Source organism: Gossypium hirsutum, chromosome D05, assembly GCF_007990345.1.
Source record: "Gossypium hirsutum isolate 1008001.06 chromosome D05, Gossypium_hirsutum_v2.1, whole genome shotgun sequence".
Lineage (NCBI taxonomy): Eukaryota > Viridiplantae > Streptophyta > Magnoliopsida > Malvales > Malvaceae > Gossypium > Gossypium hirsutum.
The window spans coordinates 16,464,051-16,530,986 of record NC_053441.1 but is presented as its reverse complement, the minus strand read 5'-3'; the positions used below and the strand labels follow the sequence as shown (position 1 = coordinate 16,530,986).

Below are 66,936 nucleotides of genomic sequence, written 5' to 3'. Positions count from 1 at the left end.
TAAAAAAGATGAAAAACAAGAAGGGGTTAATGTTGCAATATTCTTCTCTCTTTTGTTGGGTGAGTTTGGGCCTTTGTTGGCCAGTACCTAACATCCCAAAAATAGTAAAATTTTTTAATTAAATAAAGTGGTGTTGACCATTAGTGGTAGCATCCCAAACAATTTTTTTTTTGAAAAAAATATATGAGTGTTGGTTATTTAATGTCTAAAATTTTAAAAATTATTTTTAATAGAAAAAATAGTGGTGTCCACTATCTAATTTTCATAATCTAATTTTACTGTTTATTTCAAATTATTTAAATAATTGTTTTTGAATTAAGGTCATTTATGTAATTAATTATTTTTTAAAGTTATTTGAGTAAAATAGAGTATCTTTGCTAATCAACTTTTCTTAAAGTATTTAAAGGCTACCCCCACTATCTCGATTCATTATTTATAAATAATAAAAAATATTAAAAAAAGTTATATATTTTTATAATTAAATTTAATTACTAAAGTGGAAACAAAGAAATTAAATTGAACCTGAAATATTTGTGTCCTGAGTAAGGCTTTGAAACAAGAATCAAAATCGAAATTGTTTGATTTGGATAGTCACTGATCTTTTAAGGTTTTGTTACCTGCGGGTGTGGCTCAACATATTCAAGTTTGGATATTTAAATTAGAGAAATCCGATTTATGTTTTAGAGTTGAACGAATTGGGTGGTGAGAGTTTTGAGTATGAAATGTTCTGTATTGAGAGATTTATGTTACATATATGCAGGCATGAAATAACGGGGGTGATAACCAAGGTGGGAAGCAACGTGAAGAACTTCAAACTAGGGGACAGGGTGGGGGTTGGTTGCTTGGCAGCATCCTGTTTGGAGTGTGAATTCTGTAAAAACTCGCAGGAGAACTACTGCGATCAGATCCAGTTCACCTACAATGGCATTTTCTGGGATGGTTCCATTACTTATGGCGGATATTCCGAAATGCTAGTTGCAGATCACAGGTCAGCAACTCATATAAATATATAAAATATAGTTTCTTTTTAGCAAAATGACTTGTTTATGCAGCATAGGCTAAGGTTGGGGATATTTATTTATGCAGGTACGTGGTCCACGTGCCGGATAACCTGCCAATGGATGCAGCAGCCCCACTGTTGTGTGCTGGGATAACAGTTTTTAGCCCCATGAAAGATTGCCAACTGCTGGAGTCACCAGGGAAAAAAGTGGGAATAGTTGGTCTGGGGGGTCTGGGTCACGTTGCTGTTAAAATGGCAAAGGCATTTGGTCATCAAGTAACCGTCATCAGCACTTCTCCGTCAAAAGAAAATGAGGCTAAACAGCGTTTGGGCGCTGATTATTTCCTAGTTAGCACAGATGCTAAACAAATGCAGGTTGGCAACTCTCTAATTTGCTTTTTCGAAGAGGTAATTCATTAGATAAAATCTTTCTGAATCAGTTGGATTAATGTGATATATATATATATATATATAACAGAGAGGTAAGAGGACGCTAGATGTTATTTTGGACACAGTCTCAGCTAAACACTCACTCGGACCGATCTTGGAACTGCTCAAAGTAAATGGGACTTTGGTAGTTGTGGGGGCACCCGACAGGCCAATTGAGCTTCCTTCTTTTCCATTAATATTTGGTACGGTCTGACCTTCCAGTGTAAGACTACAATATGAGGAGTGACAAGGACAATGAAATAAACAACGTTTCATGTTTCTTCTTTTACAGGAAAGAGAGCAGTAAAGGGAAGCATGACAGGGGGTATGAAAGAGACGCAAGAAATGATGGATGTGTGTGGGAAGCACAACATCACGTGCGATGTAGAGCTTATCAAGCCAGATAAAATCAACCAAGCTTTGGACCGCCTTGCCAGAAACGATGTCAGATACCGTTTTGTTATCGACATTGCCGGAACCTCTAAGCTTTGAAGATCGAATCAGTGTTCCCTTGCATGTTCCTTGGCAATCGATTCATCTATATCTATTTGTTTTACTCTTTACTACAACGAGTTTTATTGGTCGTCATCTTCAATCTTCATTAAGTGGTGGTGTTGTAACATTACATAAATCGAGTTTTTCATCACTTTTTTTTGGTTATTTCGTGTATTAAATTAGAAGAATCATGCTATCTTCTCCTTGAAACGACTCTGCGATGAGCAGAAAAGGGAATTCTGCTTGAGCAATTTTATAATTTCGAGCATAATTAGTATTTTAATAAATTAATAATTAATTTCAATGTTATTGTTAAGACTCAATAATACAATCTTTTGAGATTCTTTTGAAGAACCGTCATAAGCTAAGCTATAAAATATATATATTTGGAAATTTTTATTATTTTGTTGATTTTTTTAATTTTTAATTAACTTCTCTTAAAACCTTTGAAAATATTCATTGATGTTATTGACTTTTAAAAGATTTAGACTTAATTGAATAAGCAGCTCTTAAAATATATGGCTTTTTTGAGTTAGGTACTTAAACTTTTCTTTTCTATCCAAGTAAATTTCAACAATTGTGAGTCCAATTGTTATCTTCTTTAGAAAAAACACTTAAACCAATCAAGGGTTGACACATAATAAAAAATTTATTTTCTCTTAATTTGGCTATAAAACTGTAAAAAGAAAATAAAAGAATTAAATTAAAAATTAAAAATTAATATTAAATAAAAATAAATTAAAAGTATCATTCTCTCTCTCAATCTTCATCTTCCCATTTAATCTTCCTAGAATTTGCTATTCGCTATTGGAAAAGTCTGGTAAACCGATTTGCAGATTAAGATTGGTCTATGAAAACATATCATTTCAAAACCTAGAATTTTTAATTCTAAAAATAAATTAAAAGCAAACACAAAATAAATTTCCTTTTTTCTTTTTCAAATTAAGTTTAAGAAATATTTATTTTGAAAAGTAAATTCATTAATTCATTCAATGAATAAACCATAAAATTCAGGAAAAAAGTAACAAACACTCGTCGTAGATGGTGAAGGACAAGTTCTATCAACACAACAAAGGCTTTAGCCTCATCATCAATAGAACATCACGACACATTGGCAATTGGCTTTGTCACAACTCAAGTATGATATATCTAGAGTGACTGCAAGCACTTAATACGATAAGGAAATCAACCTCAGATGATCCAAAGAGACGAGCAAAAATCAACAAAAGAGTTGAGCATTCACCAAACTAGAGAGGACAACAACAAAACCATCCCTAAAATTACTTGTAAAACTAAAGTTACATGCATAAGCAAGACTAGAAAAAGTGCTACAAGAGCAGACAAAAACTTTTAAAACTGAAAACTTATTAAACAATGGAAAACAGAAAAAAATAATTTATTATTCTAAAATACTCGCAAAACAGAAAAAAATTAAGAAGTTGATGAATAGCCACCCACTTTCTAAGAAAAACTATTGGTGACCGATAGAGTTTTAGTGAACGACAAACACAGTCACCTTTCCACAACCTGTGAAGACAACAAAGGTATTCATAAAATAGATTTGCAAATTGAAAAGAGAGAAGACATGTGGAGTGAATGAAAAGAAGAAAGAAAGAAAAAGAGTTGGTGGGAGGGAGAAAAAAGTAGGCTATAGCCAGTCTAGAGGCTGACACCGTCGTTGGGCAAAACAAAAAATAAGCAAACGGCTTAGAGAAAGAGAAAAAAATTTAGGATTTTCCGGAAATGTTTTTGAAAGAGAAATTATAAGAAAAAAAACAAAAGGAAGATGAGTGGGTAAGCAATTGGGATTTTAATTAATGAAAGATAGGGGAGTTTTAATTTAAGTTAATTTAATTCAATTTATTTATTTTAAAGTTTTAGTCGAATTAAGGGAAAATGAATTTTTAATTACATGTCGATTCTTAATTACAGAGAAAGGGTTGGGACATAATTATACTTTAGCTGGTTGGTTGAAAAATGAAGTTTAAGTAACTAATTTAAAAAGAAAATATAGTTTTAGAGTTGCTAATTGAATTAAACCCTTAAAACTTAGTAATTACGCGTTTAAAAATAATATATAATAAATAATATAATTGATAGTTTAAAACTAATTAATAATAAATAAAATATATATGATTAAAATTTAAAAAAATTAAATTAATTTTAAATTAATACCATCTCAATCAAAATCGCAACTACAAGAAATTGGGGATTGGGTTTATAAAATTGAAAAATGTCTGGAAACCTTAATGATAAGGTGGGCCAAAAACCAACCGAAAATTATGTGGCTTAAATCTTTGATTTGTCAATATCCAAATTAATGATGATGGTGATTGGTGAGAAGTGGAAGCAAGAATCAGAGGGCTAATTTGGTGTGGGAAAGCAATGGCCAAAGTTTGTTATCATCATATTATACTATTAATCAATTTACATCGTATAATTGTACTGGATGTGGAATGCAATTCATTATTTAGTCCAAATACCAATAATTGTATTGAAGCTTAAAGTCCTTAATAAACCCAATTCGGGTTGCATCTTAAAATAGCAAAAAATCTATTTTTTCCCCTCTTTGAATTATTTTTATTTTATTTTAGATCAATAACTTTCAATCTCAAACCTAATTTTTTGCAATGAAATAGGAAAAGGTTATAATTTCCTAAAAAGAAATATCATTTGTATAATTTTCCATGATGAAAATAATTTTTATGTAATTGCATTCCTTTTTTCTATTTTATATCTTATGTATGCATTATGGGATTGCACTTTAATTTAGCAAATTCAACTAATAAATTCACTCCCAATTTGAAATGTGAAAATTTCGATAAAAATTTTCTAAAACATTAAAGGTATACAAAAGCAAGGTGTATAATTTGAAATCAATTAATAATACATGAAATATGTACTATATTAAAATGAAAAAATTAAATTAAATTATGAATAAAACAAGATATAAACATGTTAAGAATATTAAATGCATTGTAGTTATTTATCATGGTGCTATCATAAATCTTAAAATAATATCGAGTTAACGTATGATGCCCGACTCAATGAATAACATTATCAATATTCAATTTTATTACACCCATGATTTGAATGAAAAAAGAAAACTATATTCAATAATAAATAAATAGGTAGAGCACCTCATGAAAAGAATGGAGCCTATGCCACCTCGATCATTAAAGTTGCGTATATTTAACCAAGGTAATTTATAAACATTCGCAGCAGATTTCAGATTTTCCCAAAATAGTTTACGTTCACTGAATTTAGGGCTAACATAAACTAGAGATCAAAGTGACATGAATTTCTTGCTTAGTGTCGGAAAGACGCTCAATAGTGACAACCGATGAGAGGCATAAGAGCTAGATGCCTCATTTACGGTGAATAGTAGCGTGTCACTCCACGCATCAAAAAGGAGTTTATCCACTCATGGTGCTTGGCCCTTTTACAATTTCATACCAGAATGATCATTGATTTCAGGTAGGGGAAAGGCTTGGATAACGATCAACCCTCAGTAAGAGGTAGAAAATGAATGCTTCAGCGGGAGAGAGAAAAACAAAAGTCAAAATTTGTTGTCACTTGTCACAACAAATATGAACTTTCGAAGCACGTGCTTTAAATAATGTCATTTATGTTTATTTGTTTCGATGCCTTTGCATGGATCACTTTCTGATGTATATGTACAGCTAATGATATCCCAATCATCAATATAATCTTTTTGTATTTTGGAATTAATGATTAGTGGTTTTAAAAATTACACTTGTTAAAATTCTAGAAACCTTCAGCTTGAAACAATAATCAAATAATGCTCGCCATCTTCAAAATAAAGTTTCCAGAAACACGTTATATGTATAAAACATCCGTGCGAGGGACGTTATCGTGCAACAAAAGCTATATATATACTATTTCTGCCTATGTTTAAACTGCAACCTTAGCTTCTGTGTTCTTTTTCTTCTTTACTTTTTGCTCCCTTCAAGCCATCAAACTCTGTATATCGGCTAAAGCAACCAATCATAACCTAATGCATTGAAAGCACTGTTTTGGCGAGAAAGTTTTACGTTGAAAGCCGCTTGATGTTCCAGAACATGTCCCGAGGGACAAATATGATTCAGACGAAGCTGAAATCAGGTCAGTGTTCAATTCCATTTGAAAATCGTAGGATCAGTTGATCTATATCTATATATATTTTCTTTCTGATGATATGCATTAACATGAATGGAAAACTATAAATATTGACAAAGGGTTCTCTCTCTTTTTCTATTTTTTTCCCCCTTCTTTTATATGTTTTTACATGTGGTTTTAGCTCTCAAGATATATTCTAGGAGATGAAAACTTAATTGGATTTCTGGGTATTGTATGCTATCTCAGGCAGATCAAAGACGGAGCGTGGCGGTGGAAGTTACTTGGAAGAGAAGGCAAACGTCAATGAAGAGTACAAGGAAGTTTTTAGAACAAAGTCTTATCTAGAAACGTGGACAAAAGTTCACGGCCAGTTGGAAAATACTAGCTTTGATAGACTTTCTCCATCATCTTCGATCCCTAATCACCGTATAAATCTTTCCGAGTACCTTCTTCAACCAAAGCAAGAAACGTTAGACAAGATCGAGAGCTTGAATTTTCATCACCTTATTCTAGACTATTTCGAAGCTGGTTTAGAAGGTAGTAATTTATGTGAATCACTCCTACGAAGCATCCATCAGGCCCGTGTTTATTATCGGAAAATTAGAAGGGTGATAAAGATAAGCAAGCGGATTGATCAAGAATTTTCAGATGACAAATGCAGCGTTATATTCAAGGAGCTGGCGGGATTTGCCTTGCTTAAAAATCCATTTTCGATCATTAGTCCAGTGCAGCTCCGGGATTTTCATGAAAGTAACCTGGATTTGTTCCACAAGTTAACATCCAGACGCGAAAAGCTAAAACGGCAAGCAAAATTCAAGAGAATCTCCAAACAGATTGGCAGCATTTGTCTAGTGATTTCTCACACTGCTTTTATAATTGCTTTGCTGGTACTTGCATTCCACGGCATGATTGGGATTATAGCAGCACCAGGGCTTGCAGCCTGCTTCTTTGGCATGAGGTTGAAGAAGAAGAAGAAGAAAAGCAGGTCACAATCTAATTATCAGCAAGGGCTTGAAAGACTTTGTGCGCAGCTTGATATCTCGGCGAAAGGGGTTTACATTTTGATCAACGATTTCGATACCATAAGTAGACTGGTATGGAGACTACACGATGAGATAGAACACCGTAAAGCTATAGCTGATATGTGCATTAGAAATGGGAAAATCGAGGTACTGAAGGAGGTGGTAAGAGAATTATGTATGCACGATTCAAGCTTCTTGGAGCAGCTGAAAGAGCTAGAGGAACATACTAAATTATGTTTTCACACAATTAACAGATCGAGAAAGCTGGTTATACAAGAAATAGTTGATGCGGAGCCATTGTATTAGAGACAATATGAGAAATCTCTTCTTCTTCTTTTTTTTTTTTGTCTTTGCTTGTAGAGCTTAGTGTCACTTCGATGGTTCCTGGGTTAAAGAAATGCTGAAATTGTTTGTCTTTTGTAAATATGCAGGAGCAGTCTACAATTATGCCTATGGCTATATGCTTTTGTGAGAAAAACATCATATGCATGTCATGGAGATGTTCGTAAAACCATTTTAGTTGTCTTTGAATTATTCAGATGAAGAAATAAAAAAAAGAAAGTGGTGATGTGATCTCTTTTGGAAATATACAGCCGTTTTTGTTTTGTATGTTCCGTAAGTGATCTCTTTTGTAGTGTTCCAGAAGACTGGGATTCTTGTTTGGGCCCAAAATGAGTCCAAAAATCAAAATTACTTGGTAGATTGGACAGGCTAGACTACTCAGCTCAATAATGCTATAGGCTAATCAAAAGGAAAAGATGTGTATGGTTTAATTTAACAACTATTTCTGTTTCGACTGAGCCCAATAATTCTTTTTTATTGTCGAGATTGTGAATTTGTGAATGCTATGGTCTAATAAATATTAAATAATAAAATCTTTTTAGTTGTTCACATTTACCTTTTCTTTTTCCTCTCAACAACCAAATTTCAGATTTTAAAATAAATTATTTCTTAAGGTAATTATTTGAAGTCCCTTGTTAATAAATGAGTGGTCATAAAGTATACTCCTTTCACATGAGTAAAAATCTAATTGAAAACTATATTTGAGCACATTTGACAAGAGAATCAAAGCCGTAAGAGTTGAATTCAATTTCGAAACTTTATTGTTATTTTTTAAAATAAAGAAGAAAATTAATCATTAAATCACAAAATACATAGATTTGGAATGCAAATTACGTGTTCCTACCGTTCTCTTCGACGGTATGCAAACCACAAAACAAACACTTGACATGTTTTTTAAGTTTATTGGCTTGATTGATCTCACTCTTATAAATTCCTTCATGCCTGGGTTTAAACTCCAAATTGGCTTCAAAAATCACCTGACTACTCTGCAGTCTAGCCTGATCTCTTGCCCACCAGTGAGGCTACTCATTTTGATCATGGACTCCACGAAAGCCTTCTCAAATGCCTTTTGTGAGCTTGCAAATTTAGAGACGAGTGCCCTGGTTTTTGGGGTGGTGAGCAAAGCTTGATCCGAAGAGAAGATACCGTTCCCTTGAAGAAGCAGCTTGTAGTATGCGTTGTCAAATATTAAGTTGGATGAATCCAGGGGGGAACCTGCGTTTTTCACCTTGTTGTGTGCCGGACACACGCTCCTTAACTTGGAGGCAAAGGATGGATTCATGGTCGGATCCACGTCGAGGGTGGCGTTGAAATTGTGGATCCTGTTCTGGAAGGAAGAGCAGTGGGAAAACCCCAGAGTGTGTCCACCTGGATTCACAATGTTTTTTACTTGTTACACATGGTAATTCACCACAAAAAAATGAATTTGAATGATGAAAATTGAAGCAATATTTTCTCTGCTTATTAAGCCATGGGGATATATATACCTGAGAGAGCAACTAGATCTTTAATGGAGAGACCTCTCTGAGCAAAGTTCTGTTTTAGCTGTGATATATTAAAAATGGGAGCTGGTAACTGCCTGGTCTCGCTTGCCAAGGATATTCTTCCATCCTTCCTTCCTTTGGGCACCTCCCAACTGGGACCGCCAGACTAATTAATATATATATATAAATGACACCAAACAAGTGAAAACAAAGCAGTTGGTTACGTGGCTTTAGTGGGGGAACATGTGGGCAGCTCAGCTGCTATATAACTCAGTAAGAAATAATAAGCAATGTATGTTATGTTATGTTAATGCTATGTTACTAACCATAGCAACCGCGTCTCTGGCAGCCAGGGCCAAGATATCAGCACAAGACACGATGCCCGGACATTTAGATTCCAACGCTTTTTTCGCATTGTCAATCACATAAAATGCATGCAATGAAATGTTAGGTGGTCCATCTTTCTCTGCCTTGCTCTTCCCTTTCGAGTTCAGCAACACAGAAGCATCGCAGCCCTTAAAATCAAAACAAGACATAAATTAGCTAGTACATGATATGTCTGAACAATTCTGTTACTTCTTTTCTAGCAAAATTCTGGTAATATGTTAAATTTTATACTCTGATAAAGCAATCATGAAAGTGCATCCGGAGTAGCGCGGCCGGAACGGTTTTGTCATTCGACATCGCATTCTGGACTGCACTCCTAACGATAGACTCGAGCTGAGGGCACGTGTGATCATAGTAGTTTGAGCTCAGTGCCTGGGCGGGAGATGAAAATGGAAACACGAGAAAGGCGAAAGCAAGTGCAACGATGGCTTCCATGGTTTGAGACAAATGGATTTCACAACTACTAATGCAAGATTAGCTATGCAAGTATGAAAGAGAGGGATTTGGAGTGTGTTATTTATAACAACGCAAAGAAGAGTATAAATTGGAGTCGTTACTAATCAATGGTGGTTGTTAGCATATTTGGTGATCAAGAACTCTTTTTTAGTGGAGTAGTATTGAAGCATGTCGTAAAGCGACGAGCCAATCAAATTGGCCTTCATTAAAAATAATATAAACCTTAAAGTTGTGGTGGAGTTTTGCATGTTGACCTAATGCAATGTAATCATTACCTTTCATGAAAACGTTAAACCCGGCAAAGCAGAATCTAACGTAATCAGAAACAAAAGCATATTAACAGGACTGATTCTGAAAGAAAAAAGGAGCTTGGTGATTGCCTGATTAGGACTAAGCAAAGCATTTCCGTTACCCCCCTACATAGCTTACAAAAGGTAAAACGGTTGGAAGATTTTGAACAAATAAATGAAGTCGTTGTTTTAACGCAAAGCTTAGGTTCAGGAAACCGTTTGAGAGTCATTTTCAACATTCTGGCAATTAGAAGAACAATCCAGCCAGTTTCAACCTCCTCAAAGCCACCTACAATTTATGTATAATTTTATTCAATGGTCCCTTTCCTTGATATATATTATATTAATGAGAAGGGAGTTCAAATATTGATGGTGCCATCCGTATTTGGGGGCTGTCATCAGAGGCGGAGCTAAATGGTGGCCAAAATTTTGGGAAAATCTCCTTTTTTTCCCTCGAAATTTTTTAATTAATCCCCCCAAAATTTGGTCCAAGATCCGCTGTCTTCTTCCTATATCAACTCTGGTTAAATGCCAGCAATTACCCACCCACCATGCCTCATGTCCTTTTGCAGAATATATTTTGTAGTTAGGACTGATGAATTGCCATATGAAAACCCTTTAACAACTTGGGAAAAGAGATTCGATGCATCAAGTAACTTATTTGTCAAATTCATGGCAGGTTAATACCGCCAGAACCTGTCTCTGTCTGTTCAAGTTCAGGGAAACTCTGGTCTTTGTTTTTTATTCCATTAAAAAGAGAGTTTATTTCGGCGGAACCTGGCAAAGGCGGTGAGTAAAATGAACCAAGCTTTGTCGGTTGATTTGTTACATTCGAAATGGAAAATGTAAAAGTAGAATGAATCATAAACACATTACTATGTGAAATCAAAATTTACAAAATGGTGAAGCTGCAATGTTTTGCTTGGGCTTCTTATTGACAGTTAATTACGATCACTTAAAATAGTTTTAAACTTGGTTCCACTTTCGTATATGAAAAGCATAAAAAGGTCATGTAAGAGTTCAAGGATTCATTCACTTCATCTCATACGATATGGCGGGCAGCTTTTGTAAAATAATAAGCACACCTCTGCCGGAAACTAAACCCCAAACCCTGAACTTTAAATACTAAACTTAGAATTGTAGTTTGCTAGAGAAAGTCTGGCCAAAACCCCAATTTGCAGGCACGATGTCAGGAAATAGTCGAGTCACACCATCAGTAGTGGTGACCCTGAACGACAATGATTGGCCATTGAGATCGGCGTTGGATTGCCAGTTAGCTCCCCAGTTCCTTGACATTGCCATCCACCCAGTTTTGGATCCCTTGATGGACACAGACTGGATAGATCCTGCGCCACCAACATTGCTAATCATAACAAGCTCGAAATAGTCTCTTCCATTGATCGTGAACCTCACTCCACCATGCTTCTTGCAAGGAACCCTGTATTGTAAGAAGGCCAAGACGTTTAATAAAGAGTAATGAAAAATAATGAGGGCAAGGAAATGTTATGGAGAACGCTACCTTTGGAACAAAACGGGCACAATTCCGCCTCTGTAGATACCGATCTTTTCCCAGGCAGGCTGAGCCATGTCGAAGTGCTGGAGGGGTGGATTGCACCAGCCTCCGGCATTGTTTGGGAGAGCAAAGTTAGGAGGACAAAAGTTTGTTGCTGTAATGGTCACGGATGTTCCTTTTATGCACCATCTGGGATCTGTCTGATAGTCACACATGATCTTATAGCATTGTCCACATGAAGCTCCATTATTGAACAAGGCAGTACTTAAAGCAGCAGTCCTTGTTCCATAGCCAGTCGAATACAAGTTCCCATACCCACAAGCTCCCCCTTTTGTCAATAAATCCAATCCATATTAAATGTGATGAAAATTGAAAAAAAATGCATTAGTAATAAAAAAAAATGGTTACTAACCCATAGTTCCCGAAGCATCGCCGCCTCCATAAAATGTGGCATGAGCTTTAGTCCAGCCAGAAGCCGTGAAGGCATGCACGGTGCTAGCAAGATAGCAGAATCCAAGTAAGATGGCTAATGCAACAATGATTTTTGCCATTTCTTGGAAGTTCAAAGGCAATAAATGTTTGGAGAAGAAAGAAGAAGAACAAGATTGGTAAGGAAGTACTATTGGGAATGAATGTATTTACATTTACTGGCATTTCCAAGAAGAAGAATGGGGGGTGTTTAAATAAGGGTCTCCCATGCAACAGCCTCACATGTGATCCCTGCAAGTAGAGAAGAAATGAACAACCGATTCATTTTAAGCAATTTTTTTCTTTCTTTAAAAATGAATTATCCCTGCAGAGGCTCCAGATTTCTGAGTCTCATTCAATTATTCCCACGTTCTCTCTCACACCCACATGCTATCTCCCTACAGAAGAGCCGTGAATGGATCGAAAACCATAAGTCCCAATTGTTGTTTTATGGGATTTCTTTTATTCAACATTTGTTTCCATTTGAAGATAAAAACGACACCTCCACTTGCTGCTTTTATTTTTGCAATAGAATATTTCAATCAGATCAGAGCATACATACAAGTTCACATGGTCATTTGTTTGACCCATAGCACCATTTTATGGCACATGATTCCTTTTTACATTACCTCTTCTAGGTTCAACAAATTTATCCTAATGTGACTTTGTAAAAATATCAAATGGAATTTGAGATGTTAAAATCAAACCCTTACTAGTCCAAGCAAAAGCTTCAATTGTAAGTCCAGTCATATACTTTCACCAACAGCACAACCTAATTGTATTAATATTTCACATAATCTTTTTTATTGTAAACAATTAATTTTACTTATTATTACTGTTGTAGCAATTTGGATATTTTCTATTAGCTTCCAAGTTTTTGTTTTTTTTTTCTTTAAATTCATCACTCAAATTGGAATATTAAAAATAATTCGGTGGCCTATAAGGTTTAATGAAAAATAAAATCTATTATCCCTGGTTTTCAGTAATACGCACTTATCCATAAGGTTTATTTATTAAATTAATTCTAAATAAAATAACAACTTTAATTTTGGTATTAGTTAATTATTATTTTATCTTCTTCTTTTTTGTTATCTTCCATTTTTATTTTCAATAATTTCAATTAAATTAATAAAATTTAATTAGTTATAAAAATAATTTAATTATTAAACCCAATTATAAATTGTATTATATTTTAATATAATCATGTGTTAAATATAATGTATTATTCTATTAATATAATTTATATTTTTTTGAGAAGTTACACGTGTAATCACAATTGCAATTATAACGGATGCATTTGAATATATATAATCAGAATTAATCATTACAAAACATGATTAGATTGATAATCAAAACATATGCAAAGTCTATATATAGTGCAACATAAACCAAGTACAATCACAACTATAATCAAAATTAATCATTATAGAGCATGATTAGATTGATAATCAAAACCTACACAAAGTCCATATATAGTGAAACATAAATCAAAATAAATATAAACTGAGAACCCACACATAATTTACATAGAGTAAGACTCGAATCTGGGATCTTAAAGTTCCTAATCTTAACATCACCATTAAGCTAAGGCCTATAAGAGAGGTTGACTCGGTCAGAAAAAGCCTACAGAGTATTGTTTGTCAGGAGCCAACAAGCCCTCCAACACGTTAATATTGTCTTCTGTTGCAATTTTGACTCCTAACTCTAATGAGAGCCTAGGTGCGGAAGAGGTGGAGGATTCACATAGTAGGAGCACCTCACCAGGTGCCTGGTAAGGCAGACTATGTGGGCATGTTACAAGGCTAAACTTTAGCCTAGCAAACCACATGACTACCTTAGATAGTGAATTTTTGCCTAGTTAGTCTAAACCTTCAAAAACTAAGAATTTTGAAGAAAATTATCTAAGGCATTGGTCTATAAAAGCGACTAAGCAAAACAAGTAAGACAATAAAAAAGTTGAGCTCCCCCACATCTAACACTTAAAATATTGAATGAATGAATACAAATAAGAAGGAATGCTTTTATTTATAGTGTAACTCTACTACATCCAACAAAATAGATTAAATTACATTAACCATTGAGATTAAAACCTATTTATAAGATAAGGTTCTAAGAAATTTAAACTCTATAGAACATTATTTTAAAGATTGCAAGTCTTCATAGTTGATATATAATTTTAAAATTTATCAATTAGTCTTCCCGCATTCTTTCAAGTAATATTAGAACTCGTCATGTAGTGATAGCACCCTCAAGCAAGCGGCTAGAGGGGCAGACTGAATCGCCTTCAAACCTAGCTCCAATTCGTTAAGTAAAATTAATTTTTAAAATGGAAAATAAAAAAGTTAAAATTTTAACTTTAACTTTTTCAGTTTAAATATAAATTACGATAATTTATTTTAGGGATAATATGATTTTTTGGCTCTTGAACTTGGTAACTAGTTCTACTTTAATATTTGTACTTTTTTTGGTAATATTGGTATTTAAACTTGGCAACTAAATCAATTTTGGTCCCTAAACTTGAATTCCGACAATATTTGATGATGTGGTTAGTGTTCCTTGTACAAGATTGAATTTGTCAGTCGAACCAATTGGACAAAGAATTGACTATATACCAGTCCGAACAAAGGAGCTAAACCGATTGAGTAAAAAATTACTCAAAACTAGTAAAAATCGAAACTGAGACAAAAATTAAAATTTGAATAGGTAAAAATGGTTTAATATTTTTTTTATTTTTTAAATCTTGTATGATATTTTAATTAGTTAATTATTGTTGGTCATCTAGTTGAACCGATCAAGTCAATTGAACCAGAAATTGGTGGTCTGACCAATTTAACCATCAGTTCGGTTATTAGCACAATCTCAGAGTGTCATGTAATCAACTTTTTTATCTTTTTTAAGTTCAGGAAACAAAATGAATCTAGTTGTCAAGTTAAGATACCGAAATTGACCAAAAAAAGCACAGGCAAAGTGGATCTAATTGCCAAGTCCATGGGCCAAAAATTATATCATGTGACATCACTAACAATCCCCGAAAAGTGAGCAGTGTCAATTTGGGTTGACACGTGTTTGAAATTTTTAGAGTAAACAAAAATAGAAATATTAATATTATTGAAGAAGGTAATTGGGTATTATAGGAAATTAAATTTTGAATTTAGGGAAATTAATTTAAGGAATGGACTAAATTAAAAAAGTGTAAGAAGTGTTAGGCCATAGTGCAAAACTTAAAAATAAGAAATGACTAGATTAAATAAATGAGAAGAAGAGCAAGGACTTGGAGTGAAATTTGACCATGAAAGTACATAGAAATGTGGATGAGATTAATGATGAATAGGAACCATTTGATTGTAATGACAATGATTAGATTTTATTTTAATTAAATATTATTTAATAAAAAACCATTTGATTGTAATGACAATGATTAGATTTTATTTTAATTAAATATTATTTAATAAAAAAAAGTAGATAGATTTTTTGTTGGAAGGATGTAGAAAACGAAAGTCAATCATCATCTTTTTTTCATTATCCCTTTACACCCCCATTTTTCTCAAGCTTTCATTTCTTTCATTTTAGTCCTCCACCATTTTCAACTCTTTCGAAGCTTTAAACTCCGAAATTCCTTCATAAATTTTTAATGAAATCACAAGAGTAACTTTACAGCTAGCTAAGTTTTATATGGAGTTAGCTAGAATATATACTTGAAGATAGAAAAATGAAGAGTTAGGGGTTTTGAGTAAGGTTAAGAGAAGAAGGAGAGGAGTGAACATCAAATTGGTGATAAAGACAAAGAAATAGCCAATGAGTGAAGGAAAAAGGAAGAAAAGGATTATTCAAGCATTTTGTTGTCAGTATATCGAGAATTTTAATTTGTATAATTTAAACCCTAAATGAAAGTTCGATGATTTATTTTAGTAATACTCATAGGATACATTAGTACTTGAAAATTTATTTGAAAATGTGTGTTGATGAATTGGTTAAATAAGGACTAAATTGTAATGAGTGAAAATTTTAAATGGGTGAAATAAATAGCGATATGAAGTATTTAATTGAGATGTTAGATGTTGATGAAATAAATGTTGTGTGAGAATTGATGATAGTTGATTGTATATAGAAAATGACTAAATCATCAAAATAGTAGAGTTGAACTATTTTTAACTGATAAGTGAATGTAGTGAAATTTTGTATGTTAAATGCTCATGTAGATAAAATGAGAACTAGTAGGATATAAAGGGCATGCTATTAGGAAAGTGACTAAGCGCGCAAGTGATAGTGGCCCTACGGTGCAAGTGGAAGCGACACTACAGTGCAAATGTTAGTGGCACTTCGGTGCAAAGTGACATCCTCACATCCGTGTGAAGAATAGTGACACTTCGGTGCATCTTATCGACATTTTCATATATCCTATTGTGTTCTATTGAGTCTACAATTGGGCAATAGAATACAAGGTAAGTGAACTTAATATGACATTGCTAAGTAATTTGTAACTCGTGGAATTTGTACTTTACTACAAATTTTGTGCATGATGATTGAAACTAATGAAAGTATTATCCAAATGTTTATATATGTGTTTGTGAAAATAATTAAATTTTAAAGCTAACTTAAATTCTTTATATGCTTACTAAGTTCTCGTGAGCTTAACGTGTTTTTTTCAAACGCGTAGGTGAAGATCGTCTGAAGCTTTAAAGTGAAGACCAACTCCAACTTATCTCATCACCAATCAAGTTTTGAAGAGAGTATGAATCTAAATTTTTGGGCATTAGTTTTGGCATGTACGTAGGAATATGTACAATGGAAGATTTGGTACTTTTAGTCCACTTTGTAAAAATTGTAATTTGGATTGGTATGTTTTGGAATTGGATGAATTAGGTGATATTCAAGGTTGAAATTGGCATGTTTGAATTAGTTAAAGTTGAATTTATACGATTTTTTGATGGGGAAACATGTTTGATAATGTTTTGGAATTGATATGGAATGATTTGTGATTGTTCAAGTTTAGTTTTAAGTGATTCAAACATGTTCTAAGTAATTTGTTTTCAGTGTCGCGACACTTAACCTTCGGTGTTGCAACATTGAAGCCATGTGAGTAATCTATTTTTGGTGTTGTGACATCCAAAGCCCAATGTTGCGACATTAGCCCAGTGTCGCAACACCCACTTTCCAATGTCACAACATTGACCCTATTTACCCTATTTTGTATCATTTAAGTCCTGAACGACCCCCATTTCTAATCAGACTTTAGTTAAAGCCCCATAAATAATTTGAATAACTCTAAAGGAGTCTAATTATGTTAAAATAAAGTTTTAATTTTTTTTTATAAATTTGAGTGGCTTGTTTTAATGTGACATCCTTTGTTAGTGAGGGATCGGCTCTCTCCAGATAAGAGGTATTACATATCGGGTTGGGTTGTCAGTCCCCCCCACTTTTTTGGGTTCCACCAAAAAATTCAGGATTACAAAAATTACCTAGTATGTTTCTAACTCACATGAACTTTTCTAATTTTACAAAAATAAGATTAAAAACACTTGTGTTGTAATGATAGTCAACAATTTAATTACAAACCTAAAATTTGAGAAGTTTAAATACAACTGATCTATTTTTTAAGAATCACAACTTTTTACAAATTTACTTGATAACAAATATAAAATAATTCCAAACATCTATTCACATGTATAACAATCGAATATAATTTAAAAATGTCATTTCTTATCTTAATTAATCAAACAATGAGAGGGAAGTAAATTCGATATTCGATTTATACTATAAATATAGTATAATCTGGCTCTAATATCAATAGTTGGAAAATCCAGTTAAGAAAATAAAAAACGTTGCACAACAAAAGTTTAATTTTTTCTTAAAAATCGAGCATTATGGTATTTCTAGTAATAAATCCTAAACTAAATTATTACTTGTGCTTTATGCGAGGCGGTCTAAGTCGTTTCCTGACTTTCTATCAAACGATCTTCTATGTTATCCTCGAACCTTGTCATGCTTTGAGTGAGAGCTTAAACAACACAAGCCGAATTCATAGAATAAAAACTTTGATTAACTTTTAGTGGGAAAGTTAATTTCTCTTTATGAGAATTGAAAAACTTTTGAGTTTTGTAGAAAAATAGAATTTATTCTCTAAATAAATTGTCACTAATTTTTGACAGAATAACAACGGTCAATTGGTGTGTTAATCAAGTCGTCCCATAATTCCTTTTTTGTAGGAAAAAAGGCACACGAGTTTTACTTGAACAATGAATAATTAAATAATAATATTTTAAAAACACAGCATTCCTTTATCTGGAATACCTGATTGGCAGCGACATGCCTTAGTGGATATTAGGGTTTGCCACCCCTCTATCTTGAGATTGAGATTGGCCTTCGGGCTTATCTCATGTATTTGATACAGTTATATGTATTTTCTAGACTTTTAACTAACACATTTAATTTAACCTACCCAATAACTATATTTCTACTTCTCGAATATTAATTAATTTACCAATTAAATTATTATCTTAACACAATTCTAATTTCATTAAAGTAATGACAAGTTTACCATATTAGAATCTATCATGAAATATATATTTAATATCTCGTTTAATAAAACTACAATAATTAATTAATTTAATTCTCACTTCGAAATTCAATTATTTAATTTCAATCAATTAATTCCATAATGAAGTCATTCCTATAAAGTAAAATGATTGAACTCTCATTTATTATAAATCATTAGAAAGTAACTTAACAAGTGCTTATCTACTGACCTTATGATATACCCTCAAGCTTTTAATACATCAAAATATACAACTCACATACACATAATCAATCACTTATTCTATAAACAGATCTAGGACTAATTCAATTTGAGTCCTGTCTAATGAGAGTAAACCACTCCGATACCTAAGACAAGATATCTCCACTATTTGGACTTGATTGACAATAGAATAATCCTTTAATTGATTTGTTCAATTTCAATAAATCAAACCATAGACTTTTTAGATTTACTTACTAATACAAGTTGTTTTCTCATATTTTGATCTAACTATGTAATACATCTTAGTATTATTTAAATATTAGGTAACCAGTACAAATGATATAAATGTGAATACTAAAATTTTATTTCAACCAATATATTAAAAAAATACAAGTAAAAATAACAAATAAACTATACTCAGTATTGGGGCACTAAATCCTAACAAGTACTAACTCAAAAAGAAAAAAAGAAAAGCGGAGGCACAAATGGCTTGCATAGACTACTATAAGGAAAACAGCAGAGGCAGCAAACTACCAAACTCTGGACAAAAACAACAAAGGGAGATTTTCTGTCAAATAAAGGCTAAAATTGTTCAAACATATGATCAGCCTTGGCTACAAAAACAGAAAAGCGTCTGCCACTCGTGCAGTGAGGTAGCTGCTGAACTAGAAAAATCTGAAAGCAACTATGCTAGTCTCTTCCCATCAACACATCCTAAAGTTAAAAACTGCTGGTAAATGAACAATGAAGAAAAAAATTTAAAGCTAAAACAAATGAAGGACAAGATTAAAAAAACCATAAAACATATAACTGGACGCACAACCGACACCATTTCAATTATGTTCAAAGACTGCCACCACCTCATACAGCCGCCTGGATTGGCCCATTAGATCTAAACCCACGGCCCCTACCACGGTATCCCCTGCCACGGCCACGACCTTGAAAAAAGCAAAGCAACAAGACAATTAGAAACAATATTCTTACCTATTCATCAATACAGCAATAAAAAAAAATCTCTGCCTTTCTTCTTAAAGCTATTAAAAGAATGTCTATTCAACTGACAGAAAATAGAACAATTCCTCCATAGCAAGTTATCCATCATGCCATCAAGTTTTTTATTGCATTCTCTTCATTAAAATTGACGTACGTTGAAAAGAATAGAAAAAAAACCATACATTTAAAGGTGATTATGAGAAAAACTATTAAACGTGCTAAAACTCCATTAAATGAATAAAAAGAAAGGGAGAAAACCCACCACGGCTACCTTGTGGAAGGGCTTCATAATTGTAGCCTCCATCTTCCAGCCTACCAACCTGAGGTCCATTGTATCCTCCACGTCCACTGCCTTGGGAACCACGTCCTCTTCCTCGACCTCTACCACTAGCATAGCCATGATTGTGATCCCAGCCTCCATCATCATACTCAGCAGAGACAACAGCATTCCCTGCAGAAGAATACAACTAAATATTGCTTAAAAAATCCTCATATAACATTTAGGGGCATACACTACTAAAACAAAAACAACATCTAACAGGGGGCATCTCGGTATTCAAATTGGCATACCTCTACTCCTTGACCTTACTCTACCACCACGGCCTCTACCTCGGCCATTAGGTGAGCCCCCTGTCAAACAAAAAGAAATGTAAAAGAGATATGGGCAAGACACACAAACAGTTGAGATAATGGAATGTGTCCCTACCTTCTTTGTGATCAATTTTTATGGATGCTTTCACCTGATCAGCTGGTAATGGAGGCTGATACCTAGACGAGGAAGCCTTTCATGGGTCAAAACACTTTTTATTACTCATGTAAACTAAAACACCAAGCCACCACCATCATAAGAACAGAAACCCTTCCATATGCAAAAATTTTCTAGTCCCCAACATGCAAAGATGTGACAGCTAAAACCAATTACCCGAAAGACAATCTTTAATGTTCTAAAATTCACTAAAATTAAAGGTACCATACAAACTAAAGTATTATGCAGTAAAGAGAAAGAAATGTAAAAAGTGTAGGACTTACCCAACAGATGATGTATTCAATTCATTTTTCGAAAGGGTTATAGTGATCATGGGCACATGCCTGGTGGTTTCCAACCTGTGATAGTTAAACAATATTTACTAGGGTTCTCTAAATAAAGAGATTAAACGGCAGAGAAAATAACAACTGTTTTTTTGTGATAAGGGTTAAATATGGCTCTTACGGAAGAAGTCCTTCTTCCAGAGGCTCCCACATACCTGTTATATCCGTGGATCCAATTGATGTAATCTGATGAAGACCTACAATTCTTTTCTGCATAGCAAGTGCATGGACCACAATATCAGCCTCCTTGAACAAGAATCAAACAATAAATCCACTCAACTAGGCAAGTTCAAATAGACAATGATACCTTAAGTAACTCCACCATAGTTACAGTCTTGCTAATGGCTCTTCCCATTGCCTTAAAGACTATTTGATTCGAGCCCATCTCCTACCAAACATTACATTCAAAAAGCAAATAAATGTTAACATTAGATTAATGAGAAGAGCTGCAAACACCTAAGAACTAAAAATCCCAGTGCCTATTTCTCAAAAATAAGCGAACACCAAACTCATATAGAGCTCTAATTGCGCAGACATTAAACAAAAAAGGAGAAGAAGAAAAAACACCTGAAGCAAAGTCATGGCGTAAGTGATATAATTGCGCATCCTGCCTTGACTAGTAACACGAATCTCGTTCTCGTCAATGGGTGTCACTGCTTTCGGCTTCTCCACTCTCTGGTAACGATCCATCTTTTGTCCGCCAAGAAATCAATATTTCAAAAGTTCCAAGTAGCCAAGATAAGTTTTTAAAAGAAAATTACAAAACAGGAAAAAGTAAAAATAAAGAAAAGTGGGGTAAGACCTGGAAAATACCTTTAATGGTTTGTTAATGGAGTCGTAAAGGATAAATTGATGGGGGGGGTAAGCTCCACCAAGAGAGAGCCCTCTTCTACGGCTTATGTTTCTTTTCTATTACGCCCTAAAGCCGCTCTGTTCAGATGTCTCTTGCTAATTTATATCTCTAAAACTGCCATAACCGACTCTTTTATCCGGTTCAGGCCGGTTCTATTTCCTTCAGCCATTGGGTTTTGTTTTATCTGCTGCAAAGGTGCCAACACCGAGAGGTTTGAATAATACAAATTGGGTTCGAAATAGTAGTCTAATGATCCAATGAAATGAATTTTCTGTTTGGATAACAAGTACATGACACGCTCCATTATGTCCTACTTTAACCTCACAACTGGGCCCTTAAAATGGTCCAAATATTTGGTAAGCTTACCCAATTATGGTTATTTTCTTTTTTTGTCACTCAACTATAAAAAATTACAAAATAGTTACTTAATTATGGTTTTTTTCTTTTTTAGTCATCCAACTATAAAATGTTGCAAAATGATCACTTAACTATTCAATTTTTTCTTTTTTAGTCATCCAATTATATTGAATTGTTGGGTGTTTTCATTTTTACGTTAATCAACTAGTGACTAAAAAAGATAAAATTGAATAATTAAATAATCATTTTATAATTTTTCATAATTGAATAATAATAAAAACACATAGTTGGGTGATCTCTACCATTGTTTATCCTTATTAAATATGCTAGACTTGACCCATGGGTTTCTAAATTTTTAATATTTTAAATATTAATAATAAATAATTTTAAATTAAACTTATGGTAATTGTTTATTCAGTATTTCTAAGAATATTTATACATATATGTAAATTTTATTGTTTAACAGAAGAGGTAAAAATTAGTAAATTAGAAATATTTTCTCACATAAATAGTAGTATTGTTTTTTAAAATATCCGATGGATTCTGAACTATACTACTAGATAATATATTAATTAAAATAAAATAAATATTAATATATTTTTTTTAGAATAAAGATGAGTGTGGATTAATTATTCATTTTGATTTTATAATTTATCGATGCAGGTGATAGTTGCTTTTCTCAACATTCTAGTCTTTAAGATTTGAATTTGTGTCTATTTTTTAGACTGCAATGTAACTTACTATTAGGGGTGTCAATTGGGCAGAGCAGGTGCGGGTGCATCCTTCGCACCCGTCTCCACCAAGAATTTTTATCCTCATCCCCACCCCGCAACCCGCTGCGGGTACAAAATCTAAAACCATCCCGCCCCACCACCCACGTGAGTCCCCAGACTCACTTAATCCTCGCTATACTCGCCTCGCGACTCACTTCATATAATATATTTATAAGTATGAGTTAAATAAATATAAACCATTTTTTTATGAAAAAAGTATGAAATACTTGTCTTCCAAACTCTTACCACTTATGTGACATTATTCCAACTACCACCATTAAAAAAAAAGTCGTCGCGACCCTTTAATTGGTAAATAAAATATAATTTCAACACGAGTTTAAAAAATTCAGAAAACAAAGTCTTTAGATGATATCTAAATACATCATAAATGTCTTCAATTACAACACAAATGCAAAACTTAGACGATATTAAATTAATAAAAAAACTATTAAGATAATTATTAAATTAAATTTTTATAAATGTTTTAGTGACGGTTTTTGAGGCGCTGTGAGATCCTTGAAATACAAGGTGCATTCACATATGAAACTGTATGCTAAAGAGGGGCGAGACTGAAGCAACCAGATGCAATGATAATATTGATTAAATGCTGCACTGAAGGAGTAATTAATTGTTTAATCTTATCTTTGGATGGGACCAGATTTAACAAATAAATGAAGTCCCAGATATTTCTACCAAATAAATAAAGAAATTAAAGTCCCAGATGTAAGAAATCGATAAAAGTGTAACCTTTTCCCCAAATCTTGGTTTATGACATCTGGGAACTAAAATATCAAAAATTGTCATCATTGTTTGCAGGTCTATCATTAAAGATAAACATCGGAGCAATATTTATAATGTTGTGGTGTCTTTTGAAGCTGTAAAGCTACGTATTTCATCCTCAGAAGAGACTCAAAATTTGTTTAGCCAGAAGCCCCTCTCTCCCTCTCGTCTCATCACGAACCTGTTGGCTACGAACCTTAAAAGTGAGTTTATAGTTTATCTATGTAATGGAGGGGTGGCCCCAAAAGCAAAGACTTTTTGAAAACCGTACTCAATTACTCATCGACAGTTCGACATCCAACACTAATAGCCCAAGCAGCTGTCCTGGATCCTCGTCAGCAAGGGAGACCGAACTCTAGTTTAATCAAAATTTGATTCTAAGGTAGGGTTAGGATCAAATGATTAATTGGAAGAAACATCGGAGGCAATATTGTTCTCTTTTTTATCGTTTTCTTAGATGCAATGATATATGCAACACTGCCTATAATCAATTCCATCCTTCCATTTCCCTTTTGGCAGATAAAAAATTCATTTTTTAATAACTAGTTAGGTGAAATGATCCCATTCCTTTTCGTTTTTTTTTTTTTTGGTTTATAGACATGATCCCATTTTAAATAAGGGTCCCATTCTCCACAATGGAACGCAACAAAAAGACTATTTATTAGCAGTATTTATATCATTGAATGGGCCAATCCGAATCTCATTGCCTATAGTTTTTGTGTAAGTCAAATTTCCAGAGTGACAACTCTCACCACCTGGCTAGAGTCCGCCCAGACGCAGCCCTGATCAAGTGCTTCCTCACCAATCAGCCTCGGCTTTCCCACGCACCATCAAGGCCCTGTAAAACAATCTTGCCTAACGTGTTGTTTAGGTTCTTAAATCGAATCATTATGAGTTAGTGCTCAACACTGTCTTTTATTTTAAAACAGCTAACTATTTCAGGTTTTTTACCTTTCCTTTTATAGTCGTTGCCACCTGAATCTCTCACTCAAAACGCTCCCCCACCCTTCCTCCTTCCCAAGAAGGAATCACTCCCTCCCCCCTTCAACTTTACGCTTTTCCATAAACTAGAGCTAACTATTATGCGCCATGGAGCGCACCACCTCCCTCCGCCTCTCCTTACTCCTCATCCATCACCCACCATAAACTCCGCCGCTGCAGCCGGCGGCCACCATCACCCAATGCTGGTTTCCGTTTTCTTAGCCCTTTTGCTTCCATGCGCCGGCATGAGTGCAGTTTTTATCGTTTACGTCTGTATCTTATGGTATGCTTCAAATTATCGGACAGATAATCCAGGGACGTTGGCCACTAAGCAGGTGGGGGAGAAAGGGTTGTCGGTTTCAGAGCTGGAGAAGCTGCCTAAGGTTACAGGGAAGGAGCTTGTGTTGGGGACTGACTGCGCCGTTTGTCTGGAGGAGGTAGGTGCGGAGCAACCAGCTAGAATGGTTCCCGGTTGTAATCACGGGTTTCATTTGGAATGCGCTGATACATGGCTTTCCAAGCATCCGATTTGCCCTGTTTGTAGGGCCAAGCTTGAGCCTATGCTGTTCGACCCTTCTGATGTTAATCCCTGACAAGCCTTAAGAGTTAAGCCCTTAACTTTTATAAGAAACAGGAAATGGTCCTCTTTCTAAGAGTGTATAAAGTTCAGTGTTTGGTGTTTATATGAAGATTTTCCTGGGGAAGAGAAGACCGTTGTTCATCTAAGTTTATCACTTTCATATATCAACATGCATGTATGGGTTTTCTCTTTCTTCTTTTGTGATATGGTTAAATCGATTTACTTCTTCTTTTTTGCTTGCTGGGTAAAAGTCCTCCATGCTTGAAGAGCCTCCTTTTTTTTGCCGTGGAAGTTGAAAAAAAAAAAGGAAGATGATGATTCAAAGGGAAAGCAAGAAAAATTTTGATGTTGAATACCTAAAAGAGTAAAAGTGAATACACATGAAATGTCACGGGTGCCATATGGTGCAGATGTCAGCACCAACTACTACAAGTCTACAACTATTAATCGTGTCAAAAAACTATAGCTTTTAGGAATCCTTTACTTTAATCTCGTTTGATGTGAATAATCTTGATTAATGCAGTATATATCAACAGCTAAGATATATATGAAGAAGTTATAAGATTATATAATAAAGTTGAAAGAGAAGCGTAGCATTTCCATCAATGGAAGAGGCCAAGGGCAGGCAGGTTTAAGCCACCAACCCAGGGGATCAAATCACATTATCTGTTTCATATTTTATGCTCATAATCCATAATGAAATTAAGTGAAGAACACCAGTCATTGTGTATCGTGTACCTCACTATCGGTGTCAGCTGTCTATTTATGGATGGTAAGAATAGTTGGTTTTGATGTCTTTTTTGCCCAAGTAAATGAATGCAAGCAAGAAATTAACTTAAATCATCTTACAGTATTTATTAGGCAATGTGATTGCCACCTGACCATCCACCACATGGCTTTAATTATATTCCACGGTTTACACTAACACACCACCTAATCCAACCTAACTAGAATTCAATCAGATTTGCCAAAAAGTAATAGGCAATGGCTTGGAGTTTGCCTTTGAGGTTCATACCCTTACGAGTAATGATCAGTGAACCTGAAAGGAAATGCTGACAAAGTCTACTGGTATTTGTTTAAAGTTCAAACGTTCTTCGTAGAAATATTTTTGTGTTACCAGACTTTCTTTTTATAGAAGAAATATTATTTGATAACATATTAATTAGTGAATACTATAACAACATGAAGTACAAAAATATCAGTATATCATCTCAACTATCTTCATGCATTCTTTACCCCTTTAGTGATGGAGATAGGTTTAAACATAAAATTTGATCCTCATAGTGCTAAGTGACTGAAATTTCACAGGCGCAACATTTTGTTACTTAACATCAATTTAACATTGTTTTTTAAAAATATTTTTGAGAAATAATACACTTCTTTTATCGAAAATAAAAATTTTAACTTTTACTACCAATGGTAAAGTGACTAAAATTTACCTCTATCAAATCAATTATAAAATGTGATTTAAAGGAAGTTTAAAAGATTCCCTTTGGAAATGAGTTAATATGGGGACAACTCGTTACTCATTATATTATATATAATTTGGTATGATTATTTCAGAAATCAGAACCTCCCCCAACATCTTTCCCAAGAAAGCGAGAAGAATGACGAAGACAACAATCCCATTAGCACCCAATAAAAATAACCCAATGATAATTGCACAGCTTAATTATCCCAAGCCCCAATACTGCCATGACACTTGCCTTAGTACAAATCGTCATAGGTTGTTAACATCCACATTATCTATTTTTGCATTTTTTAACTTAATGAATAAATAAATATCTTTTATATGTTTATTTTTAATAATTTTTGCATTTACCATATTTATATCCACTTAAATTAGGATTGGATATTTGATATATTTTTATTGAGAACATTTTTTTCTAATTATTTATCTTCTTTTTTTTTGTAATTTTCCAATCAAATATACTTTTAGAAAATGAAAGCAATTTTTTTTTATTTTTAAACCCAATATACCTAATTAAGGATAATACTACCCTCACATTCCGCGGACTATAGGCCCCGGAGATGCAACTTTTGTTTTTCTCAAATCACAACCTTTTTTTTTAAAGGATAATGTGATGTTTGGTAAAATGTCTTTTTATAAAATATTTTAAGTGGTATTTATATTTTTAAAAATTAAATTAAAATTAAAAAAATTACTGTATATATGGTTAATAAAATAAATAATTATTAAAATTTTGTGTATAATAAAAAATATTGTTTTAAAATTAATTAAATATATTATTTCAAATCGATAATTCTTTGGAGAATAGGATCATTTACTTAAATGGATAACATGACTATTTTACTTATGTAAGTTTAATAATTATTTCTTTTTTATTAACCGTAAGTTTAATTATTTGTTTATATATATATATTTTGTTTTATTAGTTTTTCACATCATGTTTATATTATCCATGTGGGAAAAACAGTATACATGTTGAATTTTCATTGATTGATTTAACAATTTATTCATAATAAAACACATATTGATAGTTTATGTATCACATTGGATATTTTATAAAAATACAATTACCATAATAAAAACAAATACTGATGGTTTAGGTACCACAGTGGACATTTAAACATAATATATAAGTTAATTTTAAAAACATGATAATTGATATTAGATTGAATTTAAATAAATAACGTGAAATATAAATATTATAATAGTATATTGTGTGAAATTATATTTTTTTATATTTTAACTTAATGTTAATTATCAATTAGTGAATGCATTTAAATATTGTGATAACTGATCAATTTATTGTAATATTATTTATATTTTTAAACATCTATTTCAATCATAATAGTGTATTTTATTTTTTAAAAATAATAAATGAAAAAAAAACATTTTAAAATAATTTTAAATTTTATAGTGGCTTATTATGTAAATTTGTAAGTTGAATTATTGAATATAAACAAATTAAAAAGAAGTTGTGAGAATATAACTCGCTAAACATTGATAAAAATCATATAAAAAGAAGGGGTTTATGTTGCAAAATTTCCCTCCACAAATATTTTTTATCTCTCAGTGCCACATGTAACATATGATATCCTCTGGAACTCTAAACTTTAATTCATTTATTAATTAAATTTTTAAAAGGGAGAAAAATATTATAAGCAACGAATTTTATTTTATCTTTTCTCTTTTTTGGTTTCGACTTTTCCATCTTTGAATATTCTATTTGGTATTTCAACATTGTCAACTTCATTAATGGAAGATTGATTAACATTTAATGCCTGGGGTTGACAAGGCTTTCGGTATTGAATGTTCATCAATATTTCTTTAAAAATGACGGCAGTGAAAGAAGTGGAAGGGAAAGCATTACAAAAGAGAAATCGAGCCAGGAAATCTTTTAAAATGGATCAAGCTAAATTTGGTTAGTTCATACCGGAGATGGAGAAATGAGTCTCATGATTAATCTTTTTTGAGTTACTAGCATGACATTTGTGGAAGAATAAATTTTTTTTCATCCTTCAGGGTCTTTCATGGAATTTTTTAAAAATTATTAAGATTTTATTATGTTGAGGAACATAATACAGTGTATTGTAAAGTTGGGATCGGAATAGTGAAAGTAACTTAGGGTGAATTTGGATGGGCGATTGGGTGCGGTGCGGTGCGTTTAACTTACTTTTTGTCTCACGCTTAAGTATCTAATCTCACCGCCACTGCTGTTTTTACACTAACCGCAGGTAAACGCACCGCCCATCCAAACTCACCCTTAGATGAGGAAAGCATTTTAGGAAATTATAGGAATATTAACAATAATGAGTGATAATTTTAGGAAATTAATTTCACGAGTTTCATTACACCAAAAAAAAAAATGATTGCTTACAATTTTTTTCCAATAAATTGTAGAACATTTTCAACGTTCAAAATTTTAATTATTTAGTTTTAAAACAATTTAATTAAAATTAAATTAAGTTTAAGAGTATAGTAGATATGAATGAATGTATAATAATAATTTTTATGTTTTCAAAAATTAATGAAATGATTTTTTATAACTATAAGTTATTTCTTTAATTAAATTTTAATTTCTAAATTCTAAAAAAAATAAAAGGCAATTTTTCTTTTGCTTTTTTAGTGCCGTGTTTGTTTTTTTAGAGAGATTTGTTTATACCGATATAAAGTTAAACGGTAATTTTATAATTTTTTATAACTTTTAATTTATTTGTATTTGTATTTGTATTTTTTAAAAATTTTAATCTTTAAAGAATAATTTTTTATAATGTCACGCCATAGATGCATGTAATTTCATGTCAACATGTAATTTTATTATGTTAAAAATATTTGAAATTATTAATTATTTTATTTATATAAATAAATTAATAAAAATATTTGTTTATATTTATCATTATGCTAAATATATTTTGTTTTTTTAAATAATCTATTTTTTTATAATTCTTATATATAATATTTATATGTCAAATATTTATTTTCTTCACCTATACTTTGGGTATGGTGATTAATTTTTAATGTTATAAAATGAAATGATTATTTCAAATATAGTTATTATTTTTATATATAAATATTTCAAATACATATACAAAAATATATAATACTAAAATTTATTGCACCCTTGTTATGGGTTGAAAATTAAAGATTACACATATAAAAATTATATTTACTAAAAATAATGATATTTGCATTAATTATTTGATTTTATATATGAAAAAGTTATAAACTAAAAAAAACTTGAAAACAATCTATTTATTAATTTAAAAAAAAAAGAGCTTGAAACAACATGAAATAAAAAATGCAAATGTTCTTAGAAGATGAATCAAACTTGGAATTCAATGATGAAATTATTATTGTTTAACCATCTAACCAAAATGTGTTAAAAACGTCAATTAAAAAAAACTTAAAACAACATGAAATAAAAAATACAAATGTGAGTAAGAAAGGAATCAAATCTGAAACTCAATGATAAAATCACTAACATTTAACCATTTGACTAAAAGAGTTGATGTGTTAAAAAAGTCAAAAAAATCCACCCTAAATCCCTAAATATCACAAAAATCGGCCTAAATCTTTTTTTAATTTCTTTTTGACATTTTCAGCAAATTTAGCCCCTTTTATATTAATTAAAGTAAAAAATCATCATAAAATAATTAAAAAATCAATAAAACTCTTAATTGAAAATTGCAATCACTTACTTAACTCATAATCAAAATTTAACAATCAATTGAACACTAAAATAGAGTTACTTTCGAAGCTCCAGAAGAGTTGTTAATTATTGACGTGGCAGCTGACATAAAAAAACAATGATGTACCATTTGACGTGAAAATATACTCACATACAGGGTTTGTGGCATGTTCTTAGTTTGTGGTGGTGAGTTAAGGGGGATGGTGGAAACCTTGTTATGGTGCTCTATGGTGATGTGTTTGGTGAGTGTTGAATGTTGAATATTGAGTATGTAACAATGGTGGTGGTGGTCGAGCAAGGGTAATGGTAAACTGATGAAGGGGTTAGTGATGGAGTGAGAGTGAGAATAGATGATGAGAGTATTTAGTTGGGTGGAAATTTTGAGAGTTGGGAGGAGGGAGTGAAAAAGTGAAAATAAAATAAAATTTGAGCGTGCTTGATAAAAAAAGAAAAAATGAGAGGAAAGAAAATAAGAGAATCGATCACTTTCTCTCCTAATTCATAAAAATAAATCATTCTAAATTAAAAAGATGAGAGGAAAGAAAATGAGAGATATATATATTAATTTAAAATTATATATTTTCAATTTTTTTTCATTTTTTAACTTTATCGAACAATGACAAAAAAGAATTTACTCCTTTTTCACTTTTCCATCACTATTAAACACATCTAAATATTAAGGATATGAGAGGATCAAATGATAGGATTGATGTAGGGCATTAAGGTGAGTGTGTCAATGGTGTATTTAGGTAGAGTGACATATATTAGTAAAAGGAAGTTGCTAGTGGAACAATAGTAGAATGATGATGTTGGTTTTGATTTTGAGAAAAAAATTGAGATAATGTATAAACATTAAAGATTATTTTTAAATTATGATTAAATTAACATAATCAATAAATGTTAAATTTGTTTTTATGTTAATTTTAGAATTATCATATAATCTTTTCATTACCAACGGGGATAACAAAAAAAAAAAAACCTTTTAAACATAGATGAGAATTTGATTGGGTGTTACAAGCAATGGAAAAAATAAAAGGCAAATCGGATCAGCCGATCAGGTCATTTGTCTAAATACTTATGGAAGACATAAAAATACTTGCGTGTTAGGTTTTTTTTTTATGAGTAGTGAGATCACCCCTAATGAGGTTAAAAACAATAATAGCGGTGAAATTATTTACTGTAACAATGAGATTGAATACTATAAAGATGAGATTGATATCTATTTGAGTTCAATCGCAATGGTGACGATGAGGTGAATTATAATGAAAAGAGAAAATGACAATAAAGGATTTTATCTAGAAGACATAAATATAATAGGAAAAAATACGTAAATATTTAACAAAAAAACAAATTTTATTTGATATTTATGAAATTAATAAATACATTAAATTTTTATTAAAATTATATCTATATCAAATAATATTTTTATTAATATTAAATAATTAAAAATAATAATGTATAAAAAATAATTTATTATAAATATAATACTTAATTAAATTTTGTTGAAAATAAATTTATTTGAAATAATATTATGTATATATAAATAAACAATAATTATACATAAAATATTTCTATTATTTAATTATAATTTATTGTATTCGTTACTTATTAAAATAATAAAAATATTAATGAAAAGGAGAGAGAGAAACGCTGAATAAAAGAATAAGAAAAAATTCAACAAATATTAGAATAATAAAAATATTATTGAAAGATGAAATAAAGAAATAACTCTGAAATGAGAATGAAAAGAAATAATATATGAGTGAAAGAAGAAAAGAAAAAACAAATAAAAGTTACTAAATTTTTACTCGACCAAAAAGTTCCGATCTGAATTTAAGCCTCCAGTGAAGTGAATGCATTCTGAAGAATGCTACCCAAATGCCCCTGCGTTTACCAGCATATCAGTTTGTAATTTATTTTAGCCTGAAATGCCAACGCACTGGAGCCCCAGTGGGGAGCCTTATGGCGCCAAGTGTTCCATAAATAACAGGACACAAGCGCCAATCGCGCTGGGCTTGCAGTTCACCAAGTTCCATCAAAACAGGAATAGAGAGCAGTTGCTTTTTCGCTTTTCCTCACTTCGACACGGCAACGTGTTTGACACGTGGTCTTCCTTCCCTGGCGATCTTTGTTTGTTGTGGGACCCCATCTCTGAGATTCCAACAGTTGAAAATCAAATCATTGAAGTAAACCCAACAACTCCCTATATCGCATCACGTGACATCTGTCCTCCTGCCTTCCACGTGCCCCGTCCCGTACGGCCCCAGATATTTGCTTCGTTCTTCCCAGCTATCTCCCTTGGCACCATAAATTTGACCCATCTTCTTCCTTTTCTCATCTTAACTCTCCCATAATTTTCTTTCTTTTTACGTACATAAATATTTTTTTAGTGAAATCAAAAGGGAAAAAACCCTTAAAATTATACCATACGTTTTATTTAAATTCTTACGTGTTGATTGAGTGACTGACTCTTTTTAATGTTGGAATATTTTATTGTTTTCTTTATCAAACATTTATGTTTTGAGTACAGCAAATAGATATTTTGGTTGAGGTGTTCGGCTCGCTTGTTGTTATGTGGTGTTGGCTTAGTCGGCCCATAACAACGGGGATTGAGAACTCAAAGCCAAACTACTACAGGCATCTATTATAGCCGTCACCACTCCTCGCACGCATTGATATTTTGGAAAGTAGATATGATGGTATCATATATGAAATAATTTTACAACCCTAAAATCTATAGAATATATATGAAATGAAAATTTAATATTTTAAATTTTATATAACTTATTAATATATTCATTTTTTATAAAAAAATACTTACGATATAACAAATAAATGATTCTGTTCGAAAGTATTCAAGTGTGATAGCCTATTCCCATAATTATGGCTTTGATCTTCTTAAGAGTTTTAGGGGGGGAAAGCAAATTCTAACAAATTGATATAAAAAAATAAAATGCACCAAATTAAACGCTTCTCTTTTCTAATTATTCTGGTTTTTAAAATAAAAAACTAAAATGCACCAAATTGATATAAACAGATGGGTCTAAAATAATTACAAAAATATTCTTAATTTAAAAATAAAAGAAAATGGAATTACGTTTAAGATGAAAACTTTCGGATACAAAAGCATGATATGTACGTTTAATATTTACATTTAATAATGTGGTGGGATAAAAAGAAATAGATAAGTAAGAGTAGCGGTAGAGAGCCATGTGTCCCCTCTCTTTGTTGGGCTTGGAAAACATCAAATTCTTTATGAGAACACGGGACCTCACTGTAACCATGCCTTTGGTAACGGTGGATATAGAAATAATATCCAAAACATGGACATCTGGTACCCAAAGGAAAAAAAGAAACATGGACATCCATTTCTTTAAATGTAATTTTCAACCTTAAAAGCACGCTGTTTTTTTTTTCTTGGCCTAAAAGTTAAACACGTGGCAGATTGCGAACCTGACAAATAAAATACGAAAGGTTCATATATAAAGATCGGTCGGCTCAGGATGGGCAGCAACATTATAGTTAATGTAGGTGAGCAAGAGTTTGGGAATTCTCTCTCATGGATATTGGTGTGAATGCAACGTGTTATGAGTTGATATGCATTATGATGCGCGGTGAGTGACGTGTAAAGATGGGTTCCGATCCATGGGATATAAGCACGGAGCCGGGTAATTGACTCAACCAAAACACATAAAACCAAAAGGCAGAGAGAGATAGAGAGAGACACAGAAAAAGAAGAGTGATGAAGGTGGAGATGAACTTGGACAACGATTCCAATAATCTGGTTCAAGCTCCGACAAACGGGGACTCTGAGAAGCTTTCGCCCTCCACTTTATCTTCTCTTTTGGGTTCTAAAGATCGTGATTATCTTCTCTGCTCCACTGCAGCAGCTGCTGAAACTGATCAGGTTATTAACGCAGCTTTCTTATTTTCTTTCCATGGATGGAATAATATTTGGTAGCAATATACCTTGGGGCGGGGGTTGTTATTCATGGGTTGTTTTTTTTCTTTTCCGAAGCATCTTTTCTTTATCGTCTTCTCTCGGTATCTAATAGTGGGTCACAGATGAAAAGCATGCACTCAACTTTTGGCCTAACTCATTCATGCCTTCATAGCAATCCTATTCTGCCAAACCTTTCTGCTTAGACCGACTTCCGTTTTCTAGCTTTTTTTTTCCTTCTCTGCCCAAGACTCCATATGAAAACTACACAGTACAGACACCAGCATACGAAACTTCTAGAACTTATATTACTATTTCGTAATATTTTACCCTAAAAATTAATTAAACTTTATTAATTTAAAAAAAAATACCAACAGATGATGTAGCAGATGACTATTGTCTATCTTTGAAGAGATTTGTTTGGTAGCGAGTGCTGGAAATACCAGACACATGGCTAGTTGGCGTTAAGTTGGTTGGTTTGCTTTGGGACGAAAATATAGCATTACTGCAATAGTCGGCAGTCTTCAAACTTGACCTATTAGTTGTATTAAACAATTTTTGTTAAAGAGAGAGAGAGAGAAAGAGAGGAAAGTTGATTAGGGTTTTCAAAATGGAAAAAAGTCGCCGGCTCGTTCTCTTTCTTCAGTGTACTCCATTGTATGTTTCTTTAATGTTGACATGTCCGTTTTTCCATTTTGACTTTAATTTAGTATAATATGGTGGGTTAATTTGAATGTCTAACAATGGAGTAACTGAGTTTATGTTTTGGAAAAATAGTTAATTTCATGTATTAGGGCGTCTGCTAAACTAGATTTTAATTGAGAGATTTGGAATGAACAGCAAATTTCCTCACTTGTTATGGTACTATCAATCTTTTGATTACTAAAAAAGAAGAAACATGTAATTACCTGGGATTGAGAAGTGAACGAGTGTATTAGATGCATAATGTAAATGCGTGATTCTGTTGTCGGCAATCCAACATTGCCCAGAAAAATCGGTGGTGAAGAAGTACTCTTTCTCGGTGATGTTTGTCGTGGTTATGTTGCCCTTGTGGGGAAGGATTCGTAGTGGGGCGGGCGGGCTCGTGGGCTAATTCAGACCCCACCCCATCCATCACCTTTTCTCTTACTGGACTAGGTGTGGGGGTGCATTGTGATACTCTTTAGTCACGAGAAACAAATGCCAAATATGCCTGTCCTCGTCAATGGGTCAATTCCTTTTCTGCATTGCGGTTTTGCTGTGAACAACTAAGCTGAGAAGACATGTGGCGCTGCTTTTCACCTCCCTTTAGCCTCACATTCACGCTATATCCGTAACACACGTGGCGTATGCATTATCCTTACAGTACTGCAAACTTTGGGGCATGTACTTCATGCCAACTTTCTTGGTTTTAGTCACAGATGCATTTCCATACATGAAATATAATGTTCTGACCGTACAACAGACGTTGGTTCTAAAAAAATGTTCGTGGGAAAATGGAGTTGACTTTTCGTTAGCCGTAAATGGCTCCAATTGACCTTCCACGATTACTTGATTTTTTTTTATATAGCAGGTGAAAATTTCGGATCTAGAGGGCAAGGTGATCGGAATTTACTTCTCAGCTAACTGGTACCCACCATGTAGAAATTTCAACCGAGTATTGATTGGTGTGTATGAGCAGCTGAAGAGCAATGGATCTAACTTTGAGATTGTATTTGTGTCATCTGATGAAGACTTGGATGCCTTCAACAGCTACCGTGAAAACATGCCATGGCTTTCGATTCCCTTTTCTGATTTGGAGACAAAGAAGGCCTTGAATCGAAAATATGACGTGGAAAGCATTCCTTGCTTAGTTATTTTGCAGCCTGACAACACCAAGGATGATGATACTTACTATGATGGCGTAGAACTCATTTACCGGTATGGGGTTGATGCCTTCCCATTTACCAAAGAAAAGTTGGATGAATTGCGAAGGGAAGAGAAGAGGAAGCATGACAGCCAGACCGTTACCAATTTATTAACAAACCCTGAAAGAGACTATCTCTTGGATCAAACCATAACTAGAAAGGTCAGTCACTCAGTGCTTAGTGCTTACAATTGCCTATTTGTAATGGTTTAATTTATTCGAGGTGGAGGAGAAGGCATTTTAAAATGTTTTCTGGGCTGATTCAATCGTTAATTTCCTTTGCAGGTGCCGGTTGATTCCTTGAAAGGTAAGACAGTTGGGCTGTACCTCTCAGCGCAATGGTGCATGCCTTGTGTTGAGTTCACTCCAAAACTGATATCCATCTACCAGAAGATCAAGCAAGCTTTGCAAGAAAAAGGTGGTGGTGAGGATTTCGAGATCGTTTTCGTGTCAAATGATCGTGATCAAAGTTCGTTCGAATCCTACTTTGGTACCATGCCATGGCTGGCGTTGCCTTTCCGAGACCCCACGGCCAGAACCCTTGCCAAGTACTTTGATGTGCAATGGATTCCTTGTTTGATAATTATAGGCCCCGACGGCAAAACGGTAACCAAGCAAGGCAGAAACCTTATAAATCTGTACCAGGAAAATGCGTACCCTTTCACAGATGCCAAAGTGGAGTCGCTAGAGAAAGAAATGGAAGAGGCAGCCAAGAGCTTACCAAGAAGTGAATACCATGCAGGACATCGGCATCTGCTAACGTTGGTATCAGAAGGCAGTGGAGGGGGCCCCTTTATATGCTGCGATTGTGATGAGCAGGGATCTGGTTGGGCTTACCAATGTCTGGAGTGTGGGTACGAGGTGCACCCAAGGTGCATCAGAGCTGTCACCCCTCAAAGCTCAATTGAAGACAGGTGACTGTCACCTCACCTCACCTCACCTCAACTGGCCTTTATGCTAATTGAATTCTGATCAATCCATCATGCCATCAGCTCTTACTATCTATAATTCTATCTCTATATCACTTGATATGTGGGTTTTCTACTGAGAATACTATGTTATTGTAGCTAAAGCCGTCAACATCATGTGAGTGTAACAAATAAAATGTGTGTTCCAACCTTTTTTTTTTTAAATCTTTCATAATTTTTCATGTTTGGGTTAATATCTATTTTTTCGAAGTTATGTTCATTATTCAAATTTGTACAATATATTTGATCCTTGTTGTGCTCGAACTAAATATTAAGCAAGCAGTAAACGAAACGAACTCTGGTGCAGAATTCAGCTTGATTTGTCGCCTCAACTACGTGACGTCAGCCATGAGCGTTTCAGTGCTGACATGGCCACTTCGCCCATCCCCGCCAGAAACCATGCAAATGAAGCTTCTTCGAAGTTTCCATTCTTTTTCATAAGAAAAAGAAAGAAATAATAGTTAGGCAGGGGTTTTGGTTTTGAAATCTATCAAAGTGATTGATTGTTATTTTGAGTGGAAGAGAGTTCAGAAAAAAAAAGGTTACATGTAAAGTTCTATGTTATGAAGCTATTAAATAATGTGTTTATGTAGAATAATTGAAATTAATTTCATAAAGTCGTACAAACGAAATATATAAAAGTTATAATTAGCTTGAGCATATTTCAACCAAATGATAGTAGGCGATAAAACAAAACACACACTCTCTCCGTTAAGGAGAACAATATCCAAGAGCTGGGACAACATTGCATCTTAGGTAAACAAGATGACCCCACTCACATTTAACTCTAACAATGTATCGCCTTAACCCACTAATTAAAAAAAGAACACCAAATAGTAGTATACAAAGATTAAAGAAATCACATCAAATTCTAATCGCGGTAAGAAATATGGATCGTTTACAAATTTAGATTCAATCAGATCACTTGCCAAAAAAACTGCGGTAGCTTGCTTGAATTTGACATGGAGGAGGGAACTCTGGAGATGGTAATGGGTAAGTTAATCATTTACTGTCATGTTTACATTTGCTTGAAAAGTCTGATAATCTCCGTGGTGTATATATCTACACGATAGTCTATGATGTTATTAATGAAGTTTGAACTGACAGTATGCTTGATGATCTTGGTTCAATTTGTGGACCTCTGTGATTTTTTTTTTGGCTGTGAAATGAACCAATACACATTGTCTGGAAGCCATATGTTTTTTTTCCATTCTCTTATTCCACTTTGCCACCTGTTCTGTGGATTCACTTCAAGGATCAGGAAGAAGACAATTTTGCCAGTGTTTGTTGCTATGGGGGTAAACAATGGAGACCACTCAATTTTTAAGGGAGAATTCGAGGAAGATGGATCTATGGAGAGAGTGATCCTTTCTCTTGAACCTGGTAAATTTCATCAATTAATCTCTTTCCGGCCATTTTTCTTTTCCTGCAAAGTAATTCTTGTCATTGTCAGTTTATATTTCATCGTCGATGACATGTGCTATGAGTATTCATTTGAAGAAATTAGCCCCATCACTCTGCTTCTTTTTCCCTCCACAAATGCTATATTTGATGCGTTTACAGGCATCGCCACAATTGAATGAATTATCACTCCTCGAATTACACTGACAACTGCTGAGTATTTGGCTTATGAATGTGGGAAACATGTTCTGGTTATATTGACAGATATGAGTTCTTAGGCAGATGCTGTTCGTGAGGTACATATGCTTTATTCATTGGGAGGATATATGGAACACAAATTTGCCAAATTATTTCCATACTGTCAAATGCTAGGGACTTAGAATGCCTAAACTCTGATAAAAATGAAGAATTGATGCTCTGTTGGATTATCATGTTTGGTAATGCAATGCTGGACTTATGTCATTCATCTTGTTTTACATGTGCCTATAGGTATCTGCTGCTCTGAAGAAGTCCCTGGAAGGCGTGGGTATCCTGGTTATATGTATACTGATTTGGCCACTATTTATGAATGTGCGGGGCGTATAGGAGGAAAAGGTTCCATCACCTAAATTCCTATTTTGACCATGCCTAATGATGGTAAGAGGCAACTTGAACACAATTTAGCATTTTCAAGTTTTAACACTGGTTATCTGGCAATAATATTTGGTTAATTATTATTTATGTTAAAAAGTGGCCAACCATGCTGCAGTTATGTTTTTGTTGAAGTGCATGCAGTCTATTTGCATGCTGCAGCTTGTGTGCATGCTGCGTTAACAAGTTATCTGTTTTAGTTGCAATATAATTTAGTTTGGTTGAAAACGTACAAGCTTGATGATAGCTTGATGTGTTCAGGTAGTGAATGATGTGTTTAGTTGGCTTGTTTTAGTGTACAAGCAATGTTTCACAACTTCTAGGCAGATTAGTGGTGTTATTTGTGTTTCCTAAGATGATTGTCTATAAAAATCATGTATTGCTATGATAATGGTAATGAAAATCTGTGTTTTCATTCCTTGCTGCACGTTTGTGAGTGTAATAACCTGAAAATTACTACAGTAAGAAAGTAAGATAGCATCCTCGATATAGTAAAAATAAGGAAATAAAGTGACAAAAAGGAGAAATTTTGAGTTATGTCAACATTGGGAAGTATATTATGGTATATTATATATTAATTCAAGAAAGGACTAAATTGTAAAAGTAAGAAAAGTTTTGTTGTCCAATAGTAAATACTCAAAATTTGAGGGGTTAAAGAGTAAATATGAAAAAGTTGAAGAACCAATAGTGAAAATATTTTAAGGGTAGAATAATCTAGAAACTAAGGAAAGTGGATGAATTAGGACCAAATTAAAAAGGTGAAGAATTTTGAGGGACTAAATCGTAATTTTACCAAATTAAGTGATGACTGAAGGATGGAATTTTAAAAATTATAAAGGAAAAAATGGTCAATTAATAAGAGAGAGAAATCTAGAAGATAATGATGATGTTGGAGATATTTTATATTAAATAAATAAATAAATATTAATTTATTAATATTTTAATTTAATTTTTAAATTATATTTCATTTTTTATTAGTATTTTATTTAGTATATATAAGAAAAGGAAGATGAAAAATCATCCATTCCACCATTTTTCCATGCATTTCACGCTAGAAGAGAAGAGAAGAAAGAAAGTTTTGCTTTCTTTACAACTTGGTCCTCCCACCCAAAATTCACCATTTTCACTTAGAAATCAAAAAATTTCCATAGCCACCAAGAGAGAAAATTGATAAGGAGACTATGGGGAGCTAGAATATCAAGTTAGATTCAAGAAATAGAAGCTAGAGAGAGAGAAAATCAAGTTATAGATTGAAATCAATAGCACAAGGTAAGAATATCAAGATTTCAATATATTTTTAAGTTTGATATTATAGAAAAAGCATGGAAATGATGTTATAGTAGAGTTTTCTTAAATAAAGTCTTATGTTCTTGATATATTAATGAAGGAAAATAAGAGAAAGTAATGGGAAATATTATAGAGAAAGGGAATAAGGGTGTTATAAATTTAGTAATCAACATTTTGCACTAAAACAGTTTTAGACAGCAGCAGTAGGTTAACTTTGAAAAATCACCATAAATTGTGAAAATAGAATTAGAGTATGAATAAAATATGGAATTAAATATTATTGAGTCTAGTTTCTCATATAAGAAATGGTGTAAGCAATGAAATTGTAAATCATGAGATATAATAAATTTTGTGAGAAAAGGTCAGAATGAATTCGGGTTCCCCTGTTCTGACTTGGAAAAATCATTAAAAATTGTACAAAAATAATTATGGGTTAAAATTTATATTTTTAAAATACTTAATAAGTCTATTTTTAAGAGAAACAAACGGGGACATCATAAAAATTTTGTACAAAGAGATAATTAGTTTTTAGTGAATAGGGGTTGGAACTGTCAAACTGTGAAATAGGGGAAACTTTAAAGAATAAACTGTACTTATTGGCTAAATCAAAAATTTTGAAAATTTTATAGTAAGAAGATATATGAGTCTAGTTTCAGAGAAAATTAACAGATCTCAATTCAAAGTTACATAGCTCAAGATATAAATAATTTTGTGACTATAACTCAAGTGGATAGCTTTGAATGAATAAATAAATAAATAGTGAAATTATAGATAATGTTTCATATAAGCATGTTATATACATTAAGGTAGTGGAATGGAGAGGAGGAGGAGGAAAATATATGATTATTAAACTAGCATGAATTTTCATTAAAAATGACTAATTTGCATGGTTTAGGTTCAGGGACTAAATTGAATAAAAGTAATATTTTAAGGGTAAATTTATAAAAATGTCAAAAAAGTGACCAAATTGAATGAAATGAATTGTTTTATTATTTAAATTAATAAATTGAATGAAATATTAATTTAGATCAAGATTGGGTGAAAATTCGAGGAAAATATAAAAAATTACCAAAATATCCCTGAATTTTGATATTTCTGCAATTTAACCTAGTAAGTTCGTGTAACTTAAATTATATTCTTAAATGCTTGAAATGTTTGTTATTGATGTGAATATGATTTGAATGTTAATTGTATGAAAATTGATGAAATATTGATATATTTGATAAAAATGGGAAGAAATCCTGGTTAAATAAAAGGAAAATTCGATGGATCTCTAAAAAGGAAATGATGGTAAAAAGGATTTAGCCCGGACGGGTGATCCTATCCTGATATAGCTCTCCCGAAGAATATGTGAAAAATGGATTTAACCCGGACGGGTAATCCGAATTAGGGTCTGAATTTAGCCTGGACTGGTAATTCAGATCCAAGCTCATTAGAGTAATTGTCGTTGTAGGGGATTTAGCTTGGACTGGTAATCCCGACAATACTCTATAAGTTTATATTACAGGGGATTTAGCCTGGATTGGTAATCCCGCTGTAAAGATGAGGTTCGCGGGAGTGTACTCTGTGAAATGAAAATGTGCACACATAAATATGAATTGACGGACCCGGATTTGTACATTAAAGTGTACCCCTGAAAATCTATCAAAATTTCGAGAAATTCAACGGATAAATATGAAAAAAAAAACAAGGGAATGGAAATCATGGTATTGATGAGCTCATCAATCATGGTATATATATTATTGATACATGGAAATTATTGAAATAACTTGAATGTTGAATTTGTGCATGTTAGGGGAATAATGCATTGAATGATATATATAAGTTAAATTGGTCAACGTTAGCTCATTAATGTTTTAATTTTGATTGGTTTCAAAAATATGAATGCTACATAAAATCAAAAGTCTGATGATTAACTTGTGAACTCTAGTAATGCTCCGTAACCCTATTCTGGTGACGAATTTAGGTTAGGGGTGTTATAGTGAGCTAGTAAATTGTTTCATGGTTCTTGCTGTTTTTGTTCACTGTTCTTCCTTTGCTCAAAAACCCAATAATCTGTAAACCAGATATATACACATCCTACACCAGATCTTACTGGTTATGTATCGACAGGTGACTGAAACAATATTCATCGTTGTTCTAATAATGGGCGTGGTTTTAGAATCTTTCGTAGCATATGCACAGCATTATATTCTTTGTTATACTGTTCTATTTCACTGACTTTGCTTCCTGCTCCATCTACTGTCAACAGTACTTACTTTTTATCAAATTCAGAAAGCATAATGCAATAGTGTTTAAATATTGTCAATAATGTTGAATTGATATGAACTCAAGTATCTGAATTGAGCTCTAAGTTTCAAAAGGAACTGTGCATAAGTTTGAACAGTATGTGTAACTATTGATCTTATCTTTATATATTTATTTTCTGAACAGATATACCCACCAATTAATGTACTCCCTTCACTTTCTCGATTACTTATTATCATTCCATCTTGTATGAGAAAAATTGCCTGCTTGTTAACAAGTAGTCACATGAAGTAGAAGATTATGCTGAGGGGATGACTGGTAGAGATCATGCTGATGTGTTTATTTGAACTCTACATAGGTTTCTTTCTAGATACAGTTCCATTCAACTCTCAATCAAGTTCATGCTTTGTGATTCTTTTAGTTATGAGTAATTTTTTTTTCCCTTGAGAACCCAAGTAGCTTTCCCAAGAACATATTTTTGGGTCGTTATTATTGTAATTCAAACCGGCTGCTAAAAGTAAAGTGGTCGGGATTATAGCCCGTCTTTTCCTCGTGAGTTCGCTGGTCAGCACTTTCCAGCATGGTTTGCAATCTCTTATTTTTGTCAACATTGGCAGACACTCATTTATTTACGTGGAAATTTCTTTGGAATTAGTTGTGAATGACATTGCTGATGGATGGGATTGAGAACCAAGACCAAGCTGTCTTGAAGTTAATACTACACGGTTCGTTTATTATGTAAACAATACCAAAAAAAGGTAAGATTCTAAAATAAACGTAGGAACATGTGCATACAACAAAAAGTTCAAGAGGAAAAAGAACTATACTAATGAGGAGCTACTCTTATCCAAAAATCTAAATTCCTAGTATAATTATGGTGTCATTCTTGAGTCTCGTTTGATTGGAATGAAGGAAACTAATGCCATTTTGAGCTTCGAAATTTCCTCCTGCATAAAGGGCAAGATTTATGTTGCATTAACCACTGTTTAATTCAGGAGGTATGAAACATATGGTGACACTGTGGCAAGCTATGGGCTATTTCTCCAGGTGTAAAGTCCTGGAAACAATGAATGATGAATGACGTTTAGTTCCTACACTCAAAAGAAATTTGCAGGAACAAATTGGATAATCACATAGTAGTAAACAACAAAGAGAAGAGAAAAAAACCTCAAGGCAAATCGAACAAGAGATTCTGTTCCTGAATGAATCCCACACGTTTTGTTCCGTGATTCTCGTCTTCGGAATTTTCGCCATTGAATCCTTTGACAATTCATTCCTGATGACTTCGTTGAATGTGGAGTAAAATACACTTACCTAACAAAAAACCAAATACATATTCAAGCATTAAAGTTAAAATGTCCGGTCATTGTTGTTGGATCAATTTCCCACTTTAAACAGCGTTCACAAGAGAAAAAAAAAAAGGAACCTCTGTATGAAATGATTTTGAGACACGGATTTCACGTGGTCCAAATGCGTTGTGTATTGGCAGACCAGGCCGGAGAACGTAAGAATCTTACCGGTTGTAGGAGATACGTCGTCGATATATCATCGGAACGGCAAATTCTGAGTGAAATTTTGAAGAGATTGATGGAGAAAAAGCTGCCCTTTATGGCTCCAACCATGGCTCCATGAAGACAACCCATCTTTGTTTTCGCCCCAACAAAAGCTCCAGTCAGGGCTCCTAATGTTGCTCCTACTAAACATAAAAAACCCCAAATTCTCATCAGTAATGGAATTCAAGCGAAGATCACTTCACAGTAAAAAGAGGGGTTCTTTGTTTAATTTTGTAAAACAAATTAAGAACTAACCCACTGCAAATAAAAAGATGAAGATTGCATAGGACAGTTTAGTAACAAGTGCTGAAGCTGCTGAGCAGCACAGTCCCCTTGTCTCTTCAACGGGTAAATTACGTGACATGACAAAAGGAGGAGAAAAGCAGATGCAAAGATCCATTGGAAGAATAATATAAGGGTCTTAAGAAGGAAATTTGAGAATGGAAATGGTGTCTAAACAACAGAACATGCAAGGAAGGCACCCCATTTGGAAAGTGGCCGAATTTCACTCTCTGATTTTGTTGTTTGTATTGGCAGGAACAGGTATTGGTTTTAACTCAATATACTGTGAAGTGAAGACCGAAGACATTGTAGTTATTGGTCAAAGTCGTGGTCTATAATCTCAAAGCTCAAATTAAACAAAAACAAAATGATGATTGCAGCTTCGAGGTTTTCTCCCTCCATTCATTTATTTTTTTAAGTTGAAAATTAAAAGTAGAATTTAAGCTAATTGAAATAAATTTGAATTTGTGTTTACAATAAATTCGTGTAAGCGATGAACAAGTAAAATAACAAAAAATTGAAAAACCGATAAAAATGATATTCCATTAATAAGAGACAGAAGTAGAAGACAGAGAAAAACACGCAAAATTCTCTCTTAATTGTGTTATTGGTTGTATTTAGGTTTAACTCATAAACAATTCCTGTGATTCTAAGGTCTCGATACCCACTTACGTTGAATACACTTTAGATACTAATTAATGCAATATATTATTAAATGCTTAGGGTTTAATTAAAAAATAATCTCAAAATTGTTGTCTAAGGAATCAGTTGTATATTTTTATACCTCGTTATCGAGATGAAGATTTTCTTCTTGTCGTGACGACAGCTTCTCGTTGCGACGCCATATCTTCTCTAATTGCAATGTCATTATTTGTTTTGACTTAAAATACGAGTCATGCTCGATAATTTAAATAAAAATTATATTTAAAGAAGTTGAGGAGGAGAACAAAATTTGAGTAGAGTATATGCATAGAGGTAATCAAAATTCTCAAAATCTCATTTAACTGACTCTCCAATTATTAAGTATTTGTTAATGTTTATTATATTTGAAAGTTATCATCTTAACTTATAATCATAAATATTTAAAATAAAAATTATTCTAAACTAGAAAAATAACAGTAAACAGTGCATCAGTCAATTTTGAAGTTGACCTAACCACTTGTTTAATCCGTAAAAGAAAAAAAAAGAATATCTATTTGGTTTATGAACATATTGATACCCAAGAAATTGGAGATTGGCAGTCCATCATTAATTTATTGAAAGTATTGAGGGTTTAAGAAATCAACAAATCATACATAATTTTCACTACCAATTTAACTAGCTCTAGTTAAGCCCAGCGCTAACAGGGTTACGTCTCTTTTAAAATAATCTCTCTTTTTTTAATTTGTGATAATAAAATTATATTTTAATCCCTAAAAATAATAGAAAAATTAATTTAACTTTTTTAAAATTTTTAAAATAATAACATTACATTTTTATTATCCTACACAGTTTAATTTTGAGGTACCTACTGTTTTGTTCGCCGGCTTTTCCGAAATGGGTCTCCACGGTTTCTTTGGGCTTTGGCCTATGGATGGGATTTCTTACAAATTGAAAATGAGGCGATGGAATCAGATGAAACAAAAAAGGCGAAGATATTAAAACGCGTAAGATTGCTTGGTTTAACAACCCATGTAAGCTCCGAAGCGAAACACCAAGCATATCCTTTTCCTCTTCCTCTGCCTCTTCCATTTTTATTTGTTTCCTCTCTCTTTCACCGCACATCCAAGCAAAGCAAAGCAAAGCAAAGCACAGTACAGCACAACACAGTTTGTGGTGACCGGTGAGTGTCGAAAAGGAAAAAAAAAAAAGAAAAAGAAGGAAAAAGAAAAGTTCAAAGGAATGATACTCGAGACCATCAAGGAGGCAAAAGCAAAGCACCTAACTAATAAAGCAACAGCGTGTAACCAAAACTAGTTTGTTTGCTGGGTGCCTATTTCAGCAAATCATAGCCATCCATTCTGACAAAAAAAAAGCCATTTACTTTTTTTCTCCAACTCGTCTGTTTTCTTCACTGTCGTCATCTATGGGAATCTGCCAATCTCTCTGCCGTTGCTTCAGCAAATCTCATGAAATCCCAGTGTCGTCCTCTTCTGATTCTCCTCCTCGTCCGTACCAACCGTTGACAGTATCAACCTCGGGAGGCCAAAACCCTTCTTTCCCTAAAGCTCCTTCATCTTCCCAGGCTGGAACCATTTTGCTCAAACCTTACGTTGACATCACCTCTCTTTATGATCTTCGCAAAGAGTTGGGGAGAGGTCAATTTGGCATCACTTATCTTTGTATTGAAAAGGCTACGAAACGAGAATACGCCTGCAAGTCCATTTCCAGGCGTAAACTAACCACTGACAAGGACGTTGATGATGTTAGGAGAGAGATTTCGATACTGCAGCATCTAACCGGGCAGCCAAATATTGTGGAGTTCAAAGGTGCTTATGAAGATGCCTGGAATCTGCATTTGGTGATGGAGTTGTGCTCAGGTGGCGAGCTTTTTGATAGGATCACAGCCAAAAGGAGTTATTCAGAACGTCAAGCGTCTTCCATTTGTAGGCAGATTATGAATGTGGTGCATGCCTGTCATTTTATGGGGGTTATGCATAGGGACTTGAAACCTGAGAACTTCTTGATGGTTAGCAAGGATGAGGATTCTCAAATAAAGGCCACTGATTTTGGACTCTCTGTCTTCATTGAGGAAGGTTGGGTTCTATCACTTTGTTACTACTCCATTTCTCTTTTATTTATTATGCTTTTGCTCCTAAAATTCAAGCTTTCTCCATTGAATCTTGGATGATATGTGTTCTCGATCCTTTTGCAATCAAACATGAAATGATCAAGCTTAATCAAAGTCTCAACTGTTTTCAAATTATGTTGTGAATTTTCATTTTTTTTATAAGTGTTTTTAATAGTTTTGCATAGTAAATAAAAAGCTAGAAGCGATTGGAGCTGGAAGCGGGCTCTGCACGTTTTGCTTTCTAGATATAATCATGGGGTCAACCAGACCAAGTCAATGAAGAAAGGGACCGGTCAACCAAGTCAATGATCATTTATTCATTTTTTGGTAAATAGTGAGTTCATACGGCAGAGCAAAAAATAAGGCTAATTAGAAACAGAAACACGTGGTAGGTTGCATCATGATTCATGACTAAACCAGGTGCTTCCCTGTTATATTAACGTCCAAAAGACTATATATATTGCTATGACAGTGAAAGCACTAATTAATCTATATATCAAATTTGGTATATATATATATACGCACTCATGAGGCAATTTCTATCCAATAGTGGTTCAATGATTCATACTGTCTGTGATATCATATCAATTCTTGGTGACACCTATGCAGCACTGTTCCTCTTTGATACTTACAAACCAACTAACATGATTTTACTTATTCAGCAGCATGGTTGACAGATTTTCTCAGTAAATAAGGGATTACTACTCTATTTTAGTTCATCTGTAAATCAGATAATGTGATTATGGTTGTTAAGTAGCCGGTTAAGCTAAAAATGTAGTTTCATATTTCTGGATAAACTGGTGGTTATTGCCATTGAACTATCAAAATTGATACAATTAGTATTAAATTTCATAATGAAAAAGAAATAGATGATGGACTAATTGGTGACATCATATGTGTATGTGTTAACCTCTTTGCTCAACTTCACCTTTCTTAATTACTTCTTATGAGTGATATGAGCGAATGATGGATGAAAAAGGTATTGCTACTTGTTTATGTATTAGGTTTTCCAAGTAATCAACTACAAAGCACCTGAATGCTAATTACTTTTTCAGGTAGAATGTATAAGGACCTTGTTGGAAGTCCATATTATGTTGCACCAGAGGTTTTACAGCGGAAATATGGCAAAGAAATAGATGTGTGGAGTGCTGGAGTCATCTTATACATTCTTCTTAGTGGAGTGCCTCCATTTTGGGGTGGTATGGGATCTTTTCTTTTTTGATGATTTCTTCATTAGTCAAAGAGAGACTCAAACTTGTCTGGCTACTTGTTCTCTCAGGCTATCACTTGGTTTGTCTATCACTTTAATATCCTGAGAGAGATTTAAGTAACTTAAACTGCATTTGGTTTGTCTATGGCTTGCTTTTGGTTCTGATATCTTTTCATCTGTTAATGGATACTTGTTGCAGAGACCGAGAAAGAAATCTTTAAAGCAGTTTCAGAAGGTAACCTTGACTTAAAAAGTCAGCCATGGCCAACTATATCTGAAGGTGCAAAGGACCTCATCAGAAAGATGCTAGCTAGGGATCCTAAGAAACGGATTACAGCTGCTCAAGCCCTAGGTAAAGATATATATATCTGAAAATTTTACTAGGCAAATTTCTAGAAAAAAAGAAACAAAAGAATCGGATTGACAACATTAGATGTTGCATTCATCCTTAATGCAGAACATAGTTTGATAATGAGTGAGCCATTATTGTTTTCCATTTTGTGTATTTGAATCAGAACATCCATGGATGAAGGAGGGTGGTGAGGCATCAGATAAACCTATTGATAGTGCTGTTCTTAGCAGGTTGAAGCAGTTCAGAGTAATGAACAAGCTTAAAAAACTTGCCTTGAAGGTATGACCTAATGGTTCTGGTTTTTCACAAATGTGAAACTTGCATATTCAAGAGGTATCAAAGTATGTTTCTCGGATAACCATATCAAATGTACATAACATAATGTAGGGCTGTTATATCTGTTCTTTAATTTTCCCTCCAGCTAATACCTTGAAATTTTGATTGCTGGAAGGTGATAGCAGAAAACCTATCATCAGAAGAAGAGAAGAAGGGCTTACAGCAGATGTTCAACAACATTGACACGGATGGAAGTGGTACAATAACACTTGAAGAACTCAGGGATGGATTAGCTCGATTAGGATCTAAGCTAACTGAACCAGAAATAAAGCAGCTTATGGATGCTGTAAGAGTTTCCTTTTTTTTATTGGTTTACATAATGAAACAAAGCTTGAGATGCAAACAATTGCCAACTTCTGAATGTCTAAATTTTATTACCAGGCTGATGTTGACAAGAGTGGAACCATTGATTACATTGAATTTGTCACAGCTACAATGCATCGACATAGGCTCGACAGGGAAGATAACATACGCAAGGCTTTCAACTTCTTCGACAAGGATAGCAATGGGTTAGTGTATTCCACCACTCTTCCTATGACATCTTTGCTTGTTTGACTTTAGTATAATTTTTCCCCCCGCTTTCATTCAGGTTTATCACGAGAGATGAATTAAGACAAGCTATGACTCAGTATGGGATGGGGGATGAGGCTACAATAGATGAAGTCATTGAGGATGTTGATACTGATAAGGTAAAATCTATTTGTTCTAATCCTTCATAAATTTCTTCCTTTCCCAATGGTATCGGATGAATGAGTGTATATATGATATAGGATGGGAGAATCAATTATGAGGAATTTGTAGCCATGATGAAAAGGGGAACTCAAGATGGGGATGGGATGTGACAGATGAGAAAGTAACATTGCTGCTGCCACTGCATGTTCCATGAAAAGCTAAAAAGGGGCTTCACCAAATTTAGATCATCTTGTTGGCTACTTCTGGGCTCTTTCTCTTTCCATCTTCAAACACCAATTACGACATGATGATCATCATTCCGGATCCATGTAGTTTTTAGCTTTTGTTTTGTATGTAAATAGAAATGGCATCTCAAATTTCTCAACAAAAGTGGGGGGAAAGGTAAATAAAAGAAAAAGAGTGTGTTTCTCTCTCCCCCAAATCATTTACTCTGTAATAATATTATTTTTCATATGGAGAACCGTGGGTTTCTGAGTTCAGAGATCATATCTATTTTTATTTGAAAACTTTCATACTTGAGAAGAGACAGTTACAGCAGAAGGAGCGGACCATAAGAAGACCTAATCCAAGCAAAAAGAAGAAAAATAGCACAGGAGCAATAAGAAACCAGAAAACAGGGGGCCAACAGAAGCTGAAGCTCATCTCAATCATGGTGAAGAGGAAAACATGAGCCGCGAGGGGACAAGCCAAACAGCAACATGAAAACGGATTCGAAGTCAGCCGCCAAAGCTTCAATCGTGAGAATAAGAAGGAAGATAACAGCCAAGGCATTCAACCATTCCTGCATGGAAGAGAGTGTTATATACTTTCCCCTACCCAAGTGTTGCTTATGAATTATACAATAAAACTAGCAGAGTTTTGTTAATTAAATATTTGCTTGCACTTGCCTTTGATTCAGACTTGACTCTAGTCTCCCATGCAAGAATGGAGGCTGTTTTTTTTATTATGATGATTGTATTGTTTTTATAAAGATAAGGTGGGTCTGGGTGTTCTATTGCCTCTATTTTACTCTCAAAACAGCTTGTTAAACCGGTTCTTAATTTGGGTTGGAGCAGGGAGTCGGAATGGTACCGCTCTACACTTGTTGCCCGTTTCCTTCATCTAAAGCCCTTCAAATCTCCCCTTCTTTCCTCCTCCTCTCCTCTCGAAACCCTAAATTTCTTCCCTTTACGATCTCAAGAATCCTTAGGGCCACCTCCATTTCCACTTCTGCCACCAAACATGAAGAACCGATTAGAACCAGCTATGCCGGTGTTCAACTTGAAGAAACCGTGGATGAGACCAAGCAAGGAAAGCTTCGGCTCGATTCCTGGATCTCCTCTCGAATTCAAGGCATCAGCAGAGCTCGTGTGCAGTCCAGTATAAAATCAGGCCTTGTAAAGGTCAATGGCCGCGTCGTCGACAAGGTAACTCATTTTTACCTTTACTATTACATTTGGACAATTCTGAGTAACTTTTTAAGTTTCAAATTAGGTCTCGCATAGCCTGAGAGCTGGAGATAAGGTTGATTGTGTAATTTCTGATCTGCAACCATTGAAAGCCGAACCTGAAGATATTCCATTGGATATAGTTTTCGAGGACGACCATGTTCTTGTCGTTAATAAACCTTCCCACATGGTAATTTAATTTGACCTTTAAAAGAAAATTTATTGCAAGTTCACTTTCGGCTGTAAAAGTCTGACATTTGCCAATGGCACTGCTTTATTTGGTTGAGGTTGTTCATCCAGCACCTGGAAATGCTAATGGGACATTAGTAAATGGAATTCTCCACCATTGTAGTTTACCCACAGTAGCATCGTCTGAAAAGGAAGTCCTTTTTGACACACAGGATATGTCTGATGATGAACAAGATATTTTCCATGGCGCCAGTGCAGGAGCAGCTTCTGTTCGGCCAGGGATTGTACATAGATTGGATAAAGGCACCAGTGGATTGCTTGTTGTTGCAAAGGTTAGTCCTTTTTGTTTTTTTCTCTTGGCTACTGCAAGTTGCATAAATTAAGGAACTAGCTTCAGATTATTGTTGGTGTATGGCAGGATGAATATTCCCATGCCCATTTGTCGGAACAGTTTAAGCAACACACTATCCAGAGGGTCTACATTAGTCTTACTTGTGGAGTGCCTTCAGCTTCTTCTGGGCGTGTGGACATTCCGATTGGCCGTGATTCAAATAACCGCATTCGGATGGTTGCTGTACCAGGGTTAAGTCATCATGGTCAGGCTCGTCATGCTGCTAGTAGGTGATTTATAGTACTCCATTACATCATTTTATCTTGATGGTTCTATAAATAATGGAGAAAGATGAGCGTGGTTCCCTTTTACCAGATATAAAGTAATTGAAGTGCTCGCTGGTGGTGGTTCTGCACTGGTTCAATGGAGACTGGAAACTGGGCGTACTCATCAGGTATTGGATCAGCTCACAATTTGCGAAATTCATATAGAAAGTATCAACCTTCATATGCATATAGCCCCATGAACATATACAGTTACAGTTTTGTTGTTCATAGATATCAGATCTCGTTCATAATCTGTTTCTTTGTATGCTTGTGAAGTAGATTCGTGCACATGCAAAGTACATGGGAATTCCTTTGTTGGGTGATGAGGTGTATGGCGGGACAAAGAACATGGCCTTGTCACTGCTTCGTCCTAGGACCCCCCCGTACTATAATGATGAACTTTCACGGCTGGTTTCTAGATTGGAGAGGCCATACCTTCATGCTTTAGTCCTTGGGTTAGAAGATAAAACCTAACATATTGTATTTGCTTCTGTTTCAATCATAAACATCAGAAAGTGATATCAGTTTTTGCTTCTGCCTATTCTTTTGTAGTTTTGAACATCCCCACTCAGGCGAGAAGATGCGGTTTTCATGCCCACCCCCTCCAGATTTTGGTGAAATATTGAATCATCTTCGTAAAATTGGCATAGAGAAGGTAAAGTTTCTGATTGAGATGCCAGCTACTCGTATCATTGGACTTATATTTTCTGCATGATGTATTATGGTAATGATAGGCATGCTCAATGTGGTAGAGTTGCACATTTATGTTAGATGGCAAAGTTCTCTCATGAAAGCAATGTTCTGTTAACCAGCAAGCATTTTGTGACTAAATGCATCATAACATAACCTAAACATGTTTGCTCGCTTGCAGCCTATCTCTAAGGAATGATCAGATTTAATTGCGGCATACAAATGCTAGTCATCTATGGGCAGACTCAGGTCAAGGGGGGCTCTTCCAATTAAAAAGAAGAAACCGACACTTGCCTTATCATACATCACCAAGAACATTAAGGCTACAACATTCTTTTTTGGTTTCATCCTTTCCCATGAGCCGAATTCCAAGGGCACTTGCATTTGTTGAATTTTGAAAGGCTAAAGTCATTACCTGTAATTTATCAAATTTATCTGAAAATAGGTCAAGTTTAGTTTATCCGTCTTGTCTGTGTTATGAGTTATGAACCACATTTTAATTGTTAAACATGGGATGAAAATATGAAATAGCAGGGCACTTATATTTTCTCAGTAAGACCATCCAATTCTAAATAGCGACAAGGAATTAAAAGTTACTACATTTCTATTCATTACTTTACAATCGGCTGTTTGTGCATTCACCTTCTACCAACGTTCCTATCTTCTAACGAATGTATGAATTGTATTTCTCACTAGTGAAAATGGCCGATAGTTTCCAACGGCGTTTAAGAAAAAAAAATGAGAACAAGTACTTCCCAACCTAACAAAGATACAAATGCCCCCATCACATAGGGGTTGCATCACTCAATACTTTCTCAGCACCGTACGATTATGACATACTGATGTACCCTGTTATCCTGTCAATGAAAAAACAGCATATGTATCAAATTACTAAGAAACCAAATCAACCACCAAAGATCTTATTTACTTAGACACTATAACTACTAAAATAAATTAGAACATTAATCCTTAAAACCAGCTCACTACCAAAAACCAACAAAGCTAAACCCACGATGATTCTGCATTTTATATTTTTGCATGCCATAATTTCATTTAACCCTCAATGACCTCGAAAAGAAAGAAAACTTGGGTTGACCCTTAGCTCGTACAAAGTATTAATATCCCAGGATTCACAAATCATCAAACAAGCTAGCTAACTGGTTCAGCTAAAAAAACTAATCTAAACAATGTCTGAAATGATCCTCGACTCTTGGCATATACAGGGTACTAGTGCTCAAGCTTGATATATCACTGAAGAAGCTAGCTACCTAGCTCAGCAAATGAACTTTGCTATAGGTGGTTTGAAGGACCTCGTACGTTTATAATCTCTTTTTTCTTTTTCAAAGTGGTTCGTGGATTTTAGAGAGGGAAACAAGAAAAGGATAGCTCATGGTGTGCACTTAAAAGTCAACAAAAGGCTGAACACAGTCAACTACCACAGTGGCTTCTTGGTGCAACAAACTACAATAGGTGCAGACAAGTACCTCTATATAGCAGTTTACAACTTGTATTCTTCAACATGCAGCCACTTCGTTGAGGACCATTTGTTCCCCGAAATCACAGGGCATCCACCTGGCATCAGCCACAAGACAGTTAAAATCATCTGTCCTTTAAGCAGTAGAAAACTAAGAGTTGCTATATGATAAAATGAAAAATAGTCTCTGAACATGCGTCAATCATTTATGGTAAGAGCTCAATTTTTTTCCTATGGGAACTGTAAAACTGCTGAATCATTCTTGAATTGCAATTAAAGATAAAAGCCAAAAAAAAAAAAGAGTAGGAAAAATAATTTATTGCAGACCGTGCAAACTTGAAGAATCTAGTGTGGCATCAGGCCTCATGCTCCAGAACAGCAATGCATCTCCCATCTTAGGTTTCACAGCAAGACCCTTTTTACCACATTCTGACAATTCATTCCACCAAGGCACAGCACTAACATTTCCCTTGGCTGCTGGAAATATTGTCTCACCCCCTTCTTCAACATCTGACCTGCATGAGTAGCAGAAAGTAAGGTAAGAGATACCAAATCCTTTTATTTTTCAAATATAGAAAGATGAAATGAGGAAAGTAGTACTCTGAAACTAGATTGGCTATAGAATACATCATAGACATGTACAGATAAAATTATAGAACTTACAAATACATAAGCACAGTAGCCATCCGCTGGCCTCCATTTTTAGTGTTGATCTCATCAAGGAAGTAATCAAAGTGTGCATCATATTTCTGTTCAACTTCATAGTGGAGAACTTGAAGACCTTCTCCATTCTCTGTGCATCACAAAGTTAGCTTCAATTTGTACAAGGAAAAATGCAATAAACCAAAAGTAAATTGATACACTATCAATTTAACTCCAAAATGAAATAAAAAGATAACAAATTTTGGAAAGATCTAATCTGGACATCAATAGCTGTAAATAATAAATGTGCTAGAGAAAAACGGTACAAGTATTCCATATGCACATGATCACTACTCAGGTTTAACTAAGACTCATAACTAGAGAGTTTTCAAAGAGAATTTTTGCACAAAAAAGAAGGGTTCAATTACAGATTTCAAAGTAAAATACTTATGCAAGGTTTCACTTGGTCTTAGAATCTCATACCTACAGGTATGAAAGTGTAGTCGGCTATCCTTTTTTCTATGTCCATGATGATTTTATCTTGCCCTCTTCTCAGAAACATACCCGAACTTGTACGCACCCTGTGAACAATACCAGTCAAATGTGATAGATGTAGGATAAGGTTCAGAGTTCAAACACATAATTGGTCTTCATACAAAACAGGGCCTCCTTAAATAAGATTTAGCATAATAAATTACAGAAAGAAAAGCATAAGCAGGAGAAATGAAGTTCAATATCTTCATTATCCCCAAAAAAATATGTTCAGTACCTTAAATCATATCTTAGCATTTATAACTACAAGAAGAGGTGGGGGGTAGAAGATGCAAACCTGCTATCTTTACTTTGCCCTGTTTTGCTATCAACAACAGTGGACTTCTTCATGTAAGGTTTAGCAAGATTTATCAGGTATTCACATTCTTCCCTGGACTGTTGGAGTGAGTAAGAAGTGAAAATCAAGATAACAACCCGAAAAAGAAAAAAGAAAGTAATGAAACATAATACTATCATCACATTCATAATCATTTATTTTTACTACTACTCTTATTATTAACTAAAAACTAAGAGGAAAACCTCAAATCCAACATACACCACCAGGTGATCATGGAAACAAGCTGAGCCCACTACTCAGAATCATACCGATTCAGTAATAAGAAAAGGGATGTACAAAGTTCATATATGTTATTTGACACATCGACTACATTGTTAATTCACATTCATGACATTACTTTCGAGTGCAGACATATACAATGAGAGAGATCAGATTGGCAATTTCAAATTATTTATACCAACCAAAAGATCTCAAGGACGCAAGGAACCTTGATGCATGTGTAACAGTAATTCATAAATAAAGATTATAAACAAAGATAAGAGTAGAATAGAAACGAACCAAGAAATTATGATAAAGGAAAGCTCTAGGCTCCCATGAAAGGACTTCAGTCCACTGCTCCCCTCTTTTCCCCAAGCCTTTTCCTCTGCATGAAAACCAATATCAGAAAACACCATCAAAAGAGATCAAAGCTTAGAAATAAAAGCATCAAGACCCAGTTACCTTTCGGAAGCCATGCGTCTATAGGAAGTAAGATCATTGGGCGGAGAATCATCGCCGTTAATGGGAAGAGAGAAAATCCCTAGTCCTAAAAGCATCAATAAAACTACCGTTAACATAAACAACATCGATAATACAAGCGTTACTGTCGACAATTTCTTCGCTTGCAATCGAGAATGTCTCAATTTCGCCATTCTTGAATTAAAAAAGAAAAAAAAAGAAATGAACTCAAAACCTAAGGATGGATAGAAGAAAATCACCCCTAGTTCCGGGTAAAACAAATATCAGAAAATGTTGAGAAATTTTCTTTTGGAACCATTAGAGGACTGACTGGCCGACGCCCCCGTTTAAGAATAGCATTTAAGACGTTGTCGCTGTGTTTACGTCTGGGCTGGTTCTATGGTTGTAGGTAGAGTTGTACTGGGCCAGGCCGGGTTGAGGCCCTAACAAATTTTTAGACCCGGACGTCCAAAAAATGGGTCTAGTTTTTTGCTCAAGTCCGATCTAGATAAAAATGATAAAATCTCGGGTTTGGCCCAGCCGTATTAACTTTTTTATATATAAAAAATTAAAAATATAATTCATCCAAAACATTAAAATAAATATTTTCCAACAAATTGAAAATAATTCTTTAAAAAAATACTTAAACAACACTAAAATTAATGCAACTTAATAAGTAAATGCCTCTAAAATAATAACAGAACTAACAAGAAAACAAAAGTTAAATATCCAAACAATAGACGATTGAGTATTGGCTCAATTGGCATGAGCAATTTTGCCAATGTAGGAGATGTGAGTTTGAGTGCGTTGAAATGCATTATTCTCCTATTTATAGATTGTGGAGGGGATATGATTAATTCTATGCATTGTGTTAAAAAAAACAGATATGATCTTAATTTATATTAAAGATTGTTATGAAAAAATAGAAACAACAGATTTTTTTTTTCTTGCAAAGTCAAGCCAAGTTCAGGCCTAAAAAATCTTACTTAAGCTTAACTCGTTCTTTTTTTAAATGGACTTTAATTTTTTGTTCAAGCCATTATTCATACATATATTTTGCTCAACCCTATTACTTTTCGAGTGTATCTTCAAATCAGGCTGGATGGATTGGCCATGGAAGTATAGTTGTAGGCATACACGAGTTTGGGCACTAAAAGTAATAATTCTAGTTTATTTTTCATTTTTTTTGTCAATTTCTTTTTAAATTTAAATTCAACATATTGATAACACGTGTTTTGTAATATATTTTGTATAAATGGCATGTAATGCTTACAAACAATTTAACTTTTTGGAGTGAAATGAAGATAGATGATTACGTCCCAATAACTTTGGTTCAAACATTTGGCGGATGAAGATCCACAAAATATAGAAAATCTTTATACCAAAAAAAAAAAAACATTGAAATCCTAAATTAGATGGATTAGGCTTTTTACATAATAATTATTATTGATGATAAGCAGCAAATCATAATAATCTAATATTTTATGGATGATCGAATTGGAATAATAATCCACCTCAATCACCGGCCCAAAGAAGACCGTACGACATGGTTGGGCCAAAAAATCCATACACTAGAAAAGGCCCTGAATAGAGCCCATATACAATTCCAGCTTCCTCATTTATCAACTCTTAAAACCCTTCAAAAAGCTCGTTAATCTCTGAGCTGCTGCAGCTAGCACTCTGTAAACTCTCAATCTTATTTCTACCCTCATTTTTGAACCGCAAAAGGCAATTTCCATGGCTTTAACCAAGGCAAGGCAACGCTTTCCATCCTCTTTCTCTCATCCATTCTTCAAATTTTACTCTTCTTCAGTGTCAACCCCACCACAAGAAGTTGAAGGCGCCGTTGCTGAAACGACTGTAAAACCCCAACCCGCCGCACTTTCCCCCGAAGAAACCCAAGTCGCCGAACAATTCCGTTCCTTAATCAAAGAGCACCACCGCAAAAACCCCAACCCAGACCTGAACTCGACCCCTCCATCCCCTAACTTCACCATCCCTTCTCTCTCCCTCGACTTCTCCAATATCTCCACCGTCCATCCCGTCTCCCCTTCCCTCGTGCGCTACGTCATTGACAAGTGCAGTGGGGTTCGCCATGGCATACCTTTCCTCCAAACCCTGTCCTTCTTCAATTGGGCCGCCGCACGTCCCGACTTTGCTCACTCTCCCGACCCTTACAACGAAATGATCGACCATGCTGGAAAGTTGAGGCATTTTGGCTTGGCTTGGCATTTGATCGATCAGATGAAAGCCAAAAGCGTCGACATCTCACTCGAAACATTCGCCATACTAATACGGCGTTATGTGAAGGCCGGATTGGCTGCAGAGGCCGTGCACGCGTTTAATCGCATGGAGGATTACGGGTGCGTTCCCGATAAGGTTGCGTTTTCAGTTTTGATTAGTATTTTATGCAGAAAAAGAAGGGCTGATGAAGCCCAAACTTTTTTCGATAAATTGAAGGACAAATTTGAACCTGATGTGATTCTCTACACCAGCTTGCTTTACGGCTGGTGTCGAGCCCGTAATATCTCAGAGGCCGAAAGGGTATTCAGAGAAATGAAAATGGCAGGGATTAAGCCTAATGTGTATAGTTATACGATTGTGATTGATGCATTGTGTAGATGTGGCCAAATTACGCGTGCTTATGATGTTTTTGCGGAGATGGTTGATGTAGGTTGTGAGCCAAATTCCATTACTTTTAATAACTTGATGAGGGTTCATGTCAAGGCTGGTCGCACAGAGAAGGTCTTGCAGGTTTATAATCAGATGAAAAGACTCGGTTGCGCTGCAGATACGGTAACTTATAATTTTCTCATAGAGAGTCATTGTAGGGATGATAATCTTGATGAGGCTGTTAAAGTGCTTAATTCGATGCTTAAGAAAGGGTGTATCCCGAATTCGTCTACTTTCAATACTATATTTAAGTGTATTGAGAAGTTAAGGGATTTGAATGCCGCTCACCGAATGTACGCTAAGATGAAGGAGTATAAATGCATGCCTAATACTGTTACTTATAATGTTTTGATGCGAATGTTTGCCAGCGCCAAGTCTGCTGATATGGTTCTCAAGTTAAAAAGGAAATGGATGAGAATGAGGTTGAGCCTAATGTGAATACATATCGGATTTTGATCACAATGTATTGTGGGATGGGGCATTGGAACAATGCTTACAAGCTATTTAAAGAGATGATTGAGGAAAAATGCTTGAAACCAAGTATGCCTCTTTATGAAATGGTGCTGGAGCAGCTGAGAAAAGCTGAGCAGTTAAAGAAGCATGAGGAACTGGTAGAGAAGATGGTTGATAGGGGATTCGCAACACGTCCTTTGTAGAAGTAGCTTCTTGATGTTCCATCCATGAGGTAATTTTCCAATTTTTCATGCCATCAATCGATTAAAAGCTTCAAATCTCATCATTTTGTTGAGTATGGTCATAAGTTTGTAGAATGGAAAGTAAGAATGCATTGTTGTATCTTCACCCTTCGGTTTTTGACCAGTAGCATACTTAGTTCTCAGAGATCTTTTACTCATAAATCATCTCTTCTAAATTATCAAATCCACTTCAAATTTTGGTTACATGTATCTGTTAATGATATTTTGTTTATGGATAGTCTTTACCCCCTGAACATCACATCTAGAGAATTTCCTTTTGAGTACCTGTTTGTAATACTTTTGTGAAGAATCTCATAAATTTGCAGGTTAGTTTGGGTAGAGTTACCAGTTAAAAAAACCTAGTATTGATGGGAGTTAAGAATAAACTGAAATGATCGACAAATGACACCACAGCTGCATATCATATCTAGCATCTCAGTCAGACCTTTCTGTCTTATCAGGTTCCTTCTGCAAAATCCATTTCGTTTCAGGCAAAGCAAGTACACTTAGTGTTCGAAACACATTCATTAACTGATAAATTTGGTAAAAGAAGCAACAAAGCAGTGAATATGCATTTTTTTTTATTGAGTGATTCAACTAGTGTTTGGTGTAATGTACAATTTTGAATAGACGCATGTTAGAATCATTAAATCTTGGACACTTTTCACTTTGCTATAGGCCTACAATGGATGCCGGGTAATTGAGTTCAATCCATTACTTTCTTAGTTGGACATGAACCATAAGTTATGTTGCTTGGAAGTTGTTGAATTTAAATAATAGTGACAGTAATAAATAAAGAAAATGATATAAAAGTAGATTAAATCCGCCGAGGACCACATGGTTGAGAGATTTTAAACACAATCAGCACAGCCGTATGGAACTCCAGGGCAGGCAGGCAAGCACAACCCTATAATTCGTAAGATGGGAAATTCCAAAGTGAGTATCACAATATATTATGATTGACGGCCGTCCATGGGCACCAATCTAGTATTATTTTGTCATCAGTTTTACATTTCATATGTTATTTTTATTGATTTCGAAATATAAGGGAGGTCTCCTCAAGACGGTTTTTCCTATGTTAAGAGTTTATTTTCACTGCAAAACAACTACTTTGTTTCATGTATCTTAAGCCAAAGAAATTGGAAGGCAATGATCTTTGGATAAATAATTAGTTGTTTGACGTCAAGGTAAAAGCTCTGACTTCAATTCCATGAAAATCGCATTATTATATTACCAAGTACGTAGTTGACTTTTTTAAAAAAAAAATCAAGAATAACTTTCAATTTTGTGGGCTGTTTCAAATTATATTAACTTTGAGAGCTCATGATTACCTGTGCCCTAAACATAATACTCACTACCGTAATTAAATATTAACTTTTTCTTTTTACTATTAAACAAAAACAATTTTAATTCTCAAACTTATCCCATCAAACATGTTTCTACGTCAGGTATGGAACACAAATTCAAAGAGTTATAACTATTTATTCATAAGGACTTACCAAGCCTTCAAATTATTAAATATATCATAATTTTTAATGATAAATACGTAAAAAAAAAAGCACAATAATAGTATTGTGAATTGCATTGTATAACCCTGATGATAGATAAAAAATAGTCAAAAACCGACAAAGCTAAAGCCACAAGGCATGCCCAATGTATTTAAATCATTTTGCTTATTGGTGGGTAATTAATAAAATAATAACTGGAAACTTGGAATACAAATTAATTTTGTCTGCAAGTAGAAGGGAACTCTGCGTCACCATAGCAAGCTGTAATGTAAATGCATGGTTTGCGCAGTCTTAAATAGGCTTTGACCCAACCTTTCCCTATCTGATTCGGTCAAAATAAAAAGCCTCAAAGCACAGTGTTTCATTTCAACTCCTCATAAAAAAAGGAGTTTTTTGCCAAATTCTGCAAAAGTGGTTTTATTTTTTACATACGACAATGGAGAAACAAGCGAAACACAGAAACAAGATGTTGAAGTTTTTGCCGAAGGCAGCTTCATCGGTGAGTGTGAGCTTTCAAAACCACCCGTTCAGCCCAGTGAAGCATAAAGCCTTTGCAGGGAAAGGATTCTCTGGTCCTATCGTTTCGATGATTCCAGCTGAAGCTCGAAGGAAGTCCAAGAGTGAAAGTGAAGCCTTCGAGACTCAAGAACCAACTTCACCCAAAGTTTCCTGCATGGGACAGATCAAGCACAAGAAGTGTATCAAAAAAGGTAAGCGCGTTTCGCTTCCAAAAGTGCCGAAGCCCGTCGTCTCTGAATCCTCTTCTTCTGGAGAAGTAAAGAAGCATGGGTCCAAGTTAAAGCGGTTTTTCAGCATGGGAAAACCAGCAAAGAAATCTGATGCACCAGGTGTTAAGACAAAGTTGTGTGATAGGGCGCCTTCCTTGGGCCAAATGAGGCGGTTTGCAAGTGGGCGTGATGCTTTTGCCGGTTTCGATTGGACGACTCAGATTGCACCAGTGGAAGCTGATCGTAGGGGTTACTACTCTGACGATGATGATATTGGTGATGAGAGAAGAGATAGTGATTTTTTTGAAGAGGAAGAAGTGATCATTCCTTTCTCGGCACCAATCACGGTTGGTGGAGAGGTGCCTTTGCAGCCAAGGAAAGAAATTAACTTATGGAAAAGAAGAACCATGAATCCACCTAGACCCCTTCAATTGAATCCCATTGTCACCGCAAAGTAATTCCTCTTTTATATATATATGTATAAATTTTTTTGTTTTTTGTTTTTCTCTTTTCCCCTCTCTCTTCCTTCTTCTTTTCTTGTTTATTATATACAGAATACTGCAAATATAGAGTGACGAAACATTGAGAAGTCTGTAATATAATTGGCATTCCTTTGATTCCTGTGTACAGATAAATATAAAATGATTGCTTGAGCTTCACAGCCTCTTCATTTTTCCTTTTCATGGAGATTGCTGTTAATTACAAAATTGTCGCATCAAACAAGGGATAAAGATTAGCAAAAGAAAAAAAAAATATTTCTAGTAAAAAGAATCATTTTTTTAATCTAATAATAATTTTGTTTCCGTTTTGGAAGAAGGAAATGATCAACGCTTTTATCCTTAATACGTAATCCCTTTGAATAAGGCTAATTAATGAAAGCAGCGAGATCATGTCCACGTGATAATGTTTTCAACCATGACTGCCTGTAAAACTTGTTGTTTATGTATAAACAGCTGAAATAGGTAACCAGTTAACAGGTTGTACAAGTGAAATCTATCTCTTTCAAAAGAGTGGCCGCCTGCCAAAATGGAAAAATACTAAATAACCACAATCAGGAATGGAGTGGTTTAAAAGTCTAATCCGCAGCTCTATTATAGAAGATGGGTGGTCCAACTTTGAGCTGGGGTTTGGGTTTGTATTTCGACATGCCAACGCCACTGACAATGATGCTCCATCTTTCATCAACCTTAATTTTGGCACTTTATCTTTCTATGATGAGAAATTAAATGGACAGATACTAACAAATGATGTTAGATAATTAATTTAAAGCAAACTCTTGATTTCCCTTTTTGCTTTTCTTTTGTTTTTGGGATTTTTTAAAACTCTAGTCATCCTTTTAAAAATGTTTAATTTTTTAAAACTTGTGGTTTTACTTTAATCATGTTCAATTTTATTTATTGCCTTTTAGCTCATCGACTACATTGAATAGTGATAAATCTCAAAATTATATATAAAATTTGGTTCAATATGCAATTGTATACCTGAGTTCTGATTTTGTGCAATTTTATATATAAAATTTTGATTTGATCCAGTTCTCATAAATTATTAATATAATTATTGATATAACATCATTTTATGTTTATATATTGTATTTGTAAATAATTATATTTATCCAATATAAAAATAGATTGATGCATTTATTTCTTTAAATATGTATGATTAAATCAAAATTAAATTTTTAAGTATATATTTGAACTAACTACACCAAATTAAAGTTCATGTATATAATTACACATTAAATTAAAACTCATGTATAACTAAGTTTGCATTTTAATAATTTTATTAATGGGCCTATAAAACACAAAGGATTAATCACTGAACTTGTTTTAATAGATATCTTGAGAAACCAAAAAATAAAATAAAATTTAATATTAATTGTGAATTTATTTAATTTTATGTTGAATTGATTAAATACAATAAAGTTTGATTATTATTAATATTATGAATTAATTGTAAATTTTTATAAAATTAATTTTAAAGCTCAAATTAAATGCTAAAATATTTAACATTGTTATTTTCAATTAACAAAATATAATATCACATTTAAGAAAATACATTAAAAAAAATCAAACTAGAGTATCAAGTAATGCATTAAGCAAAGCACTCGATGTATTATCAGTTAACTGCTATATTTAAATCGAGACCAACTCTCTACTGCGGTGCTTTCTACCGAGAAAGAAAAAACAAGTTGGGTGGCCTAGAGATAGATAGAAGCCTTTTTTGTCTCCAAACATTGAAAAGTCAAAACCCTCCTATCTCTCACTCATAGTAAAACCACCAACAGCCGAAGAACAAATCTACTAAATTATTAAAGGAAGGGATAGGACGTCTTCAACTTAATCCTTAAAAGACAAAACCTTCATCTCTCTAATTAAATGCGACATAAAAGTAGAAGGCAGCAATATCTTCTTCTTCTTCTTCTTTTAATAAAGAGTAGCCTAGATACTACCATCCACACAATTTACATTAATAAGACTTGTTAAACCCTGCTAAGATAGTTTGGGCAGTGGAGTTTACGAGCAGGCTTTTGGACGACTTTTCGTAAGAATTTTTCGATATTATGTTTGATAAATGAATTCATTCATTAACTATCATATTAGGTCTCAACTATCATGTTTCGTATGAGATGACTTAGAGTACGTTATAGCTACATTTTACCTAAGTCAAAGATATCAGACTATTTACCCTTGACTCATCAATAACAACTCAACATGTGGCACCTTAGGACAAGGGATGACATGTAGATAAAGCCCAAGCCCTAAGGAAAAAACCAAGCAACTTACACCTCCTCTCTTCCCAACTTACTTCCAACATCAGCATCTCCTCCTCTCTTTTTACTCCAACTACCCTATCTGGCGGCTCTCCCTTCTATCCTAAACAGGGTGAACCACCCATGCACATTTACCACCTACTCTTCCTTGTATCAACAAGACTTAATGGTGGACTCTCAAACACCTTAAGATCGAAACCTAGTGCATTGGACCAACTTACCATGCAATTAGCAATTTTATTAGCTTTGCAATAGATGTGGCAAAGCCTAGACTCCCCACGACAATTGCATAGCTCCTTAATACTCCTTATTAGTAATGTTGTTTAAATCAAACTGGACTAATCGGTTGTACTGGGAATTGGTTGGGGTATGGTCTAAGGAGACGTAAAAAATTGGTTGACTCGCAAACCAATATTGATTAATTGAGCCAAGCTAAAATACCAATGCAATTGGTTTTTATAATTTTGAATTTTGAATTTTTTTTAATAATTTATTTGTGTTGGACCAGATGGACTGGTCAAATCAGAAACCAATTGTCTGACTTGTTCAATCACCAGTCTTATTTCGAAAACATTCCTTATTAGCGCACAATTGTAGATAGATTCTTCTTTGATATTATGAACATGTGAATTACTAACATATTATCGTTCTCCAATAGTACTTGTTTATAATTCTTTTCTAAAGCTAATGTCTAGCCATCGAAAATGCCCCCAAAGTCAGCTTGAGACACTAAGCATGGTCCAATGCTACAACAAAACACCACTAACCATGAACCATTCTTGTCCCATAAAAGGCTTTTTGCCAAAACTTTTATAGGTTTGAATTAAAAGTTCCATTGATACTAATTTTGTTTGGCCCAAATATAGGGGGCAACCTGTAGCATCCCCAAAAGGTTTATTATAAATTATGAACTTGAATTGGTCTAAGAATCAAACTTTGAGATGAAATAATGAAAAAAAAAGGGAAAAAAAAGGGGGGCAAAATGGTAATTTTGTCATAAAATGGTAATTTGGTCAATTTTTGAGAATTTTATTATGGAAATAATATTGTAACACCCCTATACCCGACCTTCTTGTCAAGTCCGAGCACCATAATGTTACATTCGTTACCGAAGCAACTTCAAAGAAAACCAGTTCAATTATTCTCCCTAATCAAGTTAACCAAACAAATCGTGGTTAGTATAGAATTCCGATTTCATTTCGAGTTTCAATCAAACTTTTGTTAGCTCTATTTAAATTTTATCGACCACTTAGGACCAGTTTACACATTTTTTTAATATCAAAGGCGTCATCACTACGTCAGATGGCCACATCGCGACGTACACTCTATTTTTTCTCAATTTCTCCAAGTTTTCAATTTTCTTTATAGTCTAGTACCTACTTCCTATTATACTTTTTACTTCATTCATATAACTTATTCTCAACTCATAACATCATATATTCACACTAAAATATTATTTTTACGTTTTATGCAATTTAATTACTACATCATGAAATTCACTATTATTCCTATGCTTCTATTTCCCATTTCAACACTATTTGATTCTCATTCAAATTTATAAGATTGGCACAACTATCAAAGTTATACAAATAATTTCATTAAGCCATCATATTACAATTATCCACTTAATGCCTTAACAATTCACTTAACTATTCTTATGCGTTAGTAAATCTATCACTTAAAATAGTTTCTTAGCATCATACTCTTCTACGATTTTTCCTCCTCCTCCTCTCCATTCCACATCATTTATCTATGTGTATATATACGAGAATTTATGGCTTTTAGTATTGTATGCCTCTATGCAACATTAATATCAATTTTTACTAATTACATTATTTTAGCAAAACTGTCAACTTGACTAAAAGTTACTAAATTATTTATATATCAATCTAAAAAATTTGAAATTAAGATTCGATTTTTGTTTTTAAAACTAGACTCATTTAAGTTTTTACTATAAAAATTTTAAAATTTCTACATAAGCCTATAAATACAGTTTATTCTTCAAATCTTCCTCTGTTCTGCTACTAGGCAACAATGACCCCTCTTCACTAAAAATTATTTATCTTTTAATACAAGTCTC

At 33.9% G+C, this 66,936-nt stretch overlaps 13 protein-coding genes and 1 pseudogene across 24 annotated transcripts in view; 9 read left to right on the top strand and 5 right to left on the bottom strand.

Annotated features, from left to right (window-relative positions):
* Positions 1-2,233, top strand: part of LOC107905535 (probable cinnamyl alcohol dehydrogenase 6) — a 3,181-nt gene extending 948 nt beyond the window's left edge. For 2 of the 3 annotated variants that reach the window (XM_016832197.2, XM_041092113.1), the window contains exons 4-7: positions 761-988; positions 1,087-1,375; positions 1,479-1,632; positions 1,722-2,233. In XM_016832197.2, coding sequence (XP_016687686.1) covers positions 761-988; positions 1,087-1,375; positions 1,479-1,632; positions 1,722-1,921 — 871 coding nt within the window. In that variant the 3' untranslated portion in view covers positions 1,922-2,233. The remainder of the gene's footprint in view (positions 1-760; positions 989-1,086; positions 1,376-1,478; positions 1,633-1,721) is intronic. The other variant, NM_001326955.1, reaches the window with a different exon arrangement.
* A 3,584-nt stretch (positions 2,234-5,817) lies between these two features.
* On the top strand, positions 5,818-7,653 carry LOC107905534 (UPF0496 protein At1g20180). Its single transcript, XM_016832194.2, has 2 exons — positions 5,818-6,049; positions 6,290-7,653. The coding sequence occupies exons 1-2, from the start codon at positions 5,995-5,997 to the stop codon at positions 7,369-7,371; spliced, it is 1,137 nt and encodes a 378-aa protein (XP_016687683.1). The 5' UTR covers positions 5,818-5,994; the 3' UTR covers positions 7,372-7,653.
* Positions 7,654-8,145: 492 nt separating this feature from the next.
* Positions 8,146-9,788, bottom strand: LOC107905536 (peroxidase 64). Its single transcript, XM_016832198.2, has 4 exons — positions 9,510-9,788; positions 9,218-9,406; positions 8,895-9,057; positions 8,146-8,775 (listed from the first exon to the last, which is right to left on the bottom strand). Exons 1-4 carry the CDS (start codon positions 9,711-9,713, stop codon positions 8,381-8,383), a joined length of 951 nt encoding a protein of 316 aa, XP_016687687.1. The 5' UTR covers positions 9,714-9,788; the 3' UTR covers positions 8,146-8,380.
* Positions 9,789-10,876: 1,088 nt separating this feature from the next.
* Positions 10,877-12,329, bottom strand: LOC107905537 (expansin-A11). Its single transcript, XM_016832199.2, has 3 exons — positions 11,950-12,329; positions 11,544-11,865; positions 10,877-11,462 (listed from the first exon to the last, which is right to left on the bottom strand). Exons 1-3 carry the CDS (start codon positions 12,086-12,088, stop codon positions 11,156-11,158), a joined length of 768 nt encoding a protein of 255 aa, XP_016687688.1. The 5' UTR covers positions 12,089-12,329; the 3' UTR covers positions 10,877-11,155.
* Positions 12,330-19,083: 6,754 nt separating this feature from the next.
* LOC107905538 (ribonuclease P protein subunit p25-like protein) lies at positions 19,084-21,921 on the bottom strand. Of its 3 annotated transcripts, none has more exons than XM_016832200.2 (9): positions 21,637-21,921; positions 21,391-21,513; positions 21,131-21,211; positions 20,945-21,033; positions 20,764-20,838; positions 20,441-20,502; positions 20,305-20,364; positions 19,997-20,185; positions 19,084-19,679 (listed from the first exon to the last, which is right to left on the bottom strand). In XM_016832200.2, exons 2-9 carry the CDS (start codon positions 21,511-21,513, stop codon positions 19,603-19,605), a joined length of 756 nt encoding a protein of 251 aa, XP_016687689.1. In that variant the 5' UTR covers positions 21,637-21,921; the 3' UTR covers positions 19,084-19,602. The 3 variants fall into 3 exon arrangements, with proteins under 3 accessions (XP_016687689.1, XP_016687690.1, XP_016687691.1); XM_016832201.2 differs by having other exon boundaries at positions 20,006-20,185; positions 21,637-21,834; XM_016832202.2 differs by lacking the exon at positions 20,305-20,364 and having other exon boundaries at positions 21,637-21,834.
* A 2,311-nt stretch (positions 21,922-24,232) lies between these two features.
* LOC107905539 (E3 ubiquitin-protein ligase ATL23) lies at positions 24,233-25,382 on the top strand. Its single transcript, XM_016832203.2, has one exon. It carries the CDS (start codon positions 24,669-24,671, stop codon positions 25,158-25,160), a length of 492 nt encoding a protein of 163 aa, XP_016687692.1. The 5' UTR covers positions 24,233-24,668; the 3' UTR covers positions 25,161-25,382.
* Positions 25,383-33,592: 8,210 nt separating this feature from the next.
* On the top strand, positions 33,593-37,278 carry LOC107905541 (probable nucleoredoxin 2). 2 transcript variants are annotated; one of them, XM_016832206.2, is made up of 3 exons: positions 33,593-34,210; positions 35,796-36,290; positions 36,414-37,278. In XM_016832206.2, exons 1-3 carry the CDS (start codon positions 34,046-34,048, stop codon positions 37,044-37,046), a joined length of 1,293 nt encoding a protein of 430 aa, XP_016687695.1. In that variant the 5' UTR covers positions 33,593-34,045; the 3' UTR covers positions 37,047-37,278. The 2 variants fall into 2 exon arrangements, with proteins under 2 accessions (XP_016687695.1, XP_016687694.1); XM_016832205.2 differs by having other exon boundaries at positions 33,821-34,210; positions 35,793-36,290.
* Positions 37,279-38,098: 820 nt separating this feature from the next.
* On the top strand, positions 38,099-39,642 carry LOC107905543 (V-type proton ATPase subunit B 2-like). The gene is made up of 2 exons (XM_016832210.2): positions 38,099-38,479; positions 38,987-39,642. Exons 1-2 carry the CDS (start codon positions 38,173-38,175, stop codon positions 39,103-39,105), a joined length of 426 nt encoding a protein of 141 aa, XP_016687699.1. The 5' UTR covers positions 38,099-38,172; the 3' UTR covers positions 39,106-39,642.
* A 3,675-nt stretch (positions 39,643-43,317) lies between these two features.
* On the bottom strand, positions 43,318-46,260 carry LOC107905542 (NEP1-interacting protein-like 1). 4 transcript variants are annotated; one of them, XM_041094032.1, is made up of 4 exons: positions 46,008-46,260; positions 44,179-44,357; positions 43,829-43,975; positions 43,318-43,718 (listed from the first exon to the last, which is right to left on the bottom strand). In XM_041094032.1, exons 1-4 carry the CDS (start codon positions 46,258-46,260, stop codon positions 43,653-43,655), a joined length of 645 nt encoding a protein of 214 aa, XP_040949966.1. In that variant the 3' UTR covers positions 43,318-43,652. The 4 variants fall into 4 exon arrangements, 3 of the variants coding, with proteins under 3 accessions (XP_040949966.1, XP_016687697.1, XP_016687696.1); XM_016832208.2 differs by lacking the exon at positions 46,008-46,260 and adding an exon at positions 44,470-44,787 and having other exon boundaries at positions 43,320-43,718; positions 44,179-44,354; XR_005913982.1 differs by lacking the exon at positions 46,008-46,260 and adding an exon at positions 44,470-44,786 and having other exon boundaries at positions 43,321-43,718; positions 44,088-44,357.
* A 94-nt stretch (positions 46,261-46,354) lies between these two features.
* LOC107905544 (calcium-dependent protein kinase 29) lies at positions 46,355-50,343 on the top strand. Of its 2 annotated transcripts, XM_016832211.2 has the most exons (8): positions 46,355-47,231; positions 48,322-48,465; positions 48,676-48,828; positions 48,992-49,107; positions 49,280-49,450; positions 49,546-49,673; positions 49,754-49,853; positions 49,935-50,343. In XM_016832211.2, exons 1-8 carry the CDS (start codon positions 46,562-46,564, stop codon positions 50,004-50,006), a joined length of 1,554 nt encoding a protein of 517 aa, XP_016687700.2. In that variant the 5' UTR covers positions 46,355-46,561; the 3' UTR covers positions 50,007-50,343. The 2 variants fall into 2 exon arrangements, with proteins under 2 accessions (XP_016687700.2, XP_016687701.2); XM_016832212.2 differs by lacking the exon at positions 49,280-49,450.
* On the top strand, positions 50,124-53,372 carry LOC107905545 (RNA pseudouridine synthase 2, chloroplastic). 2 transcript variants are annotated; one of them, XM_016832213.2, is made up of 8 exons: positions 50,124-51,263; positions 51,331-51,474; positions 51,572-51,805; positions 51,892-52,094; positions 52,180-52,258; positions 52,410-52,585; positions 52,683-52,785; positions 53,002-53,372. In XM_016832213.2, exons 1-8 carry the CDS (start codon positions 50,922-50,924, stop codon positions 53,017-53,019), a joined length of 1,299 nt encoding a protein of 432 aa, XP_016687702.1. In that variant the 5' UTR covers positions 50,124-50,921; the 3' UTR covers positions 53,020-53,372. The 2 variants fall into 2 exon arrangements, with proteins under 2 accessions (XP_016687702.1, XP_016687703.1); XM_016832214.2 differs by having other exon boundaries at positions 50,209-51,263; positions 51,686-51,805.
* A 34-nt stretch (positions 53,373-53,406) lies between these two features.
* LOC107905546 (probable prolyl 4-hydroxylase 3) lies at positions 53,407-56,868 on the bottom strand. 2 transcript variants are annotated; one of them, XM_016832215.2, is made up of 8 exons: positions 56,486-56,868; positions 56,324-56,408; positions 55,766-55,863; positions 55,420-55,517; positions 54,958-55,087; positions 54,622-54,809; positions 54,305-54,392; positions 53,407-53,677 (listed from the first exon to the last, which is right to left on the bottom strand). In XM_016832215.2, the coding sequence occupies exons 1-7, from the start codon at positions 56,674-56,676 to the stop codon at positions 54,319-54,321; spliced, it is 864 nt and encodes a 287-aa protein (XP_016687704.1). In that variant the 5' UTR covers positions 56,677-56,868; the 3' UTR covers positions 53,407-53,677; positions 54,305-54,318. The 2 variants fall into 2 exon arrangements, with proteins under 2 accessions (XP_016687704.1, XP_040949965.1); XM_041094031.1 differs by lacking the exon at positions 53,407-53,677 and having other exon boundaries at positions 54,304-54,392; positions 56,486-56,832.
* Positions 56,869-58,129: 1,261 nt separating this feature from the next.
* Positions 58,130-60,104, top strand: LOC107905547 (pentatricopeptide repeat-containing protein At1g20300, mitochondrial-like; annotated as a pseudogene).
* Positions 60,105-61,516: 1,412 nt separating this feature from the next.
* On the top strand, positions 61,517-62,745 carry LOC107905549 (uncharacterized protein At1g76070). The gene has a single exon (XM_016832219.2). The coding sequence runs from the start codon at positions 61,795-61,797 to the stop codon at positions 62,542-62,544; it is 750 nt and encodes a 249-aa protein (XP_016687708.1). The 5' UTR covers positions 61,517-61,794; the 3' UTR covers positions 62,545-62,745.
* The last annotated feature ends 4,191 nt before the right edge of the window (positions 62,746-66,936 follow it).

Coding starts and splice junctions, on each gene's coding strand:
- LOC107905534 (XM_016832194.2), top strand. CDS start 5,995: ATGTTCCAGAACATGTCCCGAGGGACAAATATGATTCAGACGAAGCTG. Junction 6,050..6,289: donor TCAGACGAAGCTGAAATCAG/GTCAGTGTTCAA, acceptor ATGCTATCTCAG/GCAGATCAAAGACGGAGCGT.
- LOC107905536 (XM_016832198.2), bottom strand. CDS start 9,713: ATGGAAGCCATCGTTGCACTTGCTTTCGCCTTTCTCGTGTTTCCATTT. Junction 9,058..9,217: donor CCAGAGACGCGGTTGCTATG/GTTAGTAACATA, acceptor TATATTAATTAG/TCTGGCGGTCCCAGTTGGGA. Junction 8,776..8,894: donor AGATCTAGTTGCTCTCTCAG/GTATATATATCC, acceptor TTGTGAATCCAG/GTGGACACACTCTGGGGTTT.
- LOC107905537 (XM_016832199.2), bottom strand. CDS start 12,088: ATGGCAAAAATCATTGTTGCATTAGCCATCTTACTTGGATTCTGCTAT. Junction 11,866..11,949: donor CGATGCTTCGGGAACTATGG/GTTAGTAACCAT, acceptor TATTGACAAAAG/GGGGAGCTTGTGGGTATGGG. Junction 11,463..11,543: donor GTGCCCGTTTTGTTCCAAAG/GTAGCGTTCTCC, acceptor CTTACAATACAG/GGTTCCTTGCAAGAAGCATG.
- LOC107905538 (XM_016832200.2), bottom strand. CDS start 21,513: ATGGATCGTTACCAGAGAGTGGAGAAGCCGAAAGCAGTGACACCCATT. Junction 21,034..21,130: donor CTATGGTGGAGTTACTTAAG/GTATCATTGTCT, acceptor CTTGCTATGCAG/AAAAGAATTGTAGGTCTTCA. Junction 20,503..20,763: donor TTGAATACATCATCTGTTGG/GTAAGTCCTACA, acceptor TTCCTCGTCTAG/GTATCAGCCTCCATTACCAG.
- LOC107905539 (XM_016832203.2), top strand. CDS start 24,669: ATGCGCCATGGAGCGCACCACCTCCCTCCGCCTCTCCTTACTCCTCAT.
- LOC107905541 (XM_016832205.2), top strand. CDS start 34,046: ATGAAGGTGGAGATGAACTTGGACAACGATTCCAATAATCTGGTTCAA. Junction 34,211..35,792: donor CAGCTGCTGAAACTGATCAG/GTTATTAACGCA, acceptor TTTTTTATATAG/CAGGTGAAAATTTCGGATCT. Junction 36,291..36,413: donor ATCAAACCATAACTAGAAAG/GTCAGTCACTCA, acceptor TTTCCTTTGCAG/GTGCCGGTTGATTCCTTGAA.
- LOC107905543 (XM_016832210.2), top strand. CDS start 38,173: ATGATGTTATTAATGAAGTTTGAACTGACAGTATGCTTGATGATCTTG. Junction 38,480..38,986: donor GATCCTTTCTCTTGAACCTG/GTAAATTTCATC, acceptor ATGTGCCTATAG/GTATCTGCTGCTCTGAAGAA.
- LOC107905542 (XM_041094032.1), bottom strand. CDS start 46,260: ATGTGCGGTGAAAGAGAGAGGAAACAAATAAAAATGGAAGAGGCAGAG. Junction 44,358..46,007: donor AAAAGCCGGCGAACAAAACA/GTAGGTACCTCA, acceptor TTTTATGTTTAG/TAGGAGCAACATTAGGAGCC. Junction 43,719..43,828: donor CTTGTTCGATTTGCCTTGAG/GTTTTTTTCTCT, acceptor CATTGTTTCCAG/GACTTTACACCTGGAGAAAT.
- LOC107905544 (XM_016832211.2), top strand. CDS start 46,562: ATGGGAATCTGCCAATCTCTCTGCCGTTGCTTCAGCAAATCTCATGAA. Junction 48,829..48,991: donor TACAGCTGCTCAAGCCCTAG/GTAAAGATATAT, acceptor TATTTGAATCAG/AACATCCATGGATGAAGGAG. Junction 49,108..49,279: donor TTAAAAAACTTGCCTTGAAG/GTATGACCTAAT, acceptor GATTGCTGGAAG/GTGATAGCAGAAAACCTATC.
- LOC107905545 (XM_016832213.2), top strand. CDS start 50,922: ATGGTACCGCTCTACACTTGTTGCCCGTTTCCTTCATCTAAAGCCCTT. Junction 51,806..51,891: donor GATTGCTTGTTGTTGCAAAG/GTTAGTCCTTTT, acceptor GGTGTATGGCAG/GATGAATATTCCCATGCCCA. Junction 52,586..52,682: donor CTTCATGCTTTAGTCCTTGG/GTTAGAAGATAA, acceptor ATTCTTTTGTAG/TTTTGAACATCCCCACTCAG.
- LOC107905546 (XM_016832215.2), bottom strand. CDS start 56,676: ATGGCGAAATTGAGACATTCTCGATTGCAAGCGAAGAAATTGTCGACA. Junction 55,088..55,419: donor CTACACTTTCATACCTGTAG/GTATGAGATTCT, acceptor TGTGATGCACAG/AGAATGGAGAAGGTCTTCAA. Junction 54,393..54,621: donor AGATTCTTCAAGTTTGCACG/GTCTGCAATAAA, acceptor GGCTGATGCCAG/GTGGATGCCCTGTGATTTCG.
- LOC107905549 (XM_016832219.2), top strand. CDS start 61,795: ATGGAGAAACAAGCGAAACACAGAAACAAGATGTTGAAGTTTTTGCCG.